At 35.6% G+C, this 72089-nt stretch overlaps 5 protein-coding genes, 1 long non-coding RNA gene and 1 pseudogene across 9 annotated transcripts; 3 read left to right on the top strand and 4 right to left on the bottom strand.

Moving 5' to 3' along the window:
• Positions 1-5075: 5075 nt before the first annotated feature.
• On the top strand, positions 5076-10500 carry LOC126688773 (transcription factor HY5-like). Its single transcript, XM_050383593.1, has 4 exons — positions 5076-5280; positions 5398-5596; positions 10008-10164; positions 10266-10500. The coding sequence occupies exons 1-4, from the start codon at positions 5199-5201 to the stop codon at positions 10335-10337; spliced, it is 510 nt and encodes a 169-aa protein (XP_050239550.1). The 5' UTR covers positions 5076-5198; the 3' UTR covers positions 10338-10500.
• A 15611-nt stretch (positions 10501-26111) lies between these two features.
• Positions 26112-38332, bottom strand: LOC126688771 (pectin acetylesterase 10-like). Of its 3 annotated transcripts, none has more exons than XM_050383589.1 (13): positions 38191-38332; positions 37021-37338; positions 34896-34978; positions 32927-33056; positions 32732-32805; positions 31453-31539; positions 31242-31366; positions 31098-31158; positions 28302-28355; positions 28108-28185; positions 27491-27596; positions 27189-27334; positions 26112-26369 (listed from the first exon to the last, which is right to left on the bottom strand). In XM_050383589.1, the coding sequence occupies exons 2-13, from the start codon at positions 37262-37264 to the stop codon at positions 26262-26264; spliced, it is 1296 nt and encodes a 431-aa protein (XP_050239546.1). In that variant the 5' UTR covers positions 37265-37338; positions 38191-38332; the 3' UTR covers positions 26112-26261. The 3 variants fall into 3 exon arrangements, with proteins under 3 accessions (XP_050239546.1, XP_050239547.1, XP_050239549.1); XM_050383590.1 differs by having other exon boundaries at positions 37021-37311; positions 38191-38296; XM_050383592.1 differs by lacking the exons at positions 34896-34978; positions 37021-37338; positions 38191-38332 and adding an exon at positions 34124-34295.
• On the bottom strand, positions 29168-31091 carry LOC126688772 (uncharacterized). Its single transcript, XR_007644348.1, has 2 exons — positions 30564-31091; positions 29168-29377 (listed from the first exon to the last, which is right to left on the bottom strand). It is a non-coding gene; the product is annotated as an uncharacterized LOC126688772 (long non-coding RNA).
• An 11396-nt stretch (positions 38333-49728) lies between the features above and the next one.
• LOC126690197 (protein NRT1/ PTR FAMILY 4.5-like) lies at positions 49729-54596 on the bottom strand (annotated as a pseudogene).
• A 3995-nt stretch (positions 54597-58591) lies between these two features.
• LOC126688770 (F-box/kelch-repeat protein At1g16250) lies at positions 58592-61559 on the bottom strand. 2 transcript variants are annotated; one of them, XM_050383587.1, is made up of 4 exons: positions 61332-61559; positions 61132-61235; positions 59756-60331; positions 58592-59400 (listed from the first exon to the last, which is right to left on the bottom strand). In XM_050383587.1, coding segments are annotated over exons 2-4 (1155 nt in total). In that variant the 5' UTR covers positions 61134-61235; positions 61332-61559; the 3' UTR covers positions 58592-58823. The 2 variants fall into 2 exon arrangements, with proteins under 2 accessions (XP_050239544.1, XP_050239545.1); XM_050383588.1 differs by having other exon boundaries at positions 58592-59391.
• A 3056-nt stretch (positions 61560-64615) lies between these two features.
• LOC126688768 (rhomboid-like protein 14, mitochondrial) lies at positions 64616-67207 on the top strand. Its single transcript, XM_050383586.1, has 2 exons — positions 64616-65063; positions 66185-67207. The coding sequence occupies exons 1-2, from the start codon at positions 64866-64868 to the stop codon at positions 66977-66979; spliced, it is 993 nt and encodes a 330-aa protein (XP_050239543.1). The 5' UTR covers positions 64616-64865; the 3' UTR covers positions 66980-67207.
• Positions 67208-69016: 1809 nt separating this feature from the next.
• LOC126688767 (50S ribosomal protein L18, chloroplastic) lies at positions 69017-71620 on the top strand. Its single transcript, XM_050383585.1, has 3 exons — positions 69017-69371; positions 70673-70834; positions 71255-71620. The coding sequence occupies exons 1-3, from the start codon at positions 69162-69164 to the stop codon at positions 71402-71404; spliced, it is 522 nt and encodes a 173-aa protein (XP_050239542.1). The 5' UTR covers positions 69017-69161; the 3' UTR covers positions 71405-71620.
• The last annotated feature ends 469 nt before the right edge of the window (positions 71621-72089 follow it).

Raw genomic sequence — 72089 nt, 5'->3', positions numbered from 1 at the left:
TCTAATAATAAAAAAAGGAACGCCCTAAAATGTAGTTACAAGGAACAATAAGAATAAACACAATTTTTTTAAATCAATTTAGCATAAAAACCTAAAGTTTCTATTTTACATAACCACTTTTCAAAAAAATCCACATCGAATTATCTATTTTACACTACATTTTATAAAAGTATTATTTCTTTATCAATTTCTCTCTCTCTCTCTCTCTCTCTCTCTCTCTCTCTCTCTCTCTCTCTCTCTCTCTCTCTCTCTCTCTCTCTATATATATATATATATATATATGAGTAATGAAAGTTGTAAGGACTCGATTTGTAACGACCCAAAATGATATTGGGTTCGCACGTAAAAAGGTCCAAACAATATAATTTGTAGAGCATGGGTGTCTAAGAACTAGATTAACCTCCGTAGAATAAAAAGATTCAACCTCACGTTTATTGATGGATCAGAGCTGATACAACAATCGGTTTTTCTTTGTAATAGATACAGTTCTTTTTTTTTTTCACGTTTTCTTCCTGAGTCTTCTCTTTTTTCTTCTCTATCTTCCGATCTTTTTCCTGCATGCCCTCTTTTCATGTTATATACCGTCCTCTTTATTCCATCTTCACCACACACGTGTAGGTTGGGTTCAGGAGATCTCTTTCTGTCTCATCTAACACCTTCTAGAGCCTCCTTCTAGTAGCTGTAAGGCTGCTTCATCACTGTTCAGGCATCACTTCCACATTAATGCGGCTAGAGAGTTGGTTGAGAGACAATTAATGCAGAGGCAGCTGTTACCGTAGATATTTGTTTGCCCTCTCTCTCTCTCCCACCTTCGGCCCCTTATCCCACCTTGAGTGGTGACGTAACTCCGAGATGTGTTTGTTACCTGACGGCATCCTAATCGTCCTCGGACTCATATTGCCGAGAAGGGTTTTGTCCTCGGACGAATACTGAACTCCCCTTTCATGATATTCTCTCTCCCCTTCGTTTGGTTACCCATTTAATCTGATACAGGCCTCCTCGGGCAGGTTTGCCTCCTCAGATGGGCCACAAGCCCAATTAACTTGACTTTAATAGTTTTAGTAACTGACCGGCCCCCACAAAAGTCTTAAAAAATTTTGTGCATATATGAACAATAACAATATATTTTTATGATTACTGTAGTTGCAAATGCATTTTGCCCAATAATACATAAGTTGGTGTGATGATTTTTGTGGTTTTTTTTTTTTTTTTGAGAAATAATTACAACATGCTGCTAATCCCGCAGCTCGAACCCTTTTCCCCCTAAACCCCCAAACACTTTGTACATGGGGAGGTGCCAATTTTTTTAAATCAATTTAGCATAAAAACCTAAAGTTTCTATTTTACATAACCACTTTTCAAAAAAATCCACATCGAATTATCTATTTTACACTACATTTTATAAAAGTATTATTTCTTTATCAATTTCTTACTACTCTCTCTCTCTCTCTCTCTCTCTCTCCATATATATATATATATATATATATGAGGAATGAAAGTCTTAAAAATTTTTGTGCATAAATGAACAGTAACAATATATTGTTATGATTACTGTAGCTGCAAATGCATTTTGCCCAATAATACATAAGTTGGTGTGATGATTTTTGTGGTTTTTTTTTTTTTGAGAAATAATTACAATATGCTGCTAACCCCGCAGATCGAATCATTTCCTCCCTAAACCCCCAAGCACTTTGTACGTGGGGAGGTGTCACTTCAGCTACAAGACCCTTGGTGATGATTTTTGTGGTTGGTTGTGCAAAATTTGGCTCTTATGTCATTTTATACTGACCACTATTAATGCTCTTAATGACCACTTTAGAAAGAATTCCTAGAGTGCCACTGCTACTCCTAATAATTGTCATTTATTATCAAAACGAAAATACCAATTGATTTTTAGTGTATAAAGAAATAAAATCTCAGATATTTTACTCAACGATAAAACACTTTACCAACCGATTTTATTTTATAAGGATGAAAATAGTGACTTGAACCCAACCAGAAGAACAAAAGCTAACCACTAGATATCCACATGATTTTTTTTTTTTTTTTTTTTTTTTTTTTTTTTTTTGAGAAAGTAGATATCTACATGTGATTGTAACGAATGTGGAACATCTTGCCTAAGATCTATAAAATGACATGACAAGTTGCAAGCCAATTCGTGCCACGGATATAGTAGTCGTTGTTGCCGAAAGCCAGCCTGAGCCTTAAATATCTAGGTGTTCACTAAGTGCCATCTTTCTAATCAATCGTTCATGTGGGCTACATGTTAACACGTTGCACATTCACTATTTACTTCCAATACGCGAAATGCAAAGGTACTCCCTTTTGGGGAAAAAAAAATCGGATTTTATAGTATTGTGCTCCTAGCAAAGTTCTTTTATTAATTATTATAGATGGCGATGTTACTATTTTACTTTAGATAATAAAAATCATATTATATATAATAAAAGTTGGGTTTAGGTGTCGTGGTTGCACCAAGTGGCTTCACCAAATTGCAGAAATTTTAATAAATTTTTAGATTTTAAGAATAGATATATATATATATATATATATATATATTTTGGATAAATATGACAAATCAAGTAATGAAAGAAAGTAATATTTGATTTACGACTATAGCAGTTGTGTTTATCTAAAATGTTATCAACAAAGTCTAAAATCAATAGACTCTTCATCTAATCCCTTTTTTTTTAATTTAAATTATATTATCACGTGTAACAAAAAAACAATATAGTACACGTAAAAATAAAGTATTAGATGAAGATTTTGGATAAACATACATCCTATATTAATTCTTCTTCTCTTATAATTCCTAAAATGATTAGAAATCTAATTTCCACACAATTGAAAATTCTCTCACTCTCCATCAAATTACAGAAATTTTGTTAGATTTTTTAAAAAAAAATAGATATTTTTTTTTGTTCTTATCTTCTTCTCCTATAATTTCTAAGTTGGTAATTTGATTACAATCCAAATTCTTCATCTAATCATTTTCTTATTATAATTTATAAGTTGATAAATAATATCAATTTGATTACAATCCAAAATCTTCAACTTATCCTTATTTTTTAATTTAAATTATATTACTACGCGTATAAAAAAAAAGTAATTTATGGATTTTTTTTTTGGTAGTTAATGGAATTTTTTTTGGCCATATATGCAAGAAATTTATCTATAATTAGAATGGAAAGATTTTTAAGTGCCACACACACACACATAATCAAATTACAATTTTAATACTACGATCTTTTAGAAATTTAAAACTTGCCATAATTTTTTAAAAATATTTTATAATATCTTTTTTTGCAAAAAAAAAAAAAATACTTACATAATATACATTTTCCATGTACTTAATTTTAAAAATATTTTTACCATTTTATTTGTTAATAAATTTGATTATATTATCAAAAAAAAAATTTATATATAAGTTTTTTTACTAAGCCGTGCATTGCACGGGCATAATACTAGTTATAAGGAAAGAATGCTCTCAGTGCAGGTTACAATTTGTCATTGTAATTAATTTCACATTACTTTCTTTAACAAAATATAATATGATATGGCTTTTAGGTCATTCGTAAAATTTTGATTTTATTTTCAAGAAAAGATAATTTACATGATTTTGTTTTTGGTTTCTCTCTTGTGGCAGTAGGTTATTACTTGACTATAACTAACAATCATATCAAATAATCAAAAAAGAAAATAAACTTTGACGGTTCAAAAAAAAAAAAAATATATATATATATATAAAATGTAAAAGTTTTTTGAAATTTGTCAAGAGTTTTATAGTTTAATAACATAGTTCAAAAATTACTACAAGTTTGTTGAAAATCTTTTACTAAATGAATCAAGATTCAAAATTTCCTCTTATTATTGTAATTATTAAATTATTAAAAAAATACAATAAATTTTATTACAAAATTCTTGGATATATAATAAAATAGATATGATTAATTCGTGTGACTTCAGTTTTTATAACTTATTTAGCAGATTCTGTAGATTTCCTAGTATCACTTGGGCCAGCAAACCTGGCTAGGCAATTTCTTGAAAAGACCAATCAACGACCATAGATGAAGCTGGAACTTAATCTTAATTATATGTCAACTTTCATTTGTCTTTCTTTTTTATTTTTTATTTTTATTTTACAAGATAGAATTTCTACTCTAATCTAATCTAAGTGTACATATGTGTGAAGCTATTTCCTTGAAACTTGAACTCCGACCCTTAACCCCACACTCCATAAGCACTTATACTTATAAAGTGATTATTTCTGTTCATCTCCCCACTACTTTTTCTGTTCTTTCTATTAATTTACGAAGAAAATCAAAGAAAGAAAAAGAAATAGTAACTTCGAGGAGAAAAGTTAGGGCTGTAAACGAGCCAAGTTTTGTCGAGTAGTGAATGTTCAAGCTCGGCTCGACAGCAAAAATAGAATGTTCAAGCTTGGTTTGAGTTTGATTCAAGCCTACAAATACTGTTCAAGCTTGACCTCGTTATAAAGTATAAAAACTTGAGCTCTGCTTGGCTTGATTCATTAGTTAAGCCAAACTCGGGCTCAATATCTTGTTTTTGAGATATTGAGCTTGAGATCCAACATAAGTATATTATCAAGCCTATATCAAGTTTATTATCTAGCTTATTTGGTTTGAATGAGTGGTCTCAACTTAAAATTAATTAAAGTTTTAGAAAAATGTGAGTTTACTTCAAGCTCATATTAATTTTATTACCAAACTCATAAATAAGTTTAGGCTCAACTTATTTGGTTACTTTTATATCGAGCCTTGATGTACACGAGTTTATTTATGAACAATATTTTTTACTCAGGCTCGGCACGTTTCTTAAATAAGCCTAAAACTAAATCTTAAACTTGGTTTGTTTATAAACAAACAAACAAAAACGAATTTTTTATCGAGTCAAACTTGAGCGGTTTTTGAACCGCTTGCTTCGTTTATAGCCTTAAAAGAAAAATGAAAAAAGAAAAAAGTAGAATCAATAGTATTTAATTCACATATTAATATGGAAAGGAAAAAAGTGGCGGCTTTCTATATATCAACGTGTTCGTTTATGAACCAAAACTTTGCCTTTCAAAGATGACAAAAAGTCCAAGAGCAAAGGCGAGAGAGAGAGAGAGAGTTCAATACTACTGAACACATACATTTCTGATTGAGTCAGGCCATCACTGAGATCATTGAGAGCTAAAGATGTCTCTTCCAAGAGCTTCAGATAGCAATAACAGCAACCCTTTCCCCCATTCTCTCTTTCCACACAAGCAGAGCAAAGTAGGTTAGTGCATATAATATATATTTTTCATCAATAATATTTGTTTATATTCATGTCCTTAATTAATTATTATATAATATATATTTATTTTTATTAGCATTGGTTTATTTTGATTTTCAGAAGAGAGTGATGAAGATTTGTTCACAGTTCCAGACGTGGAAACTCCACCAACTATGAATTCTTCTGACATCTCTAATGTTTTTGGTAATAATAAGGAAAATAATAGTGCAGAGACTCAGCACCACAGTACTTCTGGGTTATCTGGTAAACGTCGCAGGGGAAGAAACCCTGTTGATAAAGAATACAGACGTCTCAAGAGGTATCTTAATCTTCTTTTTCTGTTTAATTTATGGATGAATAAACCCATTTATAAATATATATATATATATATATTTATCAGATTATAATTATATAGCTAGCTTTTATTGTTCATGTTTTTTTTTTTAATAGCATTTAACCTTTAAAAAAAAAGGGAAAATCTTACGATTGCTTTTAGTATTGCAATGAATTAATTTTATGGTTCATTTGGATTAGCTTTTTTTTTTTTTTTTTTTTTTTGGCTAAACGATGGCAAAAATACAATTATTGTTAAAAAAAGAGTGAAGTTTTAAAAAATTATAAATATAAAAATAAGTTAACAAGGTAATCTAAGACTCTTATACCACAAGGATCACTGGATCAGAAGATCAACTACAAAAATGTCTAAGCCTAATTAGGAGGAGATTAACATATGAAAGCTTGATAGTAAAACAACTAGAACTTGTTTAGATCCACAATTTTAATTGCGGCTTGATTAATTTTAAGCATAACACACTTAATGCGGAATATATGTGATTAGCAAATTACTTAATCAAAGCACTCAACAATTGCATGAATGAACCAATTAGTGCAAGGCAAATATGTAAAGGGCAGTAGGGAAAAGATACTCAAACCCAAAATAACATGGTAATGTGTTATCAAAGAAGAAAACTGAAGAACTCGGCAACCCTTCAAGCCGAAATGATCCACTAGTGAATAAGTTAGAGTACAAGGATAACCAAAAAAACTTTCCAAGCCTAATCTATCCTAAGTACTTGAGCCCTCCAAGTTTCAGCTATTAACGGACTTCTCAGAGTCTTGTCTTCACTAGCTTTCTGGATCTTGCAATATTGCCCGATTGCACTACCAATTCTCATCGGCTTATTTTGGCAAAGACTCAATGCTTCCCAAGCTTCAAAACACTCTTTACACTTTAAATGGGTGTGGGTTATGTTTAAGGACAAATCTCTTCTCAAAGTATGACAATAGGAGAGGGAAAAGAAAAGAGACTACAATGATTTCTCATTTAATGATGAGTAGCTCTCTCTAGAAGGTGAGTGTTGTGAAACCTTTCTAGGGTTTTCTTCTGAATAGCCTGCTTACAATTTTGTGGGTGATGACCAAATATGTAGTATGAGTGAAGGGTATAAAAATCATACTTAAAATCCCAATTGTTAGGTTATCTCTCGGGTCATCTCACGGGTTGGCCAAGTCACAAGATGCACTGACTCTTGAACTTCCACATGTGCTCCTCACATGACCTTTTGCGGGTGCTACAGTCACAAGCCAAGTCACGAGATTAACTTCTTCAGCAATCTTCACCAACTTAATACTAAACTCATTACAATTAAATCCCACAAAATACAAGGAAATAAATTAATGCAATTACAACATTTTTTGTCATGAAATAAAGCCAACATAAATGTTATATAAAAACCATAACTTTACTACATGTAAATTTGATGTAGGGAATGTTATGGGCTGTTTGTGTATGATTTAGAAACAATAAAATGGCGAGTTGTTTAGAATACATTGATAGGTGGATAAGTACCTCTGCAAGAACACATAGTTCCAAATAGCACACAAAGTCTAACAATTCATTTATATACAAAAACTGATTTACAAAGGGTTTACATTCTACTACTTACATTAGTTGTTTGGCATTAGCAGCTTTTAGATGGTTGACAAGCGTTTAAATCCTATCGGCTAATGCTTAAGAGATCTTCTAACTAACTAACTAATTAGTTACAAGAGGATTAGGATATAGCTACTTGAAATACATTTCATCAAAATCTATTTGAGGTAGTCCGGTATATGAGTATCAGACAACCTAAAGGACATCAGTAATAATATGTCATTTTCAGTCTATGTCATAACTACCATTAGACATTTTGTAGAAAATCAAGATTAATCTCCCCAGATTTTTATTATGAGTCTCAACGGTGTGCTTGTTACAAGAACAAAACACACATCATCCACAACCTAAATACTTTGATGAAATTGATGAGAAAGAGAGAGAGATGTTTCTCAATGTGTTGTTCTCTATAACACCACACGTGAAAATCCTGTAAGTTGCACAAATAAGCCTCACCCTCCTCTATACAGACAACTGAAGGATACGAAGTCAAGAGATACAAACTCTTTGGCAATAGATTGGATTGAGCCCACTACTGGGCATACTCTAATTGTTTTCAGTTTGACCCAATATTTCTAACACATTTATTAGAAGCTTTTTGAGAGTGCAATGCCTAAATAATTAAGTACTGTTTTAGACTCCAAATTTTAATTCCCGTTTAATCAGTTTTAAGCTAATTACAATTGTACATGGTAGTCTTGATTTGGTAAGGCACTAGATTTCTATCACGGCATTTACACACCAATTAAACTTGGTGCTTAATAATGAGAAAGAAAAGTTGCAGAAATTGAAAGTGCAAGAGAAATATAAATAGATTTTTTTAACGTGGAAAACCTCTATATTTGGAGAGGGAGAAAACCACGGGTACAAGCCATTCGAATATTCCATTATTTTTAGAAAATAGTTTCAATGGGGTATTATGTTACAATGGAGAAAGAGAGGATAAACAATAATGATAAGAGAGAAAGAGAAGGTGAGAAGAGGCTTCCACTGTAGAGAGAGAGAGAGAGAACTGGTCATTTATTCTCCTTTTCTTCCTTGAGCCCTCCATTCTTTTATAGCAGTGGACAACCTGCATTTGGTGCTTCTTTGACAGGAGTGCTTGTGCTTGTACTGCACACAATAATGCTGCTTTGACAAGCTGGCCCTCTACTATAATATGCCCAAAACTTGTAGCATATGGCTGGGATTTGTTGCTGCAACTGTAATAGTCCTTGACTGATTTTGTCATTACTTTTACCCACTATCTTGGATGCGTGGACAATAACTAATCGCTACATACTTTCTCGTTATACTTTCTCGTTTATATATATCTATCTTTCTTTTCTTATTATCTGCTATGCCTTGGACACATGGTGATGGTGGATTGACTCATTATTACCAACCTATAACACCACCCCATACAACAATTAAACCGGAATTTACACAATTAACCAAATTAGCTAAGCATGGAACTCAACGATTACATGAATAAACATAATTAAACAATGCAATATGTAAATGGTAGAATGTAAAGATAAGCAAACCCAAGATAACACCTAATGTGTTTTTGAAGAGGAACACCAGAGTACTTAGAATGAAAACCTCTCCGTGCTCCTCCAAGTATGAAATGATCTACCAGTGAATAAGTTAGAGTACAAGAATACATAAAGACCTTCTAAGTCTAAGCTATCCAATGCACTTGAGCCCTCAAAGTTCTAGCTACCAACGGACATCTTTGAGTCTTGTCTTCAACTAATTTTCTAGATCCTGCAACCAAACCTAGTTGCACCTTCAAGCCTCAATGGCTGAAAATGCGTTTCTCTAATGTTTCCCAACAACCAATTCACTCACAACACTCAATGGATGGTGATGTTTGTAATTGGGTTAATCTCCTCTCAAAGGTATCACAATGGTGAAAGGTAGGAGAGTTGATTAAAATTCTCTCAACTCTCAAGTGGGTGTCTCTAGGTCAAAATAGTGAGAATTGAGTTTATATATATGCGGTATAAAAAGGTACAACAGGTGATCCAAAAATAATAGAATTCTTTCTAGTACCAAGCCACTCATGAGACAAGTTGTCTCACGAATTTCCTAGTGATTGCTTTCTGAAACTTCTCACGTGTAAGTCACATGCACCACCCATGAGTTACTTGGTTTGGCGAGTCATCTCACCAGTCAGCATGTCTAGCTGCTCTTCTTGTAATTTCTAACCCAACCCAATTACAAATAAAGCCCACAAAATACATAGACATTAAGCATGAAAATACAAGGAAATAGGCCCGGAATAAAACCAACACAAAACAAGGAATTTACAACTTAACACTTTTCTATAATTCTATAATTTTATGGTTAAAATTTTGGAAATAGGAGGAGACACTTTTAATGGTTATGATATTGATTCTCAAGAAAAAAGGTTGGTAAGAACACTAATTAGGATGTGACTTATAATAGCTCATTTCTTAGCCGATGGAATCATAGATCTATATTAATGTCGTGACTTGTGTAAATGATTTAATGAGTCAAAACACTATGTATATGCTAACAAGATAATTTTTAATAGACAATTATATAATATATTTAATAGTTATGTGAGCTGTTTAAATCATTTAATAAGTCATGTAATTAAAGTGTATATGGAAGTCTTTTGAATGGCCATGTAATACAAGTGCTAAGAAGATGGTAAATAGGCCATCATATTCTTTGTCGAAATGCAAATGGTTTCTTAAATACAATAATCATTCAACACGATCGGATAAGTGTATTGGCCTTGCTGAAAATATGGTGAGTGATCCAAAGCATAATCTCCTCTTTATAGGTTGCTAAGGAACAGGGTGTCTGCTCAACAAGCCCGAGAAAGGAAGAAGGTATATGTCACTGACCTGGAATCAAGAGCCAAAGACTTACAGGACAGGAACTCGAAATTAGAAGAGAAGATCTCAACTCTGGTCAATGAAAATATCATGCTTAGGAAGGTGAATATCTCGTACCTGTCTGAGAGCTTTATTTACACACACACACTTGTATAGAATCTGTGTCATGTTTGCATATATAATTCAAATCCATTCTTCAACAGGTTCTTATGAACACAAGGCCTAAGAATGATGAAAGTGTTGAGCCGAAGCAGGATCAGTTTAGCAAGAGCTGAGAAGCATAAGGTGTTTGTTCTTTAGGCCTTTCAAGTTAATAAATTTTTATTAAGGATTCTCATAGACCCTTTAATTTAGACAAATGTAAATCATCATATTTCCTAAACCATATATGTATAAACGCAAGACACAGTTTATTAATAAGACCAGTGGGTTGGAGTATGTCTCTAAATTTATTTGGTGGTTAAGATAAAGCATGTTTTATTTCTGGGATAAATAAGATTTTTTCAACTAGAAAAGGAGAAAAAATTTCAAATAATTTCTATGGATGAATAACTAATAATAAGTTCAATTAGGAATAAATTTTTTTTTTTTTAATTTTTTGAATAAATAGGTAATGATGAAGCAATTGATTAGATTATGGGCTGATTAGATGATTGCATGACAAAAATAGAAAGAGGTCTGAGTAGTGCAGGGACGGATCCACAGGGGGGGCCAAGCCCCTCACCCCCCCCCCCCCCCTCCCCCCCCCGGCCCAAAGAAAAAAAAGGAAAAAAAAACTGGGCCCCCCTAGCCCAAAGGAGAAAAAAATAATTTTTTTAATGATTATATATATTTTTTATTTCTAGAATTGTGTCTTACTCTTCCAAAAACTTCCAAAAACTTAGACTTCCTCTCTTTTAATTAGTCTAACCCAACTCAAAAACTTAACAAAAACAAAATTTTAAAATAAAAAATAAAAAATCTCAAGCAATCCAATATTAGAGCACTAGCATTAGTTATTCTAAATGATAAATATTTAGTATTTAGAACACTAAATATCAAAAACACTACTGTATGAGACATTTAAAATGCTATATTAAAATAACAAAAGTAAGTTTTGGTTTGTGAAAATAATTTTTATTTTTTTTTTTTTTTTTTGCAATAGTTGATACTCTTAAAAAACAATATTATTTTGTTTTTTTTTTTTTTTGGTCTTTGTTGGTAAATGATTTCATCTTAATTAAGAAATAATGATTTTGTGTATTGATCTTAGTTATTAGTTTGTTAGTACTATATGGATACTTATTTGGATTTTTTTTTTCTTCTTATACTTCGGCTCCCCTAGCTTGAAATCCTAGGTTTGCCCCTGAGTAGCACCATCATAATAACTTCAAATGATGTGCTATAAGAGTGATAAATACAGTGAAAGTAGGGGGCATCTTTCATAGCTATTCTCAACTAGAATGACACAATTTTTATTTTTCTGGAAGAAAGAGTTACTCAATTTATAGGGCTTCTTATTGGAATAATTCGAGAGAGACACCCAATTTACATGTTGAAAGGTGTGATTGGGAGTGTTGGACACTTTCTGCTCACCCTTATTTACATAAATTCACTACTTTTTGGTCGATCACTCACAGTTGCACAAATTAACAAGTTATAAAATTGAATGTGAAAATGCATGGGTATGTACCTAGTATTGTTGATTGTTTACATTATTTCCGTGGTTCAACTTGTAACCGTATGTTTCCAAAATTGATAATATTAATATGAGTAAGACTTAAGTACAGTACTTAGGTGCTGTTCCTTAAGTTCCCTTTTTAAAATTCTATCATGTGGATTTTTTCTCATGAGATAGAAGTGTATTTTTTAGTTAAGTAGCCACATGACTAAATTATTTTTTAGTTAAGTAGCCACATGACTAAATTTTAAGAGGGGAACTTAAGGAACAACATTTGAGGTACTGTACCTAAGTTTTGTCATGTTAATATTCTCTAGATTTTGTACTTAGGCCTCAGTGCTTGGTCATAACCTCAGGATGCATCTTGGTCGAGGTGTTCCTAGTTAGACTTTTACTTGCTCGGTTCTTTAGTTAGTCGATTTGTCCTATAAGGTTCGAGTGATGATATGTCATCTGTACTTTTTTTTTTTTTTTTTTGAGAATCTCTGTACTTCTTTTCTAATTGTGGTATGTTAGTATTCTGAGGTGAAGTGAATAAATCACTATTATTTATTCCTTGGTTATCATAGATTTTCATTGGTCGCAATGACAGCCCATGCATAGCATCACGATTTCATGGCTTCAAGTTTCAACTAGAAACACTGCCACATTTTTATAAATATAATGAAACATAGCATAGTTAAGAGCCTCGTAATTTAGTGGTATTGATTGCTCTCCTTTAGAAGGAGGACCAAGGTTCAAATTATCCCTCTCCATTGTTGTAACTCTCAAAATATCACCCCAAAATAAAAAAAATCATAGCATATTATGAATTATTAATAGGGTTTTTTTTAATTTATTTTTGGTTTTAATGTGAATGTTCAAGACTCTTAAAGTAAATAATTGGAGTACGCTTGAACTAGGCTCAATGAATGATAACGCTGTTATATTACCTTTCCTTCTTTTTATTTATTGATTTATTAAATGTATCATCTTATTGCTTGTACAAGGACTATAATTTATTTTATTTTTGAATAAAGCTTTTTTCTAGACCTCAAGTATGTTGGATAAGAATGGTAAAAATTTCCCAACCCTCTTTACTTATTTTATCTCACTTGAGTTTTTCCGTCTCGAAAAAAGGTGACTGAGCAAGGACAAATTTTGCTTGCCCTTTCTGCCCTGAATTTCTATAGTATATGTTTTTAATTTATTATATATATATATAGATACTCTATTATCAACCATGGTTACAAACTTTTTAGCTTTAGAACGCGCCCAAAAAGTCCTATAATAGAACTTCATACAAAAAAAGGTGGACATCTATCGTAAACAACTTCATGTTCTTCGTATATCCTCTCTAATTTACCAATAGGTTTATATAAGTGTTATCTACACAGTACGTGTGACAAGGTAGTCCCCTTCACGCTGGTCGAACAAACTCCTTGTAATCATTTAGCAGAATTGAAGGGGTAAAAATTAGCATGACGAACCTTCACCACATTGGGCCTGATGGATCCAAGCCCATGGGCCGGCAATAGGTGATTCCAGATACTTGTTACACACGTTGGAAACCTGGTAGAGTCTCAAAAGAAATCAAAAACTTAATGCAAAGAGCATTCCGGAAGATACGCGCGTTAATGAAAGATCCTCTCTACAAGGAAATGTCTTGTCCATCACGTTTGGGATTACTCAAAAGGATTCCTATAAGGAAAAGACTTCTACATTAAAGAGGAGAGGCCAACCTACTACTACTACTATAAAAACCCCAATACCCTCACAAATCAAGGTACGTATAATTTACCATTTCTAGCACTCTAGAGTTGTGAGAATAATTCTAACTTAACTTTCGGAGGGTCTTTGGCTGGCACTACACCGGTGCTCTCTATGAAGTCTTCTATTATTTTGTTGTGCAGGTCTACTTTGAGCGTGCGAGTGCTGCGTGATCTATTGGTGATCGTTTCGGCATCATCAGTTGGCGCTGTCTGTGGGAAAACATTTAAGCCACATTGTCACTTCTCGGACAAAAGAGTTGCATGGTGCTCACTCGCTCAATGGTGACCACTAATGACGTTCAAGAAGAAGAACCCCCCACGACCGCACTTTAGAAGTAAGTTAAGACTCTCGCCGCAGCCGTGGAGCGCCTTACCAAACAAAACCACGACCTGGAGGAGCAGCTGAACTAGAAAAACGCAGCACCAAATAACAAAGGAGCGGATCAAGAAGGAACCAGCGCTGAAAGGAGGAACCAAGAGGGACCACAGGCCAGTAACGCCCCAAGTAGACCGGAGTGACAAAACATGAGCCTTCCCTCCCTTTTGGATACGGCACCGCCATCTATTATCGCGGAGATGCAGGCAATGAGGAACAGATGGAAGTAATGATGAACGCTCTCAAGGGACGAGTGTCCAGCAACCTCGACGACCTTGTTAACCGGACTGACTCGCCATTCACCACCTCCGTCAACTCCTTCCCCCTGCCGAGTAAGTTCTACATGCCACATATGAATAGTTATGACGGAGCCAAGGACCCTCAAGACCACCTAGAGACCTTTAAGACCTTGATGCACCTTCAAGGAGTAGCAGATGCAATTATGTGTAAGGCCTTCCCTACAACGCTAAAGCGTGCGGCAAGAATTTGGTTCAGTTGGCTAGCACCCAACTCTATCAGCACCTTTAAGGAGCTAAGCACTCAATTTACTGCGCACTTCATCGGTGGACATCGGTACAAGAAATCTACGGCTTGCTTAATGAGTATCAAGCAGCAAGAGGAGGAAACGTTGAGAGCCTACATATCCCGCTTCAATAAGGAGGCACTCTCGATTGACGAAACCGACGGCAAGATACTTGTAGCAGCATTCATGAATGGGCTGAAGGAGGGTAAGTTTTTGTTCTCCCTGTACAAAAACGACCCAAAGACCATGTCAGAAGTGCTTTACAGGGTCATCAAGTATATAAATGCTGAAGACGCGCTGTTGGCCCGAGAAGAGAGACCCAAGAAAAGAGAAAGGCAAAAAGACACCCGACAAGACCAAAGCCGGAAGAAAGTAAGGACAGTGGACCGAAGGGAAGAGAGACGCCCTAAGCCCCTGGGGGGAAGATTCACAAGCTTCACTCCATTAACCGCCCCGATAAATCAAGTTCTAATGCAAATCAAGGACGAGGGGGCTTTGATGTTCCCTGGAAAGCTGAAGAGTGATCCTAACAAACGATCTAGGGATAAATATTGTCGCTTCCACCATGACCATGGTCACGACACGGTCGATTGCTATGACTTGAAGCAGCAAATTAAAGCCCTTATCAGACAAGGAAAACTGCAGAGGTTCGTTAGCAAAGAAAGAACGGATTCACTCCCACAAGAACAGCTGCACCCAGGTCTTCAAAAAAGGCTCGCAAAACCTACCTTAGGATGGTGCAAAATGTTCAGCTGACAGGGACCGTGCCGAAGATAGCACAGAGAGAAGGCCCCATTATCGGATTCTCAAAAGAAGATGCGCGACGTCTTCACTATCCACATGACGATGCGCTCGTTGTCAACATACGGGTAGGGGACTACAACATGCACCAGGTGTTGGTCGATAAAGGCAGCTCAGCAAATATCCTATACTACCCGGCGTTCCAGCAGATGGGGATCGACAAGGAAAGATTGATTCCGACAAATGCCCCGCTTGCTGGTTTCAGAGGAAGCCGGGTATTCCCCCTGGGTGCAATCACATTATCTGTGACGGTAGGCGATTACCCCCAGCAAATTATCAAGGACGTAACGTTCCTAGTGGTCGATTGCTCATTTGCCTACAACACTATCCTCGGATGACCCACGCTTAATTCGTGGAAGACGGTAACTTCAACTTACCACCTAATGATTAAATTCCCTACTGACTATGGAGTGGGAGAGTTGCGCGGAAGTCAAATGGCCTCGCGTGAATGCTATATAGCCATGATGGAGATGAAGGATCAGGTCCAGGCCTTGAATATAGAAGAGCACCGGACGGTGACTGAGTTGATAGAGAAACTAAAGGAGATACCTCTTGATAGTTCCAATCCTAACCGAACGACCAAAATCGCTAACCCTGCAATTCGTCAAGAGCTCATAACTTTTCTCAGGAGCAATCGAGATGTATTTGCCTGGAGTCATGATGACATGCCAGGAATAGACCCTTCAGTCATGGTACACAGGTTGAATGTATCGCCTTCCTTTCCACCCGTCCGACAAAAGAAGAAAGTGTTTGCCCCGGAACGAGATCAAGTTATAGCGGAAGAAGTCCGCAAACTACAGGAAGCAAGTTTCATTAGGAAAGTTTACTACCCCGATTGGCTGGCGAACGTAGTAATGGTTAAGAAAGCTAGCGGGAAGTGGTGGATGTGTGTAGACTTCACCGATCTTAACAAAACCTACCCTAAAGATAGCTATCCCCTCCCAAGGGTCGACCTCCTAGTAGACTCAACGACTCGGCACTAGCTGCTAAGTTTCATGGACGCCTTCTCAGGTTACAACCAAATCCGAATGCACGAAGCTGATCAGGAGAAAACTTCGTTCGTGACCAGTCAAGGCCTCTTCTGTTACAAAGTAATGCCCTTCGGCCTGAAGAACGCGGGCGCAACATACCAAAGGCTTATGAACAAGATGTTCGCGCAGCAAATCGGGAGAAATGTCCAAGTCTATGTCGATGACATGCTAGTAAAGAGCCGAAGGGAGGAAGATCACCTGGAAGACCTTAAAGAAACATTCAACACCCTTCGCACCTACAACATGAAGCTCAATCCGGGAAAGTGCGCCTTTGGGGTGACAGCGGGAAAATTCCTAGGATTCATGGTATCTCAAAGGGGGATTGAGGCCAACTCGGACAAGATCCGAGCCATAATGGAGATGGCTCCACCAAGAAATGTGAAGGAGATACAAAGCTTCAACGGTAAAATAACGGCATTGAATAGATTCGTGTCAAGAGCCACAGACAAGTGCTTACCCTTCTTTCGCACACTGAAAAATTCTTTCGAGTGGACTGCCGAGTGTCAGCGAGCATTTGAGGAGTTGAAAGCCTATCTATCTTCCCCACCACTGCTGAGTCCCTTGCAACCAGGTGAAGACCTTTTCCTCTACCTCGCCGTCTCCCTCGCTGCGGTTAGCGCCGCCTTGATCAGAGAAGAGGATAGGGTACAAAAACCCGTATACTACACCAGCCGGGCGCTCCACGGTGCCAAAGAAAGATACCCACCTATGGAGAAACTTGCCTTTGCATTAGTTACAGTGGCTCGCAAGCTCAAGCCATACTTTCAAGCCCATACGGTGAACGTCCTGATCGACAAGCCCTTGCGATGGGCGATGAGCAACCCTAAAGCTGCGAGTCAACTGGCGTTATGGGCTATAGAGTTGAGCGAGTTTGATATCAAGTACCACCCACAGACCGCCATCAAACGACAAATCGTCGTTGAATTCATAGCAGAATTCACTCATAACGAGGACAAGGGGGCAGAAGAGTCCCCTCATTGGAGCATATATACTAACGGATCATCCAACAGACGAGCCGGGGGGGTTGGCATTGTACTACTGTCACTCGAAGGAGATAAGGTGGAGCATATATACTAACGGATCATCCAACAGACGAGCCGGGGGGGTTGGCATTGTACTACTATCACCCGAAGGAGATAAGGTTGAATGGATGGTCCATCTTGACTTCCCCACCACCAACAATGAAGCAAAGTACGAAGCATTAGTAGCAAGCCTCGACCTCACTAAAGCAGCAAGAGCCACGAGTATAGTCATTCACTGCGACTCTCAGGTCGTGGCTAATCAAGTGAATGGAGACTATGAATGTAAGGGCGAAAGGATGAAGAGATACCTTGATTAAGTAAGGGCAAGAGTAGACGACCTAGAAGCCAAAATCATCCAAATCCCCAGAGGAGAAAATGAGCATGCCAACCGTCTAGCGAAAGCCGCTTCAGCAGAGCATATGATAATCCCTGATAATGTACTCTCTTTTGTTCAGCTTTCTCTACTAATAGATTCCGGCGACATGCAGGAGATAGGCTCTGAAAGTAATTGGACCACACCGATAGTTTCATACTTAAAGAACGGGGTCTTACCAGACGGGAAGGAGGCTGCGAGAAAGCTGAAGGTCCAGGCGGTAAGGTTCGTCTTGATAATAGACGTCCTGTACAAAAGAGGCTTCTCACGTCCATATCTGAGATGCTTGGGTACGGAAGAAGCAGACTACGTCATGAGGGAGATACACGAGGGTATCTGCGGAAACCACTCAGGCGCACGATCATTAGTACACAAGTTGATCCGAGCAGGATACTACTGGCCTACAATGATGAAGGACGCGCAAGCTTATGTCCATTCCTACAACAAATGCCAGAGGTTTAGCAATTTCATCAAATAGCCGTCCGAAGAACTGACCCCTAGGACAGCACCCTGGCTGTTCGCATAATGGGGACTTGATATCATGGGCCCATTCCCGACGGTAATCCAGCAGCTAAAATTCCTGGTAGTTGGCATAGACTACTTCATTAAGTGGGTAGAGGCGGAAGCCTTAGCCACCATCACGGAGAAGAAAATCTGAAGTTTTGTCTGGAGGAATATCATATGCAGGTACGGGATACCTAGAGTACTGGTCTCTGACAATGGTAAGAAATTCGACAACAACGCGTTCAGAGACTTCTGCTCGGTGCTAAGGATCAAGAATCACTACTCGTCGCCCGCACACCCACAGGCAAATGGGTAAGTCGAAGTCACGAACCGGTCCTTGCTCAAGATAATCAAGACCCGGCTCGAGGGAGCAAAGGGTATCTGGCCAAACGAACTACTAAGCGTCCTATGGGCATACCGAACCACAGCAAGAACACCCATTGGAGAAATACCATTTCGACTTGCATATGGAACCGAAGCTGTCATTCCCGCAGAAGTGGGGCTCACGAGCTACTGGGTGGAGAGCTACGACGAAGATAAGAACAAAGAGGCCATGCACCTCCAGCTCGACCTAGTGGACGAAGTCAAAGCAGCAGCAAAGTAGAGGTTGGCGCGTTACCAGAATCTCATGGCAAAACACTACAACACCAAAGTGAGGCATAAGGACTTCCAGGTCGGTGACCTTGTACTACGAAAAGTAATGGGTGCCGCTAGAGATCCTTCGCAAGGAAAACTCGGCCCCAACTGGGAAATACCCTACAAGATCGCATCATGGCAAAGGAAGGGGACCTACCACCTCGAGACAATGGACGGACAAAAGCTGCAGCACTCTTAGAACACGGAGCATCTACGGAAATACTACCAATAGAGTGAATGAAGGACCAGTGATGATCCCCAATTTCCCAATTTATTTAATTTTAGCTATAATTACTAGTTTTCCTTTAATAATTTTTGCTACAATATTTTGTGCCTTTTTAAGCCCAAGGGGGCAGGTACTTTTCCTACAAACGCATTTTCTTTTTTAAAAGAGAAGTTATTCAAACACAACCATGTTTTCTAATTAAATCACCCATAGGGTGAGAATATCTACAAAGTCCACAAAGTGGATGGATTACCCATAGGGTGAGAATATCTACAAAGTCCACAAAGTGAACGGATCACCCATATGGTGAAAATATCTACAAAGTCCACAAAGTGGATGGATCACCCATAGGGTGAAAATATCTACGAAGTCCACAAAGTGGACGGATCACCCATATAGTGAAAATATTTATAGTAGTCCACAAAGTGGACGAATCACCCATATGGTGAAAATATTTATATAAGTCCAAAAAGTGGACGGATCACCCATAAGGTGAAAATATTTAAAAAGTTCACAAAATGGACAAATCATTGATAAGGTGAAAACAGTTAGTCCACAAAATGGACGGATCACCCATCGGGTGAAAATATCTACAAAGTCCACAAAGTGGACGAATCACCCATAGGGTGAAAATATTCACGAAGTCCACAAAGTGGACGAATCACCCATAAGGTGAAAATATTTAGTCCACAAAGCGGACGAATCACGGATAGGGTGAAAATAGTTATAAAATCCACAAAGTGGACGGATCATCCATATGTTAATATACAAAGTGGACGGATCACCCAGTGAGTAGAAATACCTACCAAGCCCACAAAGTGGACGGATCACAAATGGGTTGGAAATATTTACCAAGCCCAAAAACTGGACAGATCATCTTAGATGGGCAGCAGTCAAAGCCCATAAATAGACAGATGAAATTAAATCACGCTAAGTAGGCGAATCGTCCCTGACGTAAGAGAACTCCTTAAGTCAATAAAATGGACGGTTAAAACGAAATCCACAAAATAGACAGGTCGTCCCACACAAATTACGTTTAATATGCAAAAACAGCCAGTTGGGTGACGACCAGCCCATAAATTGGACGAATAATAGTAAATTCTACTTGGATGGACACAAGCCCGTCAACTACACGGATCGACCCGTTAGGTGAAAATTTCCAAAGGACAGGATAATTTTCCTAAGTATTCAAGTAGGACGGATCGTCCAAAAAAAAAGACAAACTATACAAGTCCATAAGAATGGCCAGTTCTACATGTAATGAGCAACTTGAAGAGGACGGATATTTATGCATCATTCAAAAAAATAATAATAATAATAAAGACTGATATAGGAAGCATAAAATTGTAAAATAATGCAATAGCGACGGATAAAACACACAAAGGGTAATTGTTTAGTACACAAAATTAAGGACAGATCATTCTCCCAAAATAAAAATAAAATCTACATTTTCGGATCGGTATCTTGAACATTTTTTGCTGGAGCTGATTCTTCGTCGCCTTGAACTACCTCCTCAGCAAAGAGGTCGTCTGTGTTCTCTGAGCCGACGGGCAGAGCAGACGTCTGATCTTGGTCATTGACATTTATCATTGACACGTCCAGTTCAAGGTAGGCTCTCTTAACTTGATGGAGCGCGTCATCAAAACCTTGAAGGAACGAGCCCCCCAGCTCGCCTAATAAGGCGTCAGAATCACTGTATTCTCGGACCGCTACCTCCTTAGCCTGACGGAGCGTTTCCTTCAAGTCTTGGATTTCCTTTTCTTTGATCTCCAGGGCCTTCCCAGCCTCATCCGTCTTTTGCTCAAGCTCTTTCCTTACCTGTTCTGAAAGTTCAAGCTTTTTCTCCATAGTGGACTTCCACTTGCTAAGTTGACTCAGCTCACTCTCCGTCTGCTCTGCCTTTACTCGTACACGTTCTAGAGCCGCCTCACGATTAAGACATCGATCCATTAAGCCCTTCATCATGACCAAGGACTGGAACAAACAAGTTAAAAAGTGTTAGACAAAAAACTAAGTAGACGGACTTAAGTCGACGGACAAAGATTACCTGAGCAACAGCAAAGAGACCCGTCTCCCCCATTGCCTCTGTCGAGTGATTGCCCAGATCCTCGTAGTCCTCTGACGAGATAATAGATGAAAGCTTCTCCAAGGCAAATTTGGAGTCGTCACGGAGGAGAGGAGGAGGCTTCTCTTGGTTTGTGGATGGAGCCTTCATTAAGCCCTTACCGGACCCATGCTTTACTGGGGTGACAGTCTTCACACCTTCAGCCATCAACCCTACGACGGGTTCCAAAGAGACCTTTTGCTACTTATGTGGATGGTCAGATTTGGACGACGGTTTCCTCTTTGTCGACAGAGCCATCCCTTTAGGAACCACCTCGCCGGACTCCTTTTTCTTGACGGCCTATGATTCTATTAGCGCCCTTCTCTTAGCGTCGTCTATCTCTGTAAAACAGGATGGATGAAGTTATTTACATATAGTTAAAGCCATTTATGCGAAGTAAAGGTTGACGGACTTACGTTTGTGAATTCTTTCGTCGTATCTGACGGCTTCAGGGGTGGGTTCAGGACCGTCACAATACCAATGGATGGTGTTCGGATTTACCAACTTCGCCCAAGTCCTTTCTTCCGGCTTGGTCTTTTGAAAAATCTTCTCGAGAAAGCTAAACTCCTCAATACTAACTTGTGGGCGCCATCTACTTGCAGAGAAAATGGACGGTTAGGAGAAAAATTATAACTGACGGATATGAAAAGAATTACAAATTAGGACAGGTGCATACGAGATGAATGTAACACTTCCCAGGTTATGTCAACGGGCATATACTCCATCTCCCTTGGACGGCTCATCCATTCGTCACCCTCTAGGAAGAAGTAACGACTCTTCCAGTCTCTATTTGAGTCAGGAGTTTCAAAAATGACCTTCAACAAGGGGCTCCTACTGGCAAAACTATACATTCTTCTTAACCTGTCTATTTCGTCTGGACGGTAGCAATGAATGAATTCACGCACCGTCAGCCTCCTAGCGCCGTCTGTCATAGCACCATAGAGAATCTCCATTGCTATGAAGACCCTCCAGGCGTTTGGAGATATCTGGGTGACAGACAGACCCAAATATTTTAAAAGTTCTCTATGTAGGGTACTTAGCGAAAACCGAAGTCCTGCCTTCAGCGTCTGCTCGTACACTCTGACACCTTCTACCCCGTCGTAATAACATTTCTCTGATATGTAGGGTAGACGGATTGGAATGTAGTCCAGAATTTGGAAGTTAGCCCTAAAAGTGCTGAAGTGTTTCTCCTTAATGACGGAAGTGAATTTATGCACCGTCCACTCTAATAGCATGATGAACTCTCTAAGTTCATCAGCACCGATGATGGATCCCAATGCTTGATCCTCGCCGTCATCAGAAGCATCTTCTGGCTCAACCATCTCCGTATCCTCATTTGTTGAGGACGAGGAAGAGGCGGACGGACTCCTCTCTTCGCCGGGACTGTCTGGGTCTCTATGACCAAATGGGTATACTTCCTTGTATTCCGTCCCATCATGAACCACTGACTTATTACTTGACGCACTAGATATTGCCTACAATTGATGATAAAACCTAAGACTAACAGATCTAAGAGTATTGACGGGTGTGTAGGTCTAGCTAAATATAATTACAAATGCAAGACTTGTAAATAAAAATAGCAATACTCACCGTTCTCTGAAGTAACTAAAGGTCGACGGTTGTGTAGTCGACGGGTATGGATGTACGACGGAGTGCTCTGACAAGGTTGACGGTGGCGCTTTGACAATGTGTTTTAGCTGTAAAGTGTAGAAATGAGGATGGAGAAGAGTGTTATATATATACCTGAAGTGCACGGAAGACGAAGCGATGCTTCGATCCGATACAAAATCCAATCGAAAAGCGACACGTGGCATGCTCATAAATACTTGACAACCTGTCATCAAATGGTTGCAATTCGTGTCCTCCTGGAGAACCGTCAACTTCAGGGATCTTAAACCGACATCCTAAATATTCTTGGACCGTCAACCCCAAATAATATCAAACTGTCACTCTAAGGGTCTGTCCATCTAAGTCATGACGAGCCCATAGGGTGAAGGGGGTAACTGAAGGGGCAAAAATTAGCATGATGAATCTTCACCACATTGGGCTTGACGGATCCAAGCCCATGGGCCGGCAATAGGTGAGCCTAGGGCCTAGAATGATTCCAGATACTTGTTACACACGTTGGAAACCTAGTAGAGTCTCAAAGGAAATCAAAAACCTAGTGCAAAGAGCATTCCAGAAGATACGCGCGTTAATGAAAGATCCTCTCTACAAGGAAATGTCTTGACCATCACGTTTAGGATTAGTCAAGAGGATTCCTATAAGGAAAAGACTTTTACATCAAGGAGGAGAGGCCAACCTACTACTACTACTATAAAAGCCTCAATACCCTCACAAATCAAGGTATGCATAATTTACCCTCTCTAGCACTCTAGAGTTGTGAGAATAATTCTAACTTGACCTTCGGAGGATATTTGGCCGGTACCACACCAATACTCTCTGTGAGGTATTCTATTATTTTGTTGTGTAGGTCTACTTTGAGCGTGCGAGTGCTGCGTGATCTATTGGTGATCATTTCGGCATCATCAAGAATCATAAATAACAGGGAGCATTAAATGTTAAGTCAAGACAAAACTAATGAGAATCAGTTTCAAACATGATGTTAGGCTGTTAGCCCTTTGCCCATGACAGTTGAAACTTGAAACCCATCACGAACTGCCTGCAGTTCAGCTTTAACATTTGTTGTGACACCAAGGTTTAAGGGGAAAAACCCTTTTTGGGATCTGAAATTTACATCTTGACCCTTATTGCAATTTTTTTTTTTTTTTTTAAAATCTCTATTTGCATTCATAAAGTATTGTAAGGTCACATCTCCTTTTATAATACAAATTAATCTCATACATCAAGAATTTTAAATTTCAAAACAATTATACAAAGAGTGATTCTTGGAGAATGGAATGTGATTGCTTCCTTAGAGGACTCCAATAGTAATGGTGGTTGACTAGTACCAGATTTGATTACATTGTAGTCATGAACTCTCTACTCCTAGCATTTCCCCATTCTGAGTGTTTGTGACATTGTGTCCCTGAAAGAAAGAAGAAGGTTAAAAATGTTAGTAGCAACAAAAGTAGCAGGTGCATACCTTAAATTGGGCTTGGCAGTACCACTCTTGGATCAAGTAATCATGGGATGGGAGGATATAGTCGAGGAGGGTCAGGGTCAATTAGAATGGGGTTTGTTCAAGCGGGTATCAAGCAAGGCACAAGCGAGTTTGCTTGTGTGAATATTGTGCAATGATTGCACAAACTTTCAAAGTGGTGGTGGTGTGTGTCGCCGCCGGGCGGGAGGGGGGGGGGGTGGTGGTGTTTCGCTAAATTGAGAGTCGAGCGAACTTTGAGTGAACAATAGAATTCATTTTATCAACCTAATTAGAGATAAAGAGACCTTCTATTTGTGTTTTGAAGCTAGTTCTTGGGTTGTAGAACTTGAGACCAAGATTGAGAGACATAGTGTTTTTCAAGAGAAACCCACACATCGCAAGATGATGAGTCAGGAAACTGTATAAAGAACACCCATTGTGCAAGCTGAATTGATCTAGCTTAGCAAAGTTCGATCCTATTGTTCCCACTTTAAGAATTCAGGACTGATGTCAGTTGTGGGTTTATCCTCTGCATCAACAAGGAATTTGGTTGACCAAATTGTTACTTTATAGAAATAGAAGAAATTGTGCTAGCCATAGAACGTAATTTTCAATGAGGTTAGATCAATACCATTCATATTTTTTCCCTTAGTGTCAATTTTGCATGTTAGAGATATATTAGCTCAATGTAAGGGCTCAAGCCTAATCCTTCTAGTCTAGAGTTTAGCCTACTATATATAACAGTTGTCTGGCCTGCACAAAGGCCAAAATACTTCAATATTCACTCCTCGGTAAAAGTTCCTACTTTTGATTTACATCACTGCTCCACTTCCCCATGCATAAATAATGATGTTCAAAGAGATTCTTTCAGCCTTCAGTCATCTCAAATTCCATTGCTTCATTGATGGTTTTGAGATGAGATTCTTTTAATCTTTTATCTTTGAGTCAAAACCTACTATTGCTGCTCCATGCGTAATATTTTGGTTCAGATAAGAAGATTCTTTTGGATTGTAGTTTCAAATATTCCAAGACTATTTTCCAATTATTCCAAGGCTACTCTCCAATAATGTTTGCAAGACTACTTTCAAAAGTATTCCAACACTGCTTTTCAACAAGATTTGGACAAGATATAGACAAGCTTCTTGCTATGGATGTTTTGAAGACAAAAGTGAAAATTCCACTATTTACCATATTGTTCACAGATTATTGTTCACCAATTACTATTCACAGTCACTGTTCACTTTTACTGTTCATGGTACTGTTCACTCCGAATTTTTGCTTATTTAAGGGGGGTTGTCCCTTAAGTTTAAATAGGTTTTTCTTAGAACTTCCTCTTAGAACTATTGAGAGCCTTTCTTTGAGAAAGTTCCTTATTTCACCTAAGAATTTCCTACTACTTTACAATCTTGTATCTAGAACTAGAACAAGTTTTGTAACTGTTAACCTGTACTGTTGAGATCTTGTAACTACTACTACTGCTGTAAGTGTTTTGTGCTATTTTCAATAACAAGTACTTTCAGTTTTCTGTTCATTATACTACTTGTTGCCACCACCATCTTGGGCGGTTCTAAATTTTTATTACTTTCATATATACTGCTTGACTGGTTCTACTGCCTTACTACTGCTTTTAAATTACTTTGATTATAACTGCAATACCGCCTCCTTAGCTGGTTCTACTTTGCTTTCATAATATTTCTGATTCTACTTTGCTTTCATAATATTTTTAACATATATTATTTGCTGTGCAAGTGGCTAAACCCTTGTTTTTACTCAAGCCCAATCCTTCTAGTATAGGGTCTAGCCTACTATATATATATATATATACACATTGCCTCTTGTTTTTACTTCTTTTTTGTTAGTTTTGGGCCTTTTGGCAATCCGGTGCGCTGTGCTCACTATAACAGTTTTCTGAGAAAAGGTAGAAAGAACTATATAGATGTTTATATGAATAAATTGAATATAAGAGAAACATGAAAACATGAATTAAGCTTGCCGATCAGCCTTGATACTTCTCAGCAGGTCTTATTTTCGTTACAATTGAATTATGCATTTCATTGCAATATAATTTATGAGAAGAGTAACAATAGATAATGATATTCTAGCTATTCTCTCACTTAAACACTAGATTATGGCAGGTTTTGTCACAGGGGAATGGGCAATCAACAGCCTTAATGTTAGCTCGGTCAAAATACCAATTTCCAACAGATTCTGCAACCCCCTGCAAGTTAATCACCAATAGTGAGTGAAAATAGGCTTGTGACAAAATACTGGAAATATATATAACATTTGGTTAGAGTGGATTTGTGACCTCAGTGGTAGCTATTAAGACAAAAGGATGGCTCCTACATCCTTCATTTCTTTTATTAGAGAAACTTAAAGAGTACAATGCACTAGATTTCGGTTCATAGTTTCTTTTTAAAGGTAACCTTTTGCTATGCCAGCCATACGGACTAAAAATTCTATTCCCTCTTGTAGTTAAGAAGAGCAATGGCCAAAAGAAATCCTTTTTCTATGTCTTACTTGATTGCACTAAAAGGAGACTACAGCCAAATTCATGATTGATTAGGAACAAAATATCATATGCTTAAGGTAATTTCTGGGTAATAATCCTGATATCTGCAACCTATTGATCAGAGAGCCTCAGATTTAATAACCTATCAGAAAGAGGAAAGTGTAGAATGGGATATTTTCACTCTAAGACTAGAATTTAAACCTATTACTAGGTAAAAATAGACCACAGAATCACTAATAGAATAATATAAAAGCACATTGAATACAAGAGTAAGTTACTTTGCTACAAAGATTTTTTCCAAGCAAATGTAAGCTAGTAGAATCAAAATCATCTTCTACCTAGGATTTGCACCCAGCGATGGTTCAAATTTTCCAAGATATTGCTGGGCTCCCCCGGAAAATTGGTTGAAAGCCAATAAAGACAAGGCTTTTGACTAGGGCAAGAGTATTTTTTTTCATTGTATAGATATTTTCCGAACAAAAATTATAAGAAAAAGGAAGTGGTAGTAATTGAGATTAGACATGCCTTGTTTCCTATATGGGGAGACTTCTGAGCAAACCATGTATCCTGTCTCTCAGTCTGGCAATGGGCAAAACATGAATTTATGAATAACCCATTTTTATTGGAGCTTGAGAAGCCTTTTACGGCATTCAGCATTTGATTTCGGAAACCTATTTTATTCAAGACAGGAAACACAGATAAATGTTAAAATTGTAGTTGAAGGTAATATAGAAGCAAAAAAAATATAGAGTAATGAATTGGTTAACACCGACATTTGAAACTAAAAGCATAAAGAGGCTAAAAGAAAAAGAATCTAATGAAATCACCCTGGAAAAATTGAATCTGTGATAGAGTGCAATGTGCATAATTTTTTCTGCATGCATGCCAATGGCCATGAGGATCAGCTGATGGTGGAGCTAAACTGGCCTGGATCTGATTAAGGGGACAAAATACTCAAGTAAGTAATATATATATATATATATATTATATATCAATAATTTCAAGTTTTCAACAATGGGGGAGGCGGGATTCAACCCCGATTCTCCTTATAAAGTAGAGGAGGCAATGCTATTGAGATACAAGGCTCTTGGCAATAGATCATTTTTTAATAAGACAAGTAGACGCCATGCAGCATGCAAATAGAGGCTTCAAATTTATGCAAAACCTGTGTACCACAGAAAAGACAAGGGACTGGCTACAACAATTTCTTTGCCAACATGCAAATTTTTTGTAAGTGATATGATGATTCTAAAAATGTGAAGGACATATTCTTTCCCAATTTCGGACAATTATACTACATCATGAAACCTAAGGATATATGTAAACAAGATCCACTTGACACATTCATTTGCAAATTTTATGATACTGTTGGAATAGTAGAAATTCTGAATCTTGACTAATTACTTCCTATATGGTTGAAGGATAAATTAAATGTAGGACATACCTGCCACATATCATAAGCCGCATTGACAAGAAAAAGTGGGGTTTTAATATCGGCAATTAAGTGCTGAGGGAAGAAACACTGAACATTGAGGAAGAAAATAAAAGATAATTATTAAGATTACCAGACATGAGGGCAACTTAAATTTCCTGTGGTTCTACTAATCTAATGATTGGATTTAAATAAGAAAGAATTACCGAGGTTGGATTGAGGTGGTTGGTACAACTCCATGGAAGACTTTTCTTCACTCCCTGCAAGTTATACATTTTTGAAAACTCAATGTCATGGCCATCATTAAATTAGTTGGTCATTAACACTGAACTTCTGTTGTCTAAGATAGCCTAAAATAATAATATATAGAAGATGGTAAGTCCAGCCCATGATGGGACAAATTTAAAGAATTCTTTATCAGTTTTGGGATCCCACATCGGCTAGAATAATGATTTGGAGGTGCACTAATCTATTAAAAATAGTAGTCCCAATTGAAAATAAAATAAGTAGGGAGGCATTTTAGTCCCTAAAATAGAGTGGTGGTATAGCTTTGTTGCGTATGTGTGAGAGTAAGAAACAAAGCTTTATCTAGTGAGAGAGTTAAAAAGTAAGTTTTGTCTAGCGTGTTAGTGTGAGGGCACATTTGGATGTGTTGGGTTTTTTGGTTAGTTTATATTTGAGAGTTTTTATGAGAACTTATGTGTGATTGTAATCCCAATTTTATCTCAGAAGAGAAATATAAACATCATATAACAAGATTTTCATCATAATAGAGATATATGAACTCCCATTTAGTTACTTAGTAATTGAGCTTCTTTTCTTCCCATGTTTGAGAAGCATGAGTCTTCTGATTTCTTTTATCATTTTCTGTTTGTGTGGTAAGGTAGGAAGGAAAAAAAGGAGGTGGGGGGGGGGGGGGGGGGGGATGGTGGTTAAGTTGATGTTAGGAACCTAGAGGTTCCTAATGGAGATGGGTATGAATTGTAGGGGGATTGATGGGAATTGTAGGAAAATTGACTTAATTCGAGATAGTTACCCTCCATAGAGAGAGAGAGAGAGAGAGAGAGAAAGATGCACTAAGAAATTGGTTTATTTTTCCATTCATCACTAATGCTGAATTACAATCATGTATTTATAGGAGACTAGATCTAATGTCATTGGCCTACATGGCCTAAGATAACTGGCTAGTTAATTCAACATGTGCTCTATAAATTAAGCCATGTGTTAAATGAGCTACATGTGCTCAAATCCTAACTAACTCATAATAATCTCAACCAACTACCTAACTAAAGGGAACAATTATTTCATATTCCTAACATTTTCCTCCCCTTGAAAACACCTTACCCACAAGGTATTGTTGTGAAATGACACCTTCATTAAAGGAGATCTTCCAATGGACCAATACCTTAGTGACATTTTGATCACCATATTCATGCATTTCTCTTTGACAAGTGGTCCCGTGCACATGAAGGTTTCTTCTTCGTAGATCTTCAAACTTTGCTCGAGTTCTTGAGCCTTCAATGGTTCTTCAATCTTCAAGGTCTCATTGGTTCTTTGAACCTTAGAATATTCTTGTATCCTCTAGACCTCGTTTAATTCTAGAACCATTAAAATTGTTGGCGCTTGCATCTTGGATTCTTGGATCACCGACTCTTGGATTGCCAATTCTTGAATCATAGACTCTTGAATGCAAGCCTCCATTGGTGCATCAAGAATTGGTTCTTGGAAGATCATCATCACCTTCTTCGTTGGTTCTTTGGACTGAATTTCAAGGGCAACATGTACATGGATATCACCATCCACTTTAACACAAAAATTAACATCCCGGCTTGCAACTACAGCAATAAATTCTTGGAACTTAATTTGTTCTTTGAGTTCCATTGAATCAAGAAATTGTAACTCCTTTTCCGTCATATTCTCAAGATCCTCTTGCAATCTTGAGAGCTCTTCTTTCATGGCCGTTTTAGATTCAGCCAAGGCCTTGACTTTCTCTGAAACATCCTTGACATCCTCTTAAACTTTGTTAACTATTTGCTGTAATTCTTTCCGTAGTTCTCTTCGGTCACATTCGCTCGTCTCAAGATCGACGGCTCTGATACCAAATGTTAGGAACCTAGAGGTTCCTAATGGGGATGGGTATGAATTTTAGGGGAATTGATGAGAATTGTAGGGAAATTGACTTAATTCGAGGTAGTCACCTTCTACAGAGAAATAAAGAAATTAAGAGAGAGAGAGAGAGAGATGTACTAATGCACTAAGAAATTGGTTTATTCTTCCATTCATATCTAATGTTGAATTACAATCATGTATTTATAGGAGACTGGCTCTAATGTCATTGGCCCACATGGCTCAAGATAATTGGCTAGTTAATTCAACATGTGCTCTATGAATTAAGCCATGTGTTAAATGGGCTACATGTGCTCAAATCCTAACTAACTCATCATAATCTCAACCAACTACCTAACTACCTAACTAAAGGGATTACAACAATTATTTCATATTCCTAACAGTTGCATTGTCAAAAGTATAATCAGTCAACAGCTCACTACTTTGGAAGCTGATTATTACTACCATCATCAAAATTCATATCTGTATACTTGGTTCCTTTTCAAAGACAACAAGGTGATTACCATCAACTGCATTTTGGTGTATGGGGGGATGTAGGAAAATATATGTTCAGATTTCCTAATTACATTGTCAGCAAAACAACAACAATAACAACCAAGAATTAGTCCTAAAACTTTGGTGCAAGCTATGGATCCTCAACAGAATAATGAACATGTTTCTTAACATCCTAATATTCTCGTTTCAGCTATAATCATTTTATGAACATGTTTCTTAACAACCCAACCATATTGTCAAGAAAGTTTGCCTTTATTTGCTTTTTTCTTTTTCTTTTTCTGATAATAGTGCATTGCATCATAGCTTCCTAGGACAAAACTCAAACCAACATCAAGAAACATTTGCCCCCACCCCCCAAAAAAAATAGAAGAAAAAAATACCTGTAACCAAACCACACCTCTGAACATACTTCTCAAAGTGCGCCTACCAGATACATCAATTCTGCAACTCCAGGCAAGACCATTATGATATGAGCAAAATAAAAGAATAGTAAGTCAAATGATGCCATGTTACAAGGTATATACGTATCAAGGAATAATCCACCATCACTCAGGCACTTGACTTTAGTGGTCCAAGGAAATAGTCCCCGAAATTCATCACAGTGTAGTATAGATGCCAAACCACCAGCAGAGCATCCAGATAGTAGAGCCTAAACAACAAATATAAAATGTATATAAGTAACACACAAATCTGAAAATGAAACTAAATTTGTTTTAAAATTGATAGAACACAAACCTGAGTAGCACGGCGCATTCCCTTTGACATCAAATCTTCCATAGCAGCCAACCATATTCGTTGTCCTCGAAAATACAATTGTCCTGCCTGGGAAACAAAAATGAAGTCAATATTCATTCAACCACAAGCATGGCATCTTGTTGATCCAACCAGCCTAATAATTGTTCATTTAAGAGGAAATCTTCTTTAGTAGCTTATGATTAGCAAAAATGCATGTCTTTTGCTGAGACAGGGGATTCATTGTCCCCTTACTTATATGTAATCACCATGGAAGTTCTTTCAAGATTGTTGCATTGAGCAATCAAGAAGATAAGACTTTCAGATTTCATCCAAAATGCTCAAACCTCCCCTTAAAAATTTGTGCTTGGCATATGATTTGTTTGTATTCTTGACTGCTGATAACAAGTCTGTTATATAAGTGAGGTGCTTTAGGAATTCAAGAGTATTGTTGGATTGGCAGCAAATTATCTGCAAAGTGCAGTGTTTTGTGCTGGATATTCTCAAGCTTAGAAGAAACAAAGTCTCAGCATTCATGACTTTGAGGGGGGACAGCCACCTGTCAGATATTTGGGTGCACCATTGGCGCCTGAAAAACTAAGTCTGCTTGATTATAAACCCCTGGTAGACAGAATCATTTCAAAGATTGATTCATGGCTATCAAACAAATTTTAATTTGCTGGTATGGTCCCTCTTATTTCATCTGTCTTGTTTAGCATCCATTCCTATTGGGCGAGTCTTTTATTCTTCCTAAACTGTAAAAGCCATTGAGATGAAGTTCAGTAGAAAAATCTGCCTTTGCAGCCAAAATAGATTGGGAGCTTGTATGTGTTCCGGAAGTGAAAGGGGGTTTGTCTTGAAAGGGATTGAGGATTGGAACAAAGCATCTATAATGAAGAACATTTGGAATCTATTCTGACAAACTAGTTTAATATGGATTGTTTGGGTAAGAGAAAACCTATTGAAAGGAAAGTGTTTTACGATACTGCAGATTCCTCAAGAATGTATTTGAGGATGGAGGAAAATCCTGAAACTCAGAAGTATTGCAAGACCTTTAATAGGACTAATGATATAACAACCACAAAAAGAAAGAAAGCGACATCAGGATAAATAATTGCAATCATAACAAAATCTTTTGATTTTTATACACACTTTTTTTATTAAATGCTTTATTTTATTTCTGCAAATTAAAAATAATAAGAATGATTTTTCACATACTTAAGACTTCTTGGCCCCAAACAATTTTATCACTGCCATTCTTCTTCAATCTATTTCCACTGACCTTATATTGACTGTCCCCACTAAAAGATGCACCATCACAATAACGAAGTTTGACTCTGTTCCAATTGAAAAAATCTGGGAGTATTGCAGTTGCATTCAGAAGATAAGATAATTTTAATGGCTAATTGAAGAAAAAACATGCAAGACAGCTAATTATTTAGATTTAGCTCTGCAATAATGCTGATAGAAATATAACCTGGGTTTTCTTCTGCTTTGTTGCTTAATATCCCTGAAAATTGTATCTGCCTTTCCATATATGTTGAGGAACCGTGACGAGTATTTTTACGATAAACACAACTTCTAATTGAATCACACCACCCTCCTCCCTGTAAGAAAATGACAATCTCTTAGTCTTCTTTCAAGGAGATCACAGAAATCAATAGCGAAAGTTGAGAGAAAAAGTGAGAAGCTTGGAATTAGAAGCATGAAGTGGCAGCAGGAATCATAATCAAGAACATTTTATTTCATTGTAACAGCTTATAAAATGATTGATTAGGGTCTGGTTTTTGTTACCAAATTTACCAGAATGTGTTAAAGTAGGAAGCAGCTCCAAAAGCAGATACCAAAGCTACTTTTCACACTCAATAGCATCAACACAAAATCAGGATAATGGCACAAAGAATTCAAGAGAATATTCTACTCTTTGTTTCTGCCTATCCTAACTCAGTTTGGACCAATATCCAGAAAGGATGCAGAATTAAAACCAGCATTATTCCTTTGGGTCAAGAACCGACTGGATCATTGCTAATACAAAACATATCTTGATGTCAAGATTGAAATTGTAAATAATAGTCTCCCCTCTTGTATAAGATCAGGAAATATGTAGCCAGATTCCTTTATAAAGAATTTATACCCTTGTGAATGTAATACCCAGCAATTGCAAGCTGTGGCTAAGATTCTAAAAAGTTCATAACCCAGGAAAGGGGCCTGGCTTTAAATGACACGATGATGATGATGATCAAACTAGCAAGGATTGCATTTGGTCAGGGAATTGAATGAATTAAGGAGAAAATTTGCAAGAAATGGATCAGCATGGCTCCAGACATTGGACTACTTGAGAATTAGGAGAGGCTATACAGATGGTAGACATCTTCAAGTTCAAGAAGACAGGATACTTACGAGCCCCCAATTTCAACACATAAGACTTCTTCTTAGCACCCCCAGTTCCTGACAAATACTAGGGGTAGACAACCTGTGCTCCACCAATTCTTGACATCTGCGCAGGGTTACTTTGTCCCAAAAGCTTCAAAATTTCTCAAAATTTTAAAATTTATCAAACTGGTGTTTCATATTCAATCAAATTAATAATATCTAATTCAAGAAGCCTCAGGTAAGAGACACACATTATGTCATTTGTTCCAAACCCAATAATGAGTTGATAGAAGTACTTTACCTCACAAAAATATGTAGCCTCTTTCCTTGAAGGCAAAGCACTAATCCGTTTCATCCCCCATGATAAAAAAATACCGCCAATGGGGAAGGTTTAGGAAAATCGACTTTTGAGTGTTGAAGATGGTACCTGGAAATAAGGATGGCTGTGGTGGAATTGGGCTGGGTCCAAGGTGCTGTACGTAGTGTTGAAGGTAGTAAAATGGAGAAACCCACATACAGGTTATGTAGTTTGTTCCATTTGAAATTGAAAGAGTCATCTGACAATCAGATTTATAAAGGAACTCCAAGCTAAAGTACTTATATTTATTTTAAGGATTGTGATTGCTAACTATCAGATTGTGAAAACAATTTGTGCTGATGATGAGAAATTCAGCAAAATTCATACCGGAGAGAAGATGGTCCAAAAATACATTTATTTATCTAATCAGCCTGTGGCTCTTTATATTATAAATATATGTAGTTTTTCAAGAAAACAGGGTTCTCATTTCATGCTACATAATGCATTAAAGCAAAATCTTTAAACTGCAAAACCAATTTAATTTCAAAAGCATGCTTAAACAAAACATGAGAAGATAATTGAAAGCAACTATAACTTATGATAATGGTTACATATTTAGGTCATGCAACAAAAGTGCCCAATGGAACTAGACATTATGACTGTTGGTTATGGACAAGGAACTGATGATGAGGAGGATGATGACGACAACAACAGGTGTCATATTGCCGTGTGTTAAGTGTATGCTACGTCAAAAAGATTTGGTGTGACTACATACCTCCAACTGAATGAGCCAACTGTTTGCTCCTGATCCATATCCTCGGTGGAGATGGTAGCCTGGTAATGTTCCATCCAGGCAGACTGCACATACAGGTGAGAAAGAGTCATGAAATTGTGATGATTTTCCAGATTCTTGTATCAAATATTACAATGGTTTGCAGCAGAGTAGACCCGTTTCACTATAACTGAGATACTATACAAGCCCTGCTAAGCAGTAAAAACAGCAAACCAGCAGATATACAGCAACTCAAAACAACTAAAAATTCCAGGCAAATCCAACTGACACTTAAGCTCCTAACAAACCAGTTATAAGATGAACCAAAACTAATAAGGTATTGAACTGAATATGCTGCAAATCCATGGACAGAAACGGAAACCAATCACTCTGCAAAAACAGAATAAGGGATTCCCCCAACAACAGATATCATACAAGCCTTCTCTTTTTTAGGCATAATAATTGAGAAACTCATAAAATTGTGCAAGAGTTGAATGTAGGTACATTATAAGAAATCAGATAATTAATAACACATGCAGAAACTAGGAAATTTCTTTTGAGATATTTTGCAATATGTATTATAATATAGGCCCAAGTGTCCAAGGCCCTAACCATAAACACAGTATTTATAACAACCAACCTTACTGGTTTAACTCAATCCCATTGGCATAGTTGTTCCTCCCTTTGTAAGGGTCCAAGTAAAAGCACTATTTACATCTACACTATATCCTAAAAGGACTATTCTAGTCACAAATGTGGCTCCTTGACCTTGTAGTTCTTTATAAAGCTGAGATCACCCTAATATATGCCCAATGTGAGACTCAGCACACACCCCACAACACACACTCAATCAATTTGGGACATCACACCCACAATCGAGTCCCTTCCTCTGGCACCGAGGATCCTACTGACATTACCCAACCCAAGCTTTGTCGCTCCCATCAGATAAGACTAAAGAGCTCCTCCAATGCACATTCATGATTTTCGTTCTTTATCAAGCCCTTATCACAGTACATGAACCTCACACCTTCTGTGAGGCTACCTTTGGCCCCTTATGGCAGCAAGTGTTGGGGATATTACACAAAGTAATAATGGAAGAATAAGGTTAACACAAAAGACAAACAAAACCTAGATTACTTTGAGGCACAATATCGTTTTCCTTAGACAATATTCTCCTCCACGCTATTGTTGCTAAAGGGTTATTGCAAATTTGTCTCCAAGATACAACCAAAATGTTGGGTTCTATAGATAGCAATTCTGGAGAATGACTATAGGATTTCTTGTGTTTCTCTCTAACTTACTATTTCTCTCTATATATACCCATAGGGTTATATTTCATCAAAAGACATGTATGGAGAGTCAAAATGTTTCATAAAACCATTCACAAGACTTGAAACATCTTCAAACTTTTAGAACAGTCACCAAAAATTTCTACAGAAAAATTCAGTTTCACGAGTTTCGATTGGTCGAGAGCTCCTTTTGATTGATCGAATGCTCTTTTCGATCGATCAAATGCTCTTCGATAGAACAGGAATCGAGCATCAATCGAAACAGGGAGAGACTTAGAATAGATTTCCTTACCATTTCAATCGATCGAGCCAAAGTTTTGACCGGTCGAAAATACTGAATTTTCTCATAACTTGAATTTTCACTTTATGAAACAATATTCTCCATACTCAAACATGATTATTACAATTTATTCACGTATATAACTATATACACAACAACAAGCTATCAATACCATTGAACTATTGTATGGTAACTGTGTTGTTGTACTAGTCCAACTCTATATGCTTATATAAAAGCACCTCTGGGTACAGGTCTATACACATACACAAACGCAGAAACATAGTATTTTCAGCATGAAACACGTCAGGCAAAGAGAGGAATATAAAACAACAAAGATAGTCACTATGAGATGAGAGATTCAAAGACCCATTAGGGAAAAAATGATTTTAAAATAAAATGAGGCATGAGTCCAATGAACAGAGTTAGCAGTGTAACTAGAAACAATTACAAGCAATGTAGCATAAAAAGAGCAAGTTATACTTACATCCTATCACTTGTCATAAAGATTCAATGGAGATAGAATAGTAATAAACAAATGAAAGCGAACAAGAAGGAATACCAGCGCCTTTGGCAGCAGCTCCATTGATAAGAGTAAGACCCACCAGCAATGGCTTACTAGCGTAGGAGACTCCATAACTCTGGTCATAATAATGCTGCTCTGTCACATTCAAATCCTCAAAACCATCTATCCATTTGCTGGAAACTGACCCCAGCAACCACAAAGCCCACACTAATAACCTCATCTTCATTTTCAATGCTGCTGACCCCTCACTCCCATTTACTACTTCGGCCATTGCTCTCATTTCAGTTGTGGTGTAATGAGCGTCTGGTTTTGCACTATGTTTTTATACTAGCAAACAGCATTACCAGCAGATCACTGTTAGTAATAAATAAGAATATTAATCAAGAGTCTAATATTTAAAATATATAATCAATGAAGGGTGTCAGGACTAAGAAGATCAATAATTCAATATACATTATGGAAATGATTATTACACGCTTCGAGTTGCACACTTACTTGTTATTGTCCACTCGCACTACACTCACTTGTTAATTGTTATTGTCCACTCACGTAGTGCGATGTAAACTAAAATCGTGATTTAAATACATAATTACAGGGTCCATTTAGTAATGTTATTATTATTCTAATAATTTTGTTAGTATTTTTTAAAAATAAATGTAAATAAAAAAATGTGTAATATTGTTTAAACACTAAAAATTATTGTTTAAACAATGATAATAAACGGACCCTTAAAATAAGAAATGAATAAATACTAAATATGCAAAAATAAATATATAACAAGATTTTTCATATATCATATGTGGCTTATGTTAGCCTATATAGGAATGGCACTGAGAAAAGGCATATAAAATGTGGTATATATTTGTGTATATTTTACAAAGCTTGCTCCCAAGTCCAACCTCACATGATAAGAAAACAAAAAATCCCTACCGACATACCAACTTGGGAGTCGGGAAAGAGTGAGCTGCTGGCTAGCTGTATCACACTCATTCGTAAGTGATGGACAGGAAGATGACCCACGGCAAATTCTACAACCATTATTACATCATGAAAAACGTCATAACTATTTGCAGTACTTGTGTACTTTTTCACACTAACAAGGGCAGTACTTCTGTACTCTGTCCACACCTCTGAACTCTCCCTTTCAAGAAAGTAAATACTATACATTCAATGCAATGCCAAACTTAATGAATACAAGAAAAATACCTTCATGAATGCCAATTCCCAAGTGTCTAGAAAGATACGACATCATGGTTGTGGTACAAGTGGTGGGTTTTTGGTGAGTGGTTAGATTTATGTGGTGGCTTTGTGAGTGGTTGTTAGTAATGTTTGAGTTTGGTCATGTGGCTATTAGTATTGTGTTGACTATTGGGGTGTGATTGGGTTTTGGTAGTGTGGTGGCTGATAGTGCGTAGGATTGTTGGATTGAGAAAGAGAGAGACAGAGATAATAGAAGAAAAATAAAAAATATATAAAAAAAAAGCATAGTTTAAGACTACAATCTTACTTAATATCATTAATATTAGTACATATTTTGAAAATCTAACCGTTAGATTGTATGTTTCTTACGCACTTAATATACATGTAAAATTTTGTGTCGATCAGATATTATTTACTATATAATCTATAAGTTTATATTTTATGCATAATTTTAAACTACAAAAACTTACAATTTAAACAATTTATTGATGACATAGCTATTAATTTTTAATTTTTTAGAAATTTTACAAGCATAAATGATATAAAAAAGAAATTAATCCAATAATAGATTTGTCAAAATTCACCTCCAATAAAAAAATATTGAAAAAAGTTGTAGCCTTAGATTACAACCAGTTTTGTAACTAAACTTTGTTCATATAATACATAATTTATTTTCTAAATTATTCATAATGACTAATCATCTATAACAAAGCGTTTTCCTCATAAGAGAATTTTATTTTAGATATATTAACTATTAATTAAGAAAATTTTCTTTATATAACCATTTACCAAACCAATATAGGGTTTGGTAAACAAAGGGTAAGGATTTTTTTTTTCCCTAAAATAAACAATGTTATACTACTTTAGTAATATTTTTTAAGTAATGACTTTTATATTTTCTATAAATAAAAAATTATATATATTTGTTGCTTTCTTTAATATTAAAATTTTCATACACTCATATTATGAGCCAATTTACTAGTGATAGAATATAGTGTGGATTAAGTTTTTCCAATCATAATAGTTAGAAAAGAATGAGAAAAATAGTTTTGTCACCGTTCAAAATTTCAACCTGTAACCTTCTACCTTAATGTTATCTTTAATCCCAAATCAGTCTATCTCTCTTGAAGTATACAAAATATGATCATGATCTCTCTTCTTGAATACAGTACTTATCTTAATACATCCATAAAAATATACCGAATGAAAACATATCCATATAAAGATGCTTTGCAAACAAACAAAATGCCATATCAATCGCCGCTTAACAATGATTAATTTGACTAATTAGAAAACAATTTGTTGTTGATAATCTATTAAGATTATTTTCTCTATAAAAACTGCAAAATTTTCCACCCAAAAGGATTATCAAATAAACAACCGGGCCCTGGCCCACCTTCACCAAGGTCGGCTAATTCTGATCCATATCCTTTATCAGAGAAGCAAAAAGAGGAAATTAAGGATTTGAATCCGACAAACTCCACTACTTCTGGTGTCTCAAGGAAAAGGTTTAGAGTGCAATTTGGAAGATTGGGAAGAAACATAAGGCAAAGGCTTCTCTGTGGTTTTTGCCCTAATGAAGGTACACCTGAACTCTCAGTAAACCCTAATGATTTTCCTTTCTCTCATTCTGATGATTCTTTTGATAATTATGTTAATGGAATTGGAATTGGGCATTAGGAAGCTGGCCCTAAGCAGCTTCCCCAAGGGCCATGAAGATCTTAAGTTGGAACTGCAAAGGTCTGGGCAAACTTACTGCAATTCTTAAATGTAAGAAAAAGGCCCTAGAACTTAAACCTGATTTAATGTTCTTAATGGAAACTAGATTACCTAAAGAGAAGGGTAAGCAATTGTGGATCAAATGTGGGTTTAGTGATGGCTGGGAAGTACCTAGGGATGGTTTGGGTGGAGGGTTGCTTTTAGCATGGTTACCTGGTCTTAATGTGCATATAGTTTTTCATTCTAATAATATTATAGATGCTGACTTGTTAGACTCTAAGGGTAATCCTCTGTCTATTACTTTCATTTATGGTCACCCTGAGCATGCTAAGAGAGGAGAGGTGTGGCATCAACTAAGAAATTTAAAAAGTTTGGCCCATCAGAACTGGCTATGCATAGGGGACTTCAATCAAATATTGTATAAAGAGAAAAAATTTTCCTTTAACATGGGTTCCATTGTAGGGGCTGACTTGTTTCAGCAAGTTATTTCTGAATTACATCTTTGTAACTTAGTTGCTACTGGTCAGAAATTTACCTGGATGAATAACAGAGAGGAGGAAGGGTTTGTGATGGAGAGACTAGATAGGGCTTTTGCCAGTGTTGATTGGGTTAACTCTTATCCTCAGCACTCTCTCCTAAACCTACCTATAGTGGATTATGATCATGGACCTATCTTGCTAAATTTTGAGAAGCAATTACCCTATAGGAAAAGACCCTTCAGATTTGAATTAATGTGGATCAACCACCCTTCTTGTAAGGATATTATCCGTCAGGCATGGAATTTACATACTAAAGGCTCTAGGGGAGCCCAATTGAACAATAAATTAGCTAATGTCAAAAAGGAAGCTATTGGGTGGAACAAATCGGTCTTTGGAAAGGTGGAGTTGGAAATCAAAAAGAAATTGGCTGAGCTACAAGAGATGCAAGATTCAATTGCTTCTTTAGAAGATGTTAGGAAAGAGAAAATCTTGAGAGAGGAATTGGAAGGGCTTTTGAATAAAGAAGAAATAATGTGGGCACAAAAGGCTAGGAACAATTGGGTCTTGTTTGGAATGGTTGTACTTTTACTCATTTGTTGTATGCTGATGATTCCTTATTTTTCTTCAAGAATGATAATAAGTCTTTAGTAAATCTAAGATGTATTCTAGATTGGTACTGTAACCTATCTGGACAGTGCAATAACTATGAGAAGTCTGATCTATTTTGCTCTCCAAACATGTCTAATGAAGAGCAGGTGTGTCTAGCTAGATTGCTTAATGTGAACTTGGTGCAAAATCCCAGTAAATACCTTGGACAAAACTTTAAGCTTAGGGGCAATAAAGTGGCTGACTTTCAGTTTCTGGTGGATAAGCTTCAATCTAAGTTACAAGGGTGGAAAGCTAGCCTCCTTTCTCAAGCCGGAAGGACCACACTTATAGCTTCTGTTCTTCAATCCCTCCCTTTATATACCTTTTCCTGTTTCAAGGTACTTGAAACAATATGCAAAAAGATGGATTCCATAGTCAGTGCTTTTTGGTGGGGTCATGACCTTGGGGTTAGAAAGTTGTGATGAATTGGAACAAGATTTGTCAACCTAAATCTTGGGGTGGGTTAGGTCTTAAGAAATTCAATTTAATGAACCAAGCGATGTTAGCTAAACAATATTGGAGAATTAGTCAACACCCTAATTCATTACTTGCAAGGACCTTCAAGGCTAAGTACTTCCCTAGGGGGTCAATACAAGATTGTTCCCCTAAACCACACCAGTCATGGGTTTGGAGGAATATAATCAAGTTTGATAACCCTAAACTTAAGGAAGGGAGATGGGGGGTAGGAAAAGGATGCAATATTCCTCTTAGTCATCAAGATTGGTGTAAGGGTCTACCTTATAATCTACTTCACTCTAGTTTGACTACTGGTACAGTTGCTGACCTTATAGACCAACAATCTCATAAGTGGAATTCTGATTTAATAAGAGATATTTATCCTTTTTCCCTTATGTAAGGAGATATTACAAATTCCCCTACCTAGGATCTATTCTGTTGATCATAAGTTACTATGGAAGCACTCTAATAGTGGTGAATTTGAAGTTAAAAAAGCATATAATATTCTGCTAGAGGACTACCTGACACTTTATATGATCATCACAGCCAATCCCATGCTGATAATAAAGTATGGAAGCTAATATGGAAGATAAAAACCCCACAAAAATTTTGTAATTTTATTTGGAAGCTTTTGCAGGAGGGTCTTCCCACCAGACAGCTTCTAAGGAATAGGGGAATCATTGATATTGGTCCTTGTCCTTTTTGCAACTGTGCAGAAGAATCCACAACCCATTTGTTCCTTATCTGCCCTTTTGCTAGAGCTTGTTGGCATGGGTCACCATTAGCTGTTCACACATCTGATCTTCTTGGTATCTCTGTGCAGCAATGGTTAAAGGGATTAATTATGTCTCATAGTTTGGATGATGAGGTTTTTATGGAATATATGCAGAAAATTTTCATCACATTGTGGACAATTTGGTACCATAGGAATAGAGTGGTTCATGAGGAAATACAACCAAATCCCTTGGACGTTGAGCTTATAGCTCAAAATCTGTATTGCAGGTACAAAGAAGCATACTCCATCAGTTAGGAGCCAAACAGAAGCTGTTCCAGATCAAGAGTTGAACACAACACAGAAGCAGGACATTGGTAGCTGCTAATCAAGATTGCAGAGGTAAGAAACTCAAGATGTAATAGAAGTGCTTGGGCTTATGAAGCTAAGGATATGCAAGGAGTTATCAAATTGTGTGGTGTAGCTAGCAGTAATGCAAGTTCAACAAATGGGGCTGTACAGGAGGCTTTGATGGAAGCAGTCATCACAGCCAACAACTACGGATTTAATAGGATTCTCTTTTTGACAAACAACAAGAATCTGATTCAACTTGTTCACAGGTCTAAGACTCCAGCTTGGCATGAGAGGTCCTTGATGGCTGATTTGGATATTTTGTATCAAAGTGGTTTTGTTTGTAATATGTTAGTTGTTCCCAATTGTGTCCTTGATTTTGTTGATGTTGCTGCAAAAATGGCAATCCGAATGCCACTACTTCATACTTGGGTTTATCCTAGTCTTTTGTAATTTGATAAACTCTGTATCATCCTTTGCTGGTATCAAATATATATATATATATATATATATAACAACAACAACAACAACAACAACAATAATACAATTACAAAGGCAAAAATATGTCACTCATCCAATTATTTTTGTTTGACTAACCTTTGATTTTATCTATATAAGTGACACTATAGGATATTTCTAATAAAACTATTAAGAGTACTTTCTCTACAAAAACTACAGTTTTTCCTACCCAAAAGGATATATATATATATATATATATATATAAACGAAACTTAATAAAGTCTCATAGTTTAAAACCTAAATGGATCACTAAAAAAATAAAATTCTAACTTGCAAAACAACTAATTATTAACCTAAATTAATTCAAACCAACACGATAAAGAAAAGAAAAAGGTGATTGGGAATCGGAATAACAAAATACCTAAATATGCATAAAAGTCGATACAAATTTGCCAAAAAGAGAAATAAATGTGATGTGATAATTAAATCAAAAATAACCATTAACGGAAAAAAAAAAGTAGTTGAAACAATAAATAAAAAAACACCAAAAAAAAAAACAAAATTGGGGAGAGAGAGAGAGAGTATTGACCTTTTTTTTGTGAACAACTTGGAATGAATATGGGAGAGAGGTGGAAATGAAGTAAAAAGAAATTTGTAAGAAAATTAAGATGGAAGAGTTAGGATAAAAGTATATGAAAGGTTGAAAAAAGTGAAACGGTAGAATTTAAAAAGTTACAAAGGAGAAATTTAAAAATATATAAAGGAAATCAAATAAAAAAACTTAAGAAAACAATCACTAAAAAAGTCAAATTCTAACTTTCAAAACAACTAATTATTAATCTAAATTAATTCTGTAAGGGCGGTGTTTTGGTTCCTGAGCCCAAAAGGTAGAAGGATTCAAGCCCAAAGAGCCCAACACAATAAATTTGTAGAGAGTGGGCTTAAAAACTAGGTTTCAGTGGATCAAACAATGTGCATAGTGGATTAAAGGTAGTAAGAAAGTAAAGAAAGACAAATTCTATACAAAGAAAGCCTTCCTTGGCAAAATCCAAGGAGAGTGGTCCTTCAATATATTTCTTTTGGATTTAAATACAAATTCAATTCTTGTTGCTCCAGTGTTTTCTCTACAGATTTCCTAATCCCCTTATCCCTAGAGGATCTCTCACATTATATATGCTCATTTCGCCAATCCTGGCCCTCCATTTGTTGATTATGCAGGCCACTACTTGAGTGCTTATCCCATCAGACGCTCTCCCAAATCTTCTATGAGTTACGGCAACCAAGAGAACACTGTTCAGGGGTCTTCTCCACATAAATGTGGTCAGAGAGTTTGGTGAGGTTCAATAAATGTGGTGGCAGTTACCATCCCTCCAATCACGTCAGGGCTAACCCCTTCTTTGAAGCTCTTCCTCTAAAGTGTGGCCCCCCTCTAGTAATGTGCCCTTGATGTGGCTATGGCTTACCTCTCCGACTTTACCGTTCGAACGTATAAGCTCCTCAGAACTGTATTGGCCTTGGGTATGACACATGGCATTATCACCTTATTAAATTTTTGTACCCCACAAATTCAAACCAATAGGATAAAGAAGAAAAAAATGTGATTGGGAATCGAAATAACAAAATGCTTAAATACGCATAAAAGTCTATACAAATTTGCCAAAAAGAGAAATAAATGTGATGTGATTATTAAATCAACAATAACAAAAATAACCATTAACACAGAAAAAAGTAGTTGAAACAATAAAAAAAATCACCAAAAAAAAATTTAGAGAGAGAGAGAGAGAGAGAGTATTGACATTTTCTCGTGAACAACTTGGAATGAATATGGGAGAGAGGTGGTAATGAAGTAAAAAGAAATTTATAAGAAAATTAAGATGGAAGAGTTAGGATAAAAGTATATGAAAGGTTGAAAAATGTGAAACGGTAGAATTTAAAAAGTTACAAAGGAGAAATCTAAATATATATATATAAAGGAAATTAAATAAAAAAAATTTAAGAAGACAATGATTGGAAGAGATGAAAAATTGAACTAAAAAGACAATGGTTGAAGAAGATGAAAGGTTGAACAAACTAAAAATTGTAAAAAACTAAAAAATTTGAAAGGATGCTAATGGCGTGGCATAAAGAGAGCTTTGTATATATATATATATATATATATATATTTAGACATTGTTTGTGGTTTAGATTATTCATTGATTTTATTATTTACGTATAAATATCTAAATTAATGTAAGTGAATATGTAAATGCAAAGTTATATATAAAGTTAAAACTGTTAAAGTTGAATGTGTAAAGTCAATAAATAAGAAAAAAAAAATGATTATGTAACCAATGACATAGTAGATGATGTGGCTCAATATGAACGTAATAACAATAAAAGTTACATTTTGACTTTTAAATATACTAGTTAAAGGCCTGTGTGTTGCATGGTTTTATCATAATCTTATAATATATATATATATATATATATTTTTTTTTTTTTTTTGAAAAAAAAAATTACAAAAAAAATTATTATTATAAAGAAATGAATAATGAGTTTTTAATTGTTACGCCACATTGTCCATGCATGCATCATGAATTGAGCTACTACTTCATATGCATCAAAGTCTGTATCTTTGTTTGAAATTTCTACCGATGGTGAAGCGAAATCAAAATATGTGCACGGGCAATCCTCTTTTTAGAAATTCAATAGTGTACAAAACTATATAGAACAAACAATATATTTTTAATTATTTGTAAATAAAAATATTAATTGTGATAATATTTTTTTAATATAATTATTATAATTAACATGTAATCATGCAAAAATTGTCATTTTGAAATTTGAATGCCTTTTATTTGATAATATTTAGTTTTTCATCATACCTACAAGGCTCCATCTCCCAAACTTATGACCTTGTACAGTATCTTTTATCAATTAATCCAATTTTATTTTGAAGACTCTAGTCTTGATTGATATTAGGTATGTCTTCAGGGTTTTTGTTAGGTATTTCACGTCTTTGCAAATTTGCAACAGCATTATCATCTTGGTTTATTGAAGTATTCATCAAGAAGATTAATTTTACTTGGAAACAAATTTATTATTAAATAAATGTGCACAATTGAAGCAAATCTATACAAATTTATTATGTAAAATAAATGTATGACTATATTGATTAACTTCAATTGTTCATTGCTTATATGATCTGTTCGCAAGAGTAGTTTTTCTTTGTCTTTTGTTGGCTGAATCTAAAGATATTGATAGTCATAAATTTAATAGTATGTATATTTGAAAGAAAATCAAGTGCATGTAAAGTGTAAAAAAAATATTTGCTTGTGATGGTGGTTATGTCTTCCATGTCAAACCGCTTCTTGGAGAGGGAGTGGAAATTTTTTTTTTTGGGTCAAACTGAGAGAGTGACATCATTTGAAAAAGAAATCAATATATAGTAGCTAAAACATTAATATTTAGAAAAGGTATTTGATGCAGATAGTGTTTGCATATTCTCATTTTTGTTTAGCTGTCTTAGGCTTTGTCAAATTAGGTTTGTTGATCCTTGTAATTTATTTTAATTAGAAGTTTTTGCATTCATGCTTTATCTAATTAGTTTTGGAGGTGGTATTTGACTTGGATTAGTATTTCAATTGAGATCAAATTCAAGTAGGATATAGTGATATACACATGGCTTAATATTTATTTATTTTTTTGATTTTATCTATAAATTTCTTGCAATTTGAGGCAGCCAAATTTTTTTTTAATTTTTTATTTTTTTATAAAAGATTAAATGAAGAATTTGGATTGTAATCAAATTAAGATAGAATTTGGATTGTGATCAAATTATGAATTTTATAAGAGAAGTTAAAATCATATAAACATGTACTATACTACTATGTTTCTGGTTTTATAAAAAAATTATGAATTTTATCCACTTAGAAATTATAGGAGAAGAAAAATATATTTATTTTTTTTAAATATCTATAAAAATTTTGGCAATTTGGTAAAGTCACTTGGCGCAACCACGGCTTCTAAGCCCAACTTAATATTATGCACATGCTATGCACGGCTTAATAAAAAAAATTATATATAAATTTAAAAAAAAAAACATATTTTTTGATAATGTAATTAAAATTAATTACAAATAAAATAGTATTAAAAATTTAAAAATTATGGCAAGTTTTAAATTTTAAAAAGCTCTTAGTAGTAATATATATGTGTGTGTCAGTGTGTGTGTGTGTGGCACTTAAAAATCTTTCCATTATACTTGCTAACATGTAGAGTAGTAGAAGTGCTAACCACATATATATATATATATATATATATATATATATATATATATATATTTCTTGCATATATAACCCAAAAAAATTCCTTAAATTACAAAAATATAAGTATCTAGACTGCAATGTAAATGTAAAAGTTTATCTATAAATTACCAATCATAGCAATTTTAATGTTGCCATAAGTGAGGAAATAATTAGCATAATATATTAAGAACAACAAATAAAAAATGTATCAATAACTAAGATGAATTGCATTATCTAAATTTTTTATAAAAGAAAATCATAACATTTAAGCAATAATTGAACTATGTTAGTGTCTAGACCTTCTAGGGTACCACACTCAAAATAAATTCAGAAATAGATAAATAAAGGTACATACAAAGAAAACAAATATTGTATTGCAATGTAAATGTAAAAGTTTAAATATGAATTACCCATTTCTAGCCATTTTGATATTGACATTTGTGTCAAGCCATTTTGATATTGCTATTAGTGAGGAAATAATCTGCACAATCAATTAAGAACACCAAATCAAAAATATATATATCAATAATTAAGATGTACTGCATTATCTAAAATATTTTAAAAAATCATAGAATTTAAGCAATAATTGTACTACATCAATAGAAAAATAGAAACGCAATAAATAAAAATAAAAAGAAGATAGCTCTTCTCACATAAAGATAATTCTTCTCACCGAAAAGCCATATCTTTCCTTTTGTAATTCTTCATTTAATTTTGGTTTTTTTATTGATTGATTTTAGCATTCTTAAATAGCAGAGTAGAGTTGTAGTAGAGTTCTAGTTCAACTCAATTTCTATAAATAAGGAAAAAATTGAAGAGAGAGATGGATTGTAGCATGTCCAAATCTCATAAAAAAAATTATTCCTAAAAAAAAAAAGTTGTATCAATTATCTAATGATTTTTTTTTTTTTTTTTTTGTGAAACTTAACGTAAAAAAAAGATGACAAAAAAAATGAAGAAATTATGTAATACGATAGAATGAAAAAAAGTTTATATCACAAAATATTAAAAAGAAAAAGTAAAACCGTGTAGAAAAAAAAAGTTGATATTAACTAAGCTTTGTGTTTATCAAAAAAAAAAAAAAAAAAAAAAGGAAGGGAATTTAGTGTTTTATTAAAACACTAAAAGTAGTTGAATAGAATTTTAAAATAGATCTTTAGGACAAAATCATATACTAAGTTGCTGTTTTTCATGATGCATTTATTTTTGGATTTTCAATCAAATTAAGATTTTTATCAACTTAAAAATTAGAGGAGAAGAAGATTAAAAAAAATTTTATATATATTTTTAAAAATCTAAAAAAATTTCTATAATTTGGTAAAACTATTCGACACAACCACTGAACCCAATTTTTATTATATAATAATAATATATGATATAAGTTTTCCAGTGCAAACTACAAATTCTCCTTTCCGTTTGTTGGAGTCCGAAATGGGAGGAAGGTTGTACAAATTAGACATAATTACAACATGGTCCATTTCTTTTCTTTTTTTGGTAATTAAGAAAAACATGCATTAAGATATAAAGGGTCATTACAAAAAAAGGCCTGCAGGTCTATAAGGGGTTTAGTCTAAACGAGTGGACAGGAACTTAGTCATGTTGGTCCATTTCTAATTACTTCTACTACTCATCATGAAGTCAGGGCCGGCCCTAGGCTTAGGCCATTGCCTAGGGCCCACTTACTAGAGAATGCCTCAAATTTGGGGGTAAATTTATTTATTTATTTTTTATATATAAATATTTTTTGGGAAATATTAAAACATTTTAATTTACATTTTTTTTCACTATTAAGATGGCTCAAAGAATTAAGTAATGCTAAAGGTAGAGATAAGACAAATTTAAATAAATAAGTCTTACAAATAGACGTGTTACTAATCACAAGTAATTCAAATAGGAAAATGTTAAAAATATTATAAATTTTATTACATAACTTTTATTTATTTAATTATTTTTATACAAAATAAAAATTTCACTCTAACCTAATCTAAATGTATATATGTACGAAACTTTTTTCTAGAGATTTAAATCTCAGCCATTACCCCCACATCCAACAAGAATTTATACTTGTGGAGTGATCACTGCATCAAAGGTGCGTGGTAGTTTTCATAAGTTTTATAATTTGATGTGACAATGAATATGACAGGTGGATTTCAACAAACTATTGAATGCATTTTTGAATGAATATTTGTGATTGGTGATATATTTTTGTAATTCTCATGTTGTAAATTTTATAATATTTCTAGTATTTTTGTAAGCCTTATATCATTGATCACATTCATTACAACACTAGTTTGTAGTAAAATTTCAAATTTGTTATAACTTAAGCATTTTCTCAAAAAAAAATCATATTAAAAATTAAAAAGAATGAATTTTAAAAAAATTATTATATAAAATGCTAGTTAAATATTATTTAAGTAATAACATAAATGCCCGATTTGGAAATTTCACAGGCCTCCGAAACGCTTCGCTGGCTCTGCATGAAGTAGGACATACATACCATTACTTTTAGACATAGTAAATATGTAATTTCTTATGCAAACTTTCCTGCGGTATTGCGGTGGTCAGTCTAAATGTCTAAACTTACTTAACACCATTCTGCTTCTCTTCTTGTTCTTCGTTTGTGGACACGTCTTGGTTTTTGGGTGTCAAGTTTACACTAGCAGAGAAAGATGGATTTACGCCACTAACTTGGCTTGCATTCAATAGCTTTACTTCATCAATTGGAACATCCTTTTTATACTTGTACCATTTAGCCCAAAACACATAATTGGCGACATTAAGCAAGCTGAGAATTGCCAAGAACCAGTAGAAGAGTTCCAGATGGTTATTATTCATTTCAATCCCATCCAACCACCCTGTCTTGCTCTTACTGGCCTTCCATGTGACCACACCAATGAGCTCAACAAATGCTGAGCTCAACAAGTAGCCAATTGACAAAGAGAGCCAAGAGAAGGAAGTAGAAAGTGATCTCATGCCAGTAGGAGCCTCCTTATAGAAAACTCCATCAACCCCACGAGTGTGAACATATCCGCAATTCCAAAGATAGCATAATGAAAAGATAACCAAAAGAGGCTAATTTGATAATTGAAGTGGACGGATTCGTACTTCCTTTTCACTTCTATGATACCTGCAATAGTCATTGAAAGTGCGGAGAGGACTACTCCAACCCCAACTCTCTGCAAGTGAGTTATGCCATTGGGGTGGCCAGTGATTTTACTCAAGATTGGCACAAAGGCAAATTCATAGACCGGTATTAGGAGGGACATGAACACTAAAGGAATCACCGGAATTGAGGCTGGTGGGATGGAAAAACCGTGAATGCGTGTGTTCATGATGGTTCCTTGTTGGACCGAAAAGGTCGGCAACTAAGCTAAACATGTGTTCATGAGGGTATTGCTTAAGAGGATAGGCATCATCCTCGTCAAAATCTTCACTTCTTCCACTTGTGTTACAGTGCAGACTCTCCATTTTCCTGCCTCCACGCCATTTGGGAGAACAGCTGCCTTGTCTAGTAATCTAATCAAACATATAAATATGTTAGATCATCAATTATACATTGTTGTCACAATTATAAGTGGCACTTAGTTAAATGTCATAGAGGTGTATCAAATTTAATATCAAGTTTCTTAACAATGGCCAAGAACCCTGCCTGAATTGGTTGCTGTGGGAGATGGAACTTTCCATGTGAAACAGACTCATAATCCTTTGGCTCATATAATTCATTCTTGTTGGTTACATCTATCCTCCAGTTCTTCACGGCCACCACCAAAACCTGTAATTGATTCTCTCAAATGAGTCCTATACAAACTTCAATAACAAGTTAGCTGGCTAGAGAGAGAGATAGAGAGACCTGTAAGAACCTCAACAAGGGACTTTCTCCTGGTACCCGAACGTGATAAAATGGTTTTCCTAATGCAACAGCGACAAGACCAGAAAACGCACAGGACATAGAGATGGCAAAACCTATATACCATCCAACATTTGTGCTGACATACACTACAAATGTTACCCCAACGGTAGCACCAATTGTAATTCTAAGCAAAAACCAATTGAAGAAGGTGGCTATGTGCTTGCGTTCTTCAGGATTCTTGTAGTCAAACTGATCAGCACCTAACGGGTATAGAGCCTCTGATTCCACCTCCTCCAAGTGCCGCCAAGCCTAGTGTAGCATAAAACAGCAAAGCTTTTGTGCCATGGATACAGGTTGACTTCTCACAAGCTTCAGGTTGCAGTTTAGGATAACGGGATTGAATTATAAGCAAAACATATCCCTGAAAGTAGAATACCCCAAATCACTAAGGATTGATTTCCATTGCAAACTTCTGCTTAAATTTAACAATTTTCTTTCCCCTTTACCATCCAAAGTAAAAATCATAACAGTCAGGTTATCTTCTTGGCTTCTTGGAACAAACACTCTTAAAATATTTATATTGTCATTTATAGATCGTATAAAAAATTATATCCATAAATCCTGGGCTGATTTAGTTTCTCATAAATCTAATAAATATTGGTACCAATTATCTGGAATTGTTTTAAATTGTGATTGATTCAAGATTGCCCAAAATAATCCTAAACTCTAATGAATTGATTTCACAATCTGTTAGGGTGGACCAAACCAATTCCATGTGATTTTTGTATTCTGTATACTTTTATTATTTTTCACGTGTAATTCTATTTTTTAGAAGGGTTAGAATATCTTTGTACTTGGGAGGTAACATGTAAATTAAGATGTTTGACGGTACCAAGTGCCATGTGACTTGCTTAAATGATTTAAAGGATCATATAATTTAATACACGTCGATGATTTTATAAACCGTCTCGTAATGAGTTAAAGGAGATTCCTCATTCTTCCAAAGAAAACTTTGTCCTTGAATTTTTAGAAGACTTAATAGTTGAGTACTCCTCAACTTCAAGGGTCCACATGGATGTGGTCTCACTCATCATCAATTCAAGAATTTTATCAAACAATAAGTCTAACAACACAACATTTTTCTGAAAATAATTCGCAACTACTAATATACTATATTGTGATTGGTGCATAATAAAAGTGATTTCAATGATGTATCCAAATAAAAGTCACCTCGCTCCAACTATAACAGGTCATGTCAGCAATAAAGAATTAAGCAAGGAGTGAATGCTTGTTTCTACGTGAGAAGTAAACTTTACCAGTACTTCAATGGCACCGAAAAGTAGACCAGTATTGAGACGAGTCATATAGGCATCAGAGATGAACCCTCCAACGAGGGTAAGCAAGAATGCTGTTCCCAAGTAGTTTGTGGTGGTGGTTGCAGAGCCAGAGAAGTCGTAGTGCATGACGTTAAGGAAATATAAAACCATGCCTAGCCATGTTAGCCACAAAGCCTACGTTATCCAGTGTCATCATCGCTGCAACATATACAGTAACGTTAATCAGCTATGTCCAACATGTTAATTAGTTTCATTTTACTAAAATTTGTTTGAGATAATGGTTATGCAGTGTATTTACCATAGATGAAATAGGTGGCTTTAAATCCTCCTTGTCTCGGATTCTTCATAGATTGGTAATCATTGACACGAACTTCATCGTTCAACCCCTACAAGTTTTAATAAACAATTTGAGAAAGAGCCCCCACATTGTAGTCAAAGAGTATCACTCGGGCCTTGTTACACTAAGAACTGGAAGGACAAGGCTAATGTTTATGTTTAAGACAAAAATGTTCCCAAAAAAAAAAAAAAACCAAGCCGCCATATTTCTATAAACTTCTACAAAGATCAAAACGGGAGAGCAAACTACAAACATTAATTAAAATAAATGAATAAAAAAAATAAAAAACAGAAAAAAGAAAGGAGAAAGGAGAAACTTTTTGTGTTTATAAATCAAAACCAGTTTAAAATAAATAAAAAACCTCATAAGTCCAACTTATGTTCAAGTTTCCTTGTACAAATATCTTGTACTTTTTATAGATACGAAAACATTTGAACTTACGTTTGTTCAATGATAATTATTCTTTATCATCAAACCTAAATACCAATTCGTTTTGGTGGAGATTGGATTCAAACACAGGTCCTTTATTCAATGAAAAGGACTTCATTAAGTTAATTGGATATGCACACGTTGTGTTTATTATATCAAGAATTATTGACTTTGGACTGGCTGGGATACAAAACCGCTACTAAAACAAAGCAAGAAACTGGAAAAATCTCTCCAAAGTTCTAGAAAGTTTTATAGCCTTTTCTCAACCAAAACTCCAAAAGTAAGACTGAAATTAATTACCATGGCTGAGGAGGTTGGTAGTGAATGTTGGCCCTAGAGAGTAGAGACTCAGAGAGAGAGAAGATAAGCAGTGTGTGGAAATGGCGAGGGTAGTAGTCATCTATATAGTAACGAAAATTATTTTCTTAATCGCATAAAATGTAACGTCGCCCTCCCAACTCACTGGAAACATACAAAAGCAGACCTTGTACATTTGATACCAAATATGCAAAAGCCAATTGACCGGCCTGAGGATCCAACATCAGACCAATCATCATTAAATAATACAATATGATTGCCGATAGTGCCGTTTCAAATATGTGGTGTGGAACTACTAGGACTTAGATTTAGGTTCTCAAAAAAAAAAGGATTAAGATGACAAAATGTCCCTGTTGCATGATTGGTAAAACCAGAGTTCAATTGGCACATACGAGGTTAGATGAGTTCATGAGTTTTTAACATCTTTTGGAGTATGACATCTACTGAGCTCAAGATGCTCCATTTGCCTTTTGCGATTCTGAACTTAACAAGTGCACCCAACAAAACATCCAAATCTCAGGTATAGCTTCCATTCAAACCCTCCCAAGTACAACGCGGTAGCAGAACATGGCAAGACAAGATCACTTTCTTTTCTTTATCAAACTGAGCGCAATATTCCATGATATCCGTGATATCTGTATCGTTATTACAGCTTTCATTCTTGCATAAAACAGATAATTAACTCTGTTCGATTCATCTTTAAATTCCTCTCACTTCCTCAAACTAAGCCATATCTGAATTCAAGTGCTTCCATCAACCATGATGGTACAAAATCTTGGGGGAAAAACTAAAAGAAACTACCCATGTAGTAAATGATATGGTAGAGGATGCAAAGATAAGGATGATACAAATTATGCAATCACGTGGCCAATTTTTGCCCCAGCTGCACATTTCTCATGAACAAAGAGATAATAATAATAATAATAACACATTTTATTATATAATAAGTTTCTAAAGTTGCAAAGAAAAATTATCTAAAAGTCCTCCCAAACCAATCCACTGGCACTTTCATAAGCAGTTTTCAACAAAGTCATACTAACTACATATAATCATACTTGCCAAAAAGGTGAACTACTTGGCAGATATATCATAGAAACTGCTTAGCAAACATTGTTGTCAGTTGTCAACAAGCATTTATGAAGCTTTAATCGTATTATAGCACATATCCAAGATTTGAATATTACCTTTTATTTTCATTTCAGCTAATAAAAAAAAGCATTTGTTGAACTTTCATGTAGCATATCACCATTGTACTTTCCCCCCAAAGAAAAAAAATAACAAAATTCAACAACTCGCTAAAACTTCAAACAAATTACCCATAAATCCACAGCATGGATTTATAGCCATAGATCTACAGAAATAAACCACTAGCAATATGAACACCATGAGGGAAAAACAGGGCAAATGGGGGTTGAGTTGTCTCTATGGAGAAAATCACAGTGGTTGAACTAAACATCTAATGCATCTTCCATCTTAAGCAAATCAATTCTTGATAAAATTAATTCATTACATATCTAGAAAGCAGTGCTCTAATCAGCATATGAGTTTCATTTATCAGTAATATGATACTGTAGCGCATCATCCTCCATCAGAGGAAAACAGAAAAGTGAGGCTATATAAATTCAAACATCTGCAGGGATAAGACCCACCACATTTAGCAGTAAAAATGTAGGAAATAATCCTCATACATGCAGGGCTATTAAGCAGTAAAAATATCATTATGGCATCATATATACACAGATTGGTATATAATTAATACATCTGGGTGGGCCTTATCATTAAATGTCATTTGTGAATTGCAACACATAAAATTTGATCATTAGTGCTTAGCATGATACAACTAATACAATTCTCTTTTACCCAAAAAACAAAATAAAGAACAAGAATTGAAAATCATAAACATATGATTAAGGACAAACATATCTAGGTAATAAAGTTGCATGAATAACTGCATTAAAAGGATTGTTTCCATAGGATAATTTTACTCAACATAATAATCACAGGAAACAAGAAATGTAAGTCCAAACATAGGAAGGATGTGAGAAAACCAAATGTTTCAGTTGTAAGAAGGATTGCCAGGTGAATAAAAATTAACTCACGAAATCTGAAAAGTTATAGGGGGTCAAATCATTCATCTACAGGTCAATGGAAATTCTAGCAAAACTAAAGGGCAATGGAAACTATAACCACCATGCATTGATAATAGTGGCAGATTGTCTGCATCACAAGTGAGGAAGTTGACAACTAATGATCTGTGATGCTTAGGAAAGATAAAAATCAAAGTGACAGGTAAATGTCTGCATTGTGTTTCAGGAAGACAATTAACAGTAAAAGTATCACTACTTCCATCCTTGCATACTGTTCTATATTTTCCACTCATTATACAATAACCTCCAAAGACAGAATCTTATATATACCAATTCATTAAAAAACCATGTCAGACTTGCAAAGCTCGTGATATCTATAAACATGGAGGAATTATCCACTGAAAGATATTCTATAACTAAACAAATACAAATTCTGAACTGAAATAAGTGGAAGAGCTTATGAAACTGCCTTAAATGAATTCTAGAAACTGCAATAATTGAGATTCTAGATTCAGTACAAAACAACTATTAGAAGGATAAGGCACAAATATAACACTATCTCCAATTATGGATGCTAAAGCAACCGAGGAATCTTGTTTTTCCAATAGAAGATGAAAAGAATGACTATTGAACTCCATGCAGATAAACTGACACTAGTTTTATTACTAAGCTTTTTCTTGCAGTTTAAAAAAATTTCTTTGTTGAACGGCCAAATCCAATAACAATAAATGCAAAGTTATCCCTATTCTATTTATCCGAATTCATACTCTATTACTTCATGAATTGACATGTCCTTTTTTTCCTACTTCTATTAATATTACTTTTGGCCTTTCTCTACCTTTCTTTGTTCCCTCAACTTGAATCACACACACACACACACACACACACACACACATATATATATATATATTAAAAAATCAGCACTAGGAATGACAAAAATTCAGCAATATACATCTGAACAGGATACCCTAATCTAACATTGCTTCACATGTATCAAATAGCTTATTATTCTACTGATATGGCATTGTAAGCATACGCTAAATGGATAGATAATATGTGTCAGGGACCGTTGTCTGCTCAGTGCCCACCAACACGAGTACAAAATTCTCTTTAGCAAAAAAACAGCACTGGGACCATGCTACCTCTAACATTTACTTGGAAATTCTTTCTGAAAAGGTTAAAACTCCAATGTTAATAGGGGGAAAATCCAGTGATTAATAAAAAGGAAGAAATAACAGGTAAAAGGAAAAGGTAAAATGTGTACAACGAGCCTTTTGAAATTACATTAGTAACAAGGGAGAAGTACAAGTACAAACTCAATTTCAAAGGGATCAGTCCATTTATTTTTTGCCTAAAACAAAGCAGTAAGGAGAAGCAAATACACGAGATGTATTCAAGACAATTTAATAAAAGAACACCAAGCAACAACCTAAAATTACACAAGTCAAGAAAGCCCCAATTATTGCGAAAAATTACACTTTGCCCCCTGAACTATCAAAATGCACGATTGACCCCCCAAAGTTATAACTTTGTAACTTAACCCCCAGTCGTTTATTTTAGGGTTAAGTTTAACAGAATTTAGCATTAAAAGACCAGTTGATCTTTCAATGCTACACTTTGTTAGAATTAACTAAGAAAGTAACTAGAGGGGATAGAGTGTTACACGGGTTTTAGTTTAGGGGGCCGATCATGCATTATTGTAGTTCCAAGGGGGGTTTTTTTTTTTTGGGGGGGGGGGGGGGGGGGGGTTAAGTGTAAAATGGGGTATGGTTTAGGGTGGAAAAGTGTAATTTACCCCTAATTATTTTACATAGAACAATTAATACAAGGAAGCTAATCTAACAAATCACAAAACACATGAGAGATAACAAACTGAAAAGAAAAAACAAGACGACAACGTTGACAAGAGAGCGAGCACTATCATTCTGCTCCAAGGCTCCTGATTGCAACAACCACAGTTATAACAGATGAATGGACTCCATAAGAAAAACATGCAACTAATCTTAGTAAATCTTTCCCCCATCTCAGTACAAATCTCTTGTTGCTACCTGCACTGATTGTTCAACTGACTCAAATTTCAGCAAGAAATGAAATGCAAAAGGGTAAATTTGAACTCAGCATCCCAAACAAGTATTCATTGTTTGAGCTTCAACCCCAAATCCCTATCAACAAGCAACTGGTAGTGCTAAATAAGCACAGAGTTTTAGACTTCATAAATGGTTCTAATCCCCACATTTTTCTTTTCCTATAATGAATATTTGTCTTTAATTGCCTTCTCTAACATAACAAAGCCTGAGAAAATGATACAATTCATTAGCAAGTTCTTTATCTTCACTAATAACTGAGAATGGTGTAGAAATCTCAGCGTGGCTGGTCAAGACATGATTGGATATGAAAAAAGAACCAGAAAAGAGCATCAGGGGAAACTTTTTTTCTGGGAAAGATTAAACCTATAACCAAGCCCATCTTATGAAGAAACCTGAGAAACTCAAGGCAAAAGAAACCAGAGACAAATTACTTAAGAAAGATTGGAGGTGGACCTATATCTCCAACATATTGAGCATCTAATAACATAATGGAACATTTTTTCTAAGCAAATGACACATACATTTCTCATAGGCTCCAATTCTTTCAGTCAAAGTCATTCAGACAATGAACTGTGGCATTTAAGTCTAACTAAGAGCACTTATGAAACTACATTGTTTCACTAAGAAGTCTTTTCTAGATTGCTTGTCAATTATGTGCTAGTCTTAGCAACCTCTTTCATCAAAAAAATGGGGAGGAAATCCTACCACCTCTACTAAACACATGGAAGAGCACATGCATACCTACACTTTGTCTTCAAACATGGAAATCGTGTCCATTTCAGCAGACAAAGCATAACAAAAATAATGCACTTCTCAAAATCATTGGGTAAAGATAACAATAAAGCACTGGAAAAAGGAAGTAACAGGAAGAGGTTCATTGAGAGAGATGAATAAATGTGCAATTACAGAGGAAAAATAACCTACGTAGTTTTTTAAGAAGAAAGCACTTTTATTAACTTAAAAAATACATATTCAAGAAGACAGGTTCTGAGAATTCACTTTAAAAGTACAACTCCACAAAAGCACAGTTAAGGCACTGTTAACTTCAGTTGAGTTCAGCAACAAATATTACATTACCTTGAGAAAACTAATATCTTTCTTCCAGGGATGCACATCCTATGATAGAACCATATGCTGACCCACACATGGGTTTAATTTCCCTCCATGTTAATGGAATGGCAGAAGGGTCACAAACTCTCACCAAACCCAACTTTACAATGTCAAACCTCCCAGCTCCTGATTCCTCCCACTTGAGAACTTTCCCTCCCACGATATACAATTCATGCCTCAATGCAGCAAACCCATAACTAAAGGCCTCCAATGGCCGGGGGTGGTCAGGGAGAATGACCGAAGGAACTATACCCACATTATACCACTCTCCTTTATCAGTGTACCTTGTTTTAATCAAGCTCTCACCCAAATCTACAACAGTATATACACGATCATCCCCTATCACCTGAGCTGCAAATTGCATTTCCCTTGAGAAAGGCCAGATGTCCTCTACTGTGCACCAATTTCTGTCTGCTGGACTTAGAACCTCAGAGGTTTTCTCGTCTGGCAGGCCCACCCGGTCACTCAGAACATAAAATTTGCCTTTATATGATAAGCCTAAGCAGTTCATCTGTGGATTGAGCATCGGTGGCAATTCCTCCCATCTGCAACTTCTGCTTGGTTATGACTAATATAGAACATTATAGAAGTAAATTTAATGAAGTTTATCTTATTTGCTCTTTCTAATCAAGTGAAGTAATTATGAACTAAAATTTTAAAAAATAATAATAATGATGATGATGATCCTGCAGAAGAGGAAACTTCAATCTGTACAAAACTAGTCTGTTCATCATTCAACAGTTTTTTGGGAAATTTTCTCATTTCTGAATGCATCAAATTGCTACAGAGGTGAGAATACACCTGCAAGAAATTACTAAAAAGATGCGAAGAAGAAATTGACAATTATTAATCAGCTACAGAATATGTTTAAAGAGCACGACATAAGTGAAAATTTTCATCTAAACATACTTGTCTGTCAAGGGATCATAAACCTCAGCAAGTGCGAGCCCTCTGGTGCAGGATAAGTTGAATCCCCCAGCTACATAAACCTTACCAGAAATAACACTGCAAGCAAATTGAGACCGTGGTGTTCGCATGCTTGCTACACGACTCCACTTTTTTCTGTATGGATCAAACTGCATAACCTCATTTGTTCTAGAAGGCTTTTGATGGGGAAATACAGGATCATGAGGCACATATGATCCACCAATCACCAAGAAACGATTGCAAACACTAACACATGAAAATCCAACGTGTTTACAGTCAGCATGGGTAGTTGGAATCTTGGGCAGAGGATGCCATATATCAGCTTCAGGATCATAGGCAACCCACTCATTGCTAGAGCCTTCAGTAAGAACAAATAACCAATTTCCACACCACCCTTCTCTAGCTTTAAAACTGGCAAAGTCAGAGCTGCGGATTAAATCTCTCCACTTTGTTGAGACAGTTTCAAGCACTCCATGGTGTCCATGGGACAACTTTGCTAAACATCTCAAAGCCAAGTCATCCGGCAATCCAGGAATGACACATTGATTCACAGGTTCCCTAAGGTGAAAGAAAATGAAAAGAAATGAGAGAAGAAAATTCCCAAACAGGGAAACACAGACACCAACAACAACAAGAACAACCAAGCCTAAATTCCAAAATTTTTGGGGACAACTATGCTATGGATCCTCAAAAAACTAGTCAAGGTTGGCCACATGTATTCTTTAACACCATTCAATTCTATTCGAAATCATACACTCTTTTCAGTCTTCCTCTGCCTTTTTTCGTTCCCTCAACTTGAATCAACTCACTCTTTCTCACTAGCGTATTAACAACAACAACAACAAAGCTTTAGTCCCAAAATTTCTAAGGTCAGCTATGGATCCTCAACAAATTAGTTAGGATCGGCCCCATATATTCTTTTCCTCCATTCTATTCTACTTGAAGTCATACTCAATATTACTTCCTTAATTGACATGTCTTGTTTTTCTACTACTAATGCTTTTTTTAGTCCTCCTTTACCTTTTTTTTGTTCCCACAACTTGAATCAACTCACTCGTTTAGACCAATTAAGATATTAAAAATGAAAGCTTATTGAGCTATGGAGGATAATGTTTGGGAAAATGGTGGGGCCCATGGCATAAGTACTTGGAAAAAAAAAAGTATTTCTATTACAAAAGGGTCTTCCATTCCAACATCAAATTATCATCATTCATCAACAAATTGCTATTTCTATGACATTAATAAGTAAAGGGTTGTTGAGTTGACACCAATAACAAATTGAGCAACTAAAAAATGAAAAGAAACAAATGGGTATTAGCAACAAAAAAAAAAAAAAAAAATGAAAATGATGATCTTACATGAATTATGTATGGGGATTGGTGGAGACTCATACAACTCTGTTAACATGGAACAGTGACCTCCGAGGAATCACAGTTTATGGCTGTCATGTCTGATTGAGTGTCTGCAACAAACAAACAAACAAAAACCCTCCGTAAATTACAGATTAAGAAAATAGTTTAATAAATCAATTCGGAACCAGAAACCCTAAAACGCTCACCCTTATAGGATAATGCAAAAGGGGAAAAGGAAAAAGCATTTGGGAGAGAGAAATGCTTATGGCTATGGGGTGGAATAAGAAGGAGACTATTTAGGGCGGTATGGTACGTTATTCTAGGAATCAAGGAATCTTGTTTGTATTTTTTGAAAGGGAAAAACTTGTGTTTAGTAAAAATTTTCATCGGACACGGCAGGATTCAGATACGTGTCTGCAATCTAATGTGTCCGGTGAAAGTTTTCACTGGACACAAGTTGGACCCTTTTAAAAAATATTTATAAATGAAAAATAGGTAAAAATGTGTATAATATTGTTTAAAAATTAAAAATACTTGTTCAAACTCCTATACCAAACTACCCCTTTATATTTCATGGGTTTTACTCGTAAACTATTTTAGAAAATATTTTATGAAGAAGGGGATAATTTTTTTTAATAGTTTTTTCAATGTCTTAAAACATGCCCTAAAGTTAATTTATTTCCCAGATGGTTTCAAATTTCAATTTGAAGCCCTTTTTTCTTTTTCTCTTTTTCTTTAGAAAAAATCTTTTTTTTTTTTATTCCGTTCTTTTGGACTATAGTGAAGAAAAGAAATATGGCAAATTTATGATCCATTTGGGAACAATTTATATAGTTAAAATTGAAAATTTTTTATTATAAATAAAGTTAAAAGTTAGCTGAAATAGTATAGTGAGACCCATTAATAGTACTAAAAAGAAGTTAAATAGTAAAAGAAACTCCTCAATATAAGCTTATCCTAAATGCAACCTTAATGATTCACCTCGCCTCTACATTGTTAATTTTTTTTTTTTTTTTTACAATGCATTGTTATAATTTTGGGCAGGCATTAAACAAAGAGGTTTGTAAGAAAAATATCCATTTAAGGAAATTTTAAAAATTCCCTTATAATAAGATCAAGATAACCAAAAAATCAAATATTCATTACTATTACTGTGGGGACGCAGGTCCAAATATATATTGGGTCTTAGGTCTTGGGCCTTGGGCCTTGGTCGAGGAGGCATAATGATCCGAGAATAGATCAATAGTGAGGAAGAAGTAAGACTTTGAACTTCACGAACAAACTATAACTGTAAAGGCTGGGAGAAGTAGGCCGAGGAGTGACGTCCCAAAAAGTTCTGTTGATAAGGATATACACTGTGAACATACAGGACAAAATGGAAGCTGATAAATATCTAAGAAAAAACTGCTACCACCACATTGAATGCTCTGCAGCTAACTCTCTGACCGCATTTATGTGTAGAAGACCTCTGAACAGTGCTGCCTTGGTTGACCCAACTCACAGATGGCCTATGAGGGTGTCCGATGAGACAAGCACTCAAGTAGTGGCTTGGACTAGTGACAAGTGGAGGACCAAGATCATTCAAATGAAGATATATAATGTAAGAGACCCTTGATAAAAGAGGGAGGGAAAGATAAAAAGAGAAACACTATAGCAATCAAGAACTAAACTTGTAATCCAATTTGAGAATCAATATATAAGAACTGATCTCCTCGAACTGTGCCGAGGACAGTTTTCTTTAGATTAAACTAGTCAATCTTCATTTTCTTGTCATCTTAATCCATTTTGCCTATTGTCTAATTTATTAAAGCCTAGTTTTCCAACTCACTATCTACAAATTCATTGTATTGGGCTTTTTGAGCCTAAGTTCATTTATCATTTGGGCTGGGAACTCAAATTTGGCTTACCTCCAGTACTTTTCTTAAATGAATCTCCTTTTATTTTAATGAGAAACTGCTACATGACCTATTAACTAAATAAAATATGGGGATTGAAACTCACTATCACTTACCATTGTATATTTAAAATAAAAGGATATATTTAGTTAAAAAAGTACTGGAGATAAGCCAAACCCAAAAAAAAAAAAAAAAAAAAAATGGCAAGAGATAAACACTAGTAAGGAAGAAAAGGAAGGGACCCAAGTCAGTGGCAGGGCACAACCCGTTGAGGAGCCCCTTCCCCCCTTAGCACATTACCAAGAACAAACCTATTCCCATCAATCCACTCACTCCCTCAAAAGGAGTATGAAGACCACTGATGGGACAAGTATCCCCTCCCCTCACCAAGCAAACTACTAGAGAAAGAGGGGAATCACCGGTATAAATAGAACGCTCCCTCATTGAGAAGGGAACATAAAAATTGGAGAGAGAAAGAGAGTAATAAGTTGTAATAGGCTTCCTCGGTCTAAAAGAAAAATACAAGAATCATAGTTATTTCTTCCATCTGTATGAACTCCATCATCAAATTAGCCTTCTTAGACCTCCCATTGTGAATTTCTTTACATGTACTATAACTTAATTGTGAAACTTATTTACTTTTTGTTTTTCGACTCCCACACCAAACATGCCCTAATACTAATAGTAGATGATATGCAAAATTTTATTGCTAATTTTTATAACTGATTTTTTAAGGGTATATTGGTGGATTTAATAGTGAACATTTAAAGACATATTGTGAACATTTAAGGGCATATTGGAGGAATTAATAATGAACATTAAGGGTATTTTCATCAAAATATGCGTCCAACGGTTTTGGGATCTAATTTTTATATTATATTATAAATGTTAAAATATTTATCATGGACAAATAATTGTTTGACATGTGGTGATAAAAAAATATATTATTTGACATGTGACATTATTTGGCCAAATAGTACCAATTAAATGTAGAAAGTTGCCACATGTCATAATAGGATGTTTGGAGAAAGGAATCGGAGTTATCGAAGAATGCATTCACTAGTTTTGGAATCCAATTTTTATATTATATTATAGATAGATAGATTATAGATAAATAGATAAATATGAAACCTACCTCATTAAGAATATTTAAAAAAAAAAAAAAAAAACTCAACTTATCACACTCTGTTGCCTTCCTTAACCTTGGTCACTTGGCACATTATATATTCAAATTTCTAAAATTTTAAAAAACTATAAAACTAATTGTAATTTTATCCTACAATATAAGGTTAATCGCATTTAATTCCTATAATTTTAAAAACTTTGTTATGTGCCCAAAGATGTTGAATCTACCTTAAAAAAAATGATTAGAAATAGAATGCAACTATTAAATTCTTCTATAAACCTGAGCATAATACCAAACTAATACAAACAATTTTATTCTATAACCAAAAAAAAAAAAAAAAACTATTTTATTAGCGCATTGCTGAGAGACAGATCTGTAAATTCGTTGACTCGCACCCGATCCAATTCGCTTGGTTTTGGCCCTTTTGGGAGATAATAAAAAAGACTTTTATTTTATTTTTTTTGATAACAATAATAAAAAAGACTTGGTAGAAGTAGAAGTGTAGAAGGGAAACGTCTGGAATTCTCTTCTCTCCATTGTTACTCTTTAATCTTATATATGCTTTTCTTGGCAACCAAGGTTTTTCGTTTTCATAACATATAAGAATCCACATCTTCACCAACTTTGGAGAGAAAGAGAAATAGAGGGAGAGTGTATATTTTGTATATTCAACTACAAGTAATCGAAAAAAGAGAGAAAAAAAAAAAATTAAGCAAAAGATGGAGAGAGGAAGAGGGAGAATGTTGCCGTTGCTGGCGCTTCACGCGGCGAGCGAGTTTTACAGGCTTGAGAGGAAGCCACCTGTTACGGCTGCACTTCTCGCTGCCAATACTCTGATTTATTTGAGACCCGGATTTCTCCATTCTATTCTTCCTTCCATTGATCAAGTCTGGTTCAATCCCTATCTCATCCTCAGGGTATGTATCTCTGCTCTACTCTCATCAACAACCAACCTTTCATCGTCTTTTATAACTATCAATTTTGTATCTTAACGTTGAATTCAGTGGGATTTAGCTTCTGGGTATTCTTAAAAACTTGGCAATTAGGTAGACAAAGCATAGAAATGTTTCAATTGGTGAATATGTCAATGCAACATCAAATTCTTCATTAGATTAGATATATAATAAAAGAAAAATGGAAAAACCAAGAAAGATGTTCTGTTTTTGTTGATTGTATTTTACTTTTACATTTATTTGTGGACTGAGTTCTTCATCTCCTCCTGTATAGTTGGACAGTGAACCATTTGCACATAATATTTACAAATAGGTGAATGGGAAGACCTTCTAGGACAGAAAGGGCTATGCTATTGACCGACCCTTTCATAGTGACTTTGAATCAATAGGTCACTCCCTATTTCACAACCTCAAAAAGGCTTGCAGTAGTGCCCTTAGAATCTAAGCCTTTTGAAGTGCCAATGGCTGTTGCTGTAAGTAGGGCTTTCGCCTTTCGGTCTTATTGCTCCTGGTTTTGATCTATATGACCCCTGGGCGGTACAAAGTACACTTCTTCCATTGAGGCAGGTAGTAACCTTGGATCCAAGTAGACCTTTGATTTTATTGAAGCTCTGCCTCTGTAAAGAATTTTTGGGCATACAACCCAATGATTTTATTAATTTATTGATGCTTTGGTTATGTTTGTTTCTTTGTTACCAAAGATTTTATTAACTAAATACAAAACTACCAAATCTGACATGGATTTTGAGCTTATATTTACAATTTTGGCATTGATGTACTTATCAAAAAAAAAAAAAAAAAATGGTATCAATGTAGTATTTATATTGTCTTGGTTGGGCTTCCTCTTGCGTCTTCATGGTCTGTCCACTCAGGTTATAGCAGGCAGATTATGATGAATTTGTAGTTTTTAATTTTTATTTTGTCTTTTGTCTTTTATAAGATGTATTGGAGATGATTTCATTTCCTTTCAGACTAGACTACTAGTGAGTAGTGGCTTTACCAGAGAACTTTATTCTGATGATTGCAAATTTGCATGACCTTTTTTTTTTTTTTTACTCATGTAAAATTAAATTTTGCTATTACAGCACAGGGACTTGAAGCGATTTTTCTTGTCAGCATTCTACCATTTGGGCGACTCTCATCTGGTCTATAACATGATATCACTCTTATGGAAGGGGATTCAATTGGAAACTTCAATGGGAAGTGCTGAATTTGCCTCTATGGTTGCTGCTCTTCTTACTATGTCCCAGGGAATCACACTTATACTAGCAAAATCCCTTCTCTTGTTCTTTGACTATAAGAAGGCATACTACTCTGAGTATGCTGTTGGATTTTCTGGTGTTCTCTTTGCCATGAAAGTTGTTCTTAATTCTCATTCAGAAAACTACACTTATGTGCATGGACTAGTAGTGCCAGAGAGATATGCTGCATGGGCAGAGTTGATTCTCATCCAAATGTTTGTACCTGGTGTCTCATTCCTCGGTCACCTAGGTGGAATACTTGCTGGGATTCTCTATCTGCGTTTGAAAGGTGGATATTCAGGTTCAGACCCATTGACTGTACTCTTTAAAGGTCTAGCTGGTGCATTGAGCTGGCCTGTGAAGCTTATAAGGAAGTTCTTTGGGTCCCAGCAGCGGAGGATTTCTGGTAGGGGAACTGTTGGTAGGAATCGTGCTGACACAGGAAGGACTCCATCTGATGTGTGGAGATGCCAAGAATGCACATTTGATAATTCTGGTTGGTTAAGTATTTGTGAGATGTGTGGAACAAATCGAAGTAGCAATGGAAATGGATTTTCTTCCCGTCAATCATTACATCATTCCCGTGACCCTTCTTTAGAAGAAGTACGGCGTCGGAGGATTGACAGATTTGGGAGATGATCATGATTCAAGAAAGCCTGTGCTTATAAACCTCAGGAAGACAGTAGATTCATTTGAACTTAAGGAGGCAGATATCAATGGGAAGACATGACTTCTATTTTGATGCTGCTTTCTCTGGCCCTATTGTATTGTTTTCTATATAGGTTGAAGATTGTTACTTTGTGACAGTATCTTTTTAGTTGTAAATCCGGGCACCTCTTTTCTTTTGGGTTACCTCTTATCTAGTTATTTTCTTTTGTTGTTAATGATTAAAATTGGTGTGTGCGAGTGGAGGTGGGAGATGGAAATTGCTTTTGGAAATGCGTATATGATAGAGATCTAGAATGAAGCCAAATAATTAGGTATGATGGCATTTTTGGGTGAACTCTAGTGTGCATTACCTACAACTACAACCAGGTCTTCATAAATCCTGATAAAACGATGAAGCCAAACTAATAACAATAACAATGATGTATTGATGTAAACTATTTTATGGACTCCTATTTTTTTATGAATGGCCCCATCAAAGGGGAGGTGATTGATGACTCTTATCTATATGATAGGTGTCATCTTTATTTGGATTGCCCAAACAAAAATCCATTCATGAAAAGTTATCGAATAATGAAAATAAGATCTCAATTTGATATAGGTTGAGTTCATTTTTCTGCTTGATCTCAATCTGATATTGGTTGAATTCCTTTTCTGCTTTTAGTGGGATGATGGCTCTTCCTGACAACGTGCCTTCTTCTACGGGCTATTAGTGATTTTTGGGTGGAAAACGTAATGTTCAGTTTTGAAATGTTAGTAAAATTTGCATTAACGTGAATTTCAATTAAGATAAGGTTTTTTTTTTGGTAATCGAACAAGGGTGGACAAGTGTTCAAATACTGTCTATATAAAAAAGAAACTAATCTGTCATTTGTGGATAGGTGAAATTTAGGGGATGCAATAGAACAGCAACAAGGATTTCTACTTTAACTCAACTATGATAAATTTCTTGACTGAGTTAATTACATGCTAAAAAAGAAGATTTTAGACCAACCAAAACCACCTGGAGGGGAGTGACCAAGGAGGCTTCCCAATACTAGCGCTCATTTGATTTCCTTTAGCACAAGAAGACAACAATGCCAATGCTTCTGAAGGATAGTGCTTATTGGTTTCTTTTGGCACAAAAGGACATCAATAATATGGCCTAGACCCTAAAATTGTAGGCCTCTAAACTCCACGGATGATTCCCCAAAAAATGAGTCAAAAGTGGGAAAATTTACTTTTACTATTCATTTGTCACTATTCACCTGTCACTGTTCATCCGTTACTATTTACCTGTCACTGTTCATCCGTTACTATTCACCTATTAATGGTTAAGTTAGAAAACTAGTGAAGAAGATGGAAAATGGAAGAGCTATAGTGCATAGAGTTTGTTTGACTTACCTTGTTCCTTTGAGTGGGGAGGTATTTATAGAGTATACGAAGAGGTTTTTTAGGAGAAATCCATTTAGGAGATCTACCAGCGTATCGCACTGCTAGCTTAGCTAGGGGAATGTGTGTTAAGGTACTAGGTCCATCAACTTGTAAATTAAGTAGCAAGCATGTCAGCTAGTTGTCCCCTTAGGTCGGTTGAAGAGATGAGTGTGAGATCCATAACTTTAAGATTAGACAAGTCTAGCATCAAAAAAACTATTAAACATATGCTATTCACCCAATTTTTTTTCTAAAAAGGTACTATTAAGCAAATTTTGCCCATCAAATGTAATTTGTTAGAGTTTATCCACTATATTTGGGTATGACACTAGATAACTTGTATTCATTTTTAGGATTTGGGATTGGATTAACCCCCTAAATCATTGTTGTGTAGGTAGTCTTTACGGTAACAAATAAACAATGATTCAATATGGTGCTGACCTCATGAGTTTGAAATTCAATCGAATCAATTAGAAAAAATTCTTAAAAAAGAAGAAGAAAAACTCAAAAAAAAAAAAAAAAAAAAATTGCATTAACAATCGAGAAACAAGATGACATACATAAACATAATCCATTAAAAAGAGTTTGAAAAGAAAAAACACACGCCACGCGCGCCCTTCCGACACACGCTATCCTGGTAGGGATAAGGTTTTGCAAAGGCCAAAAAGAGCAAAGTAGGAGTAGGAGGAGGTTGGGTTTAAGACCGAAGATCGAAAGAGAGAGTAGTGACAGAGAGGAAAGAATGTTGACTTCAATTTCATTCCTTCAGAGTGCGAGTGCGAGTGCATTGGCATCTTCGCAACAGCTATGGATGGGGCCTAAGTTACTGACCGCTGCTTCTTCTTCTACCCAAAGGGTATCTCCTTCTCCTTCTCCATCTCTTGTTATTCAAGCTAAAGCCAAAACCAGAAGAGAAGACAGGACCGCTCGCCATATTCGCATTAGAAAGAAGGTACCTACCCTTTTCTTTTCATCTTCTGATTCTGATTCTCTTCGCTTTGAACCACAACTGCTTAAATGTGTGTTCGATTTTATTGCATTGGAGGTTACAATTTCCATATGCCTTAGCAATGCGTACGTTATGTTTGCGAAATTGCCACAATGAAATGACTGACTGAATGAAGCCTTCAACTCAGCTTCATCTTCTTTTGAAACGGAGTAGATAAGCTATTTAATTGAGTTGATTGGCAGAGCAAGATCCGTGTTTTTGACAACACAGCTATGCCTACAAATAAGCCTTACTTTTCACAATGCTAATTCTGTAATTCTCATCTTAGTGCTTCCGTTTAGCTGTACAATGCTGCTTGCTTTGCTTCATGGGTTCCCCTCCTTTTCTTCTTTCCTTTTGTTTCGTGGGCCTCTCTTGGCTCCTTTCTTTTAATACCAATTTTTTTTTCTTCTTAATTTTAGATATGAAGGGCCTTGATGTGTTGAAGTTGATGCTTTTATTTTTTTTGATAATTCGATAGCTGGGGATGGGGATTTGTGTTGAAGTGCCAACTAGTTGAGTTATAAAGCTATTGGCTTTGAAGTTGATGCTAAGCTTTGTAAACTTGCATTCAACTAGAATTCAGGTTTTCATCGCTGTTGGTGAATTTACGCTACATGCAGTAGTTATATGAGGTGTACCTGTGGATGGAATTGGTGTGAAGGTCTTCGAAGAGAGGAGGGCAAGGTATTGTCTAAATGAAAGCTGATAATCTTTTGGGAGTGAGTGAAATAGCGAAGACTTTCTGGGATCCTGCCCATTTATAGTTGAATACTACTAGCAACAATAATGGGGTGTTAGCAGGCAAATTCATCAAATGGAGAAATTTCTTTGTGACTGTGATTGCCATCCATTTCAAGAGGCAATAAAGCTGATAATTCTATGAATTATATTTGGAAAAATGGGATGGAGCAGAATTCAGGAACTGGAAACTGAGGAATATATGATTTGACATATATTAGTCTCTATAACTGTACCTAACCTAAAATTATGAAGAAGCTTGCTTACCTTCCACATTAATAACCTTTCCTCAGAAAAGGAACGTTTGCAAGTGTTTTTCTCTCTGAATTAATAAAATTTTCTATAATGATAAATGATTACAGACTGTGTCAGTACTTGGAAATATTTCTGTTCTCTTTTTAAATAATTTTTTGAATTTTCCCTGGGAGGATGGGAGCATGAACTGGTCATTCTGAAATTTGCTATTGTTGATCATTTGGTTATACCGTGCATTTCTATTTTGCCATCAATGTTCTGTTTATCAGGTTGAAGGGACAACGGAACGGCCAAGGTTGTGTGTCTTCCGCTCCAACAAGCATCTTTACGTCCAGGTGATTGATGACACCAAGATGCACACGCTTGCTTCGGCTTCAACAATGCAGAAACCCATCTCTGAGGAGTTCGACTATAGCGCTGGACCCACTATTGTAAGTTCCCAAATATCCATTTGTGGATTATCTGAACCCATGTACTTGCTACCTAAGTGTTGTTTATTGGTGTAAAAGTTGGTCTTTCTCTCTCTCTCTCTCTCTCTCTCTCGCAAATCAAAACATCTACAGAAAGGTTGGGGGTTTAGCCCCTGGTCCCTTCCAGTTTTTGAATAACATAATGAAAAATACAACAATTTATCCGAACAGAAATCTCCATTTTTGAAAGTAAATACCTTATAGTTTGGCGAAAGGAACTATTGGCAAAGTTTCATTTCTAATGTCTGCCGACTGCCTATATATATTTGAGTGCCTTGATTAGTAAATTAGCTATCCTTATCCCTTTTTTAGACCCCATTTTAAGTTAATTTCTTGTTTTTAAAGCAAAAATCCTCATCCCTGCAAGTTTTTTCCCATCAGGATGTGGCAAAGAAGGTGGGTGAAGTCATTGCAAAGTCCTGTTTGGAGAAAGGAATCACAAAAGTGGCCTTTGACCGAGGTGGATACCCATACCATGGACGTGTCGAAGCCCTTGCTAATGCAGCTCGGGAAAATGGGCTTCAGTTCTGAGATTTCAGTAGTAGTCCTTTCTTTGAAAATATTTTCTTTCTCTTGTGGAATCTTGTAATGGAAGAATGCATCAGCCTGTGTATGCGATTTGTTTTTCTTGGAAAGGCTTTTGTTTATATTTCTGCGCATGACTAAGTTGGCAGCTGACTCTAGACAAGCCCATATTTTTGGAATGATGGCTTTGAAAGCAAATGCTGAAGTTGTGTGTTTGCATGATGTTGTTTCATATGTATCCATTTTAATAGGGTGATTATATTACTGAGGCATAGATAGCAGGAGCATCAGGGGGAGCTTAATATGAGGCAAAGTTGATTGCTAGAGCCTACAAAAATCCAAGAGCATAAAAAGATGTTGAAGAGAGAAGTAGAAAATAATATTTCAAAATGGCAAGTTTTACACGCTTGTAGCTTATAAACAGTAGAGGGACTGAACAACAAACATTGGTTTTAAATAGAACAAGTTACAAGAATCTTGATTGTTTACCAGGAGTTCCATGATCTTTCCACTTTGAGTTGCAGGTGGGGGAAAGGTTTTCGGTACACACTATGGTTGCGTTTGGGACTTTGGGGTAGCTTATATTGGGCAGTTTCTTTTACTATTCAGTTTATTTTTGCTACTATTCATGAGTCTCATTGCACTTTTTGATACTATTTATGCGTCTCACTGTACTATTTCAGCTAACTTT

This window comes from Quercus robur, chromosome 6, assembly GCF_932294415.1.
Source record: "Quercus robur chromosome 6, dhQueRobu3.1, whole genome shotgun sequence".
Taxonomy (NCBI): domain Eukaryota; kingdom Viridiplantae; phylum Streptophyta; class Magnoliopsida; order Fagales; family Fagaceae; genus Quercus; species Quercus robur.
The sequence above is the reverse complement of the archived record's forward strand: the minus strand, read 5'-3'. Positions and strand labels throughout refer to the sequence as shown.

Bases quoted from the DNA above. Each gene is read 5' to 3' on its own strand.
- LOC126688773 (XM_050383593.1), top strand. From the start codon at position 5,199: ATGTCTCTTCCAAGAGCTTCAGATAGCAATAACAGCAACCCTTTCCCC. The intron at 5,281-5,397 runs GTTAGTGCATAT...TTTGATTTTCAG, and splicing joins ACACAAGCAGAGCAAAGTAG to AAGAGAGTGATGAAGATTTG. The intron at 5,597-10,007 runs GTATCTTAATCT...TCCTCTTTATAG, and splicing joins GAATACAGACGTCTCAAGAG to GTTGCTAAGGAACAGGGTGT.
- LOC126688767 (XM_050383585.1), top strand. From the start codon at position 69,162: ATGTTGACTTCAATTTCATTCCTTCAGAGTGCGAGTGCGAGTGCATTG. The intron at 69,372-70,672 runs GTACCTACCCTT...TCTGTTTATCAG, and splicing joins ATATTCGCATTAGAAAGAAG to GTTGAAGGGACAACGGAACG. The intron at 70,835-71,254 runs GTAAGTTCCCAA...TTTTCCCATCAG, and splicing joins ATAGCGCTGGACCCACTATT to GATGTGGCAAAGAAGGTGGG.
- LOC126688770 (XM_050383587.1), bottom strand. The intron at 59,401-59,755 runs GTATGTTTAGAT...ATAACCAAGCAG, and splicing joins TATGATCCCTTGACAGACAA to AAGTTGCAGATGGGAGGAAT.
- LOC126688768 (XM_050383586.1), top strand. From the start codon at position 64,866: ATGGAGAGAGGAAGAGGGAGAATGTTGCCGTTGCTGGCGCTTCACGCG. The intron at 65,064-66,184 runs GTATGTATCTCT...TTGCTATTACAG, and splicing joins ATCCCTATCTCATCCTCAGG to CACAGGGACTTGAAGCGATT.
- LOC126688771 (XM_050383589.1), bottom strand. From the start codon at position 37,264: ATGAGAGCAATGGCCGAAGTAGTAAATGGGAGTGAGGGGTCAGCAGCA. The intron at 31,367-31,452 runs GTTTGTGTTCTA...TTTGTTGTTTAG, and splicing joins GAATGCGCCGTGCTACTCAG to GCTCTACTATCTGGATGCTC. The intron at 26,370-27,188 runs GCATGTCTAATC...ATTAACTTGCAG, and splicing joins CTCCCCATATAGGAAACAAG to GGGGTTGCAGAATCTGTTGG.